General features: G+C 42.6%; 2 protein-coding genes and 1 long non-coding RNA gene across 3 annotated transcripts in view; 2 read left to right on the top strand and 1 right to left on the bottom strand.

Moving 5' to 3' along the window:
• Positions 1-6,671: 6,671 nt before the first annotated feature.
• LOC116975088 lies at positions 6,672-10,862 on the top strand. Its single transcript, XR_004412530.1, has 3 exons — positions 6,672-6,813; positions 10,572-10,671; positions 10,808-10,862. It is a non-coding gene; the product is annotated as an uncharacterized LOC116975088 (long non-coding RNA).
• Positions 10,863-11,698: 836 nt separating this feature from the next.
• On the top strand, positions 11,699-45,758 carry zswim2 (zinc finger SWIM-type containing 2). Its single transcript, XM_033023800.1, has 9 exons — positions 11,699-12,095; positions 14,334-14,410; positions 26,718-26,758; positions 27,639-27,858; positions 36,355-36,606; positions 37,950-38,034; positions 38,461-38,588; positions 40,021-40,180; positions 44,468-45,758. The coding sequence occupies exons 1-9, from the start codon at positions 11,946-11,948 to the stop codon at positions 45,251-45,253; spliced, it is 1,899 nt and encodes a 632-aa protein (XP_032879691.1). The 5' UTR covers positions 11,699-11,945; the 3' UTR covers positions 45,254-45,758.
• Positions 45,759-68,491: 22,733 nt separating this feature from the next.
• LOC116974835 overlaps positions 68,492-68,754 on the bottom strand; it is a 6,322-nt gene continuing 6,059 nt past the window's right edge. Inside the window, exon 4 of the mRNA XM_033023473.1 lies at positions 68,492-68,754. This exon is cut by the window's right edge and continues 115 nt beyond it. Coding sequence (XP_032879364.1) covers positions 68,616-68,754 — 139 coding nt within the window. The 3' untranslated portion in view covers positions 68,492-68,615.

Below are 68,754 nucleotides of genomic sequence, written 5' to 3' on the forward strand. Positions count from 1 at the left end.
TATTTCTCAAAAGTGCCAGTACTTCCTCTTCTTTGAATCTCATAGTTTCCATAGCTACTCTACTTGTTTCCCTTACCTCACATAATTCAATATCCTTCTCCTTGGTGAATACCGAAGAAAAGAAATTGTTCAATATCTCCCCCATCTCTTTTGGCTCTGCAGATGGCTGTCCACTCTGACTCTCTAATGGACCAATTTTATCCCTTGTTATCCTTTTGCTATTAATATAGCTGTAGAAACCCTTTGGGTTTACTTTCACCTTACTTGCCAAAGCAACCTCGTATCTTCTTTTAGCTTTCCTAATTTCTTTCATAAGATTCTTTTTACATTCTTTATACTCCTCAAGCACCCCATTTACTCCATGCTGCCTATAATTATTGTAGATCTCCCTCTTTTTCCGAACCAAATGTCCAATTTCCCTTGAAAACCATGGCTCTTTCCGATTTTTACTATTTCCTTTCAACCGAACAGGGACATAAAGATTCTGTACTCTTAAAATGTCACCTTTAAATGTACTCCATTTCTCTTCCACATCTTTCCCATAAAACAAAATGTCCCAATTTACTCCTTTTAAATCCTTTCGCATCTGCTCAAAGTTAGCCTTTCTCCAATCAAAAATCTCAACCCTAGGTCCAGTTCTGACCCTCTCCATAATTATATTGAAACTAATGGTATTGTGATCACTGGTCCCGAACTGTTCCCCAACGCATACCTCTGCCACCTGACCCGTCTCATTTCCTAACAGGAGGTCCAGCTCTAGTAGGTACTTCTATGTATTGCTGCAAAAAACTATCCTGCACGCATTTTACAAACTCCAACCCATCCAGCCCATTTACAGAATGTGTTTCCCAGTCTATGTGTGGAAAATTGAAATCTCCCACAATTACTATCTTGTGCTTACTACTAATATCTGCAATCTCCTTATATATTTGCTCTTCCAATTCTCGCTCCCCATTTGGCGGTCTATAATACACCCCTATAAGTGTTGCTACCCCTTTCCCATTTCTCAGTTCCACCCAAATAGCCTCCCTAGACGAGCCCTCTAATCTATCCTGCCAAAGCACTGCTGTAATATCTTCCCTGATAAGCAATGCAACACCTCCACCTCTTGCCCCTCCAATTCTATCACACCTGAAGCAACGAAATCCTGGAATATTTAGTTTCCAATCACAGCCCTCCTGCAACCATGTTTCACTGATCGCCACAACATCATACTTCCAGGTGTCAATCCAGGCTCTAAGTTCATCCACCTTTCTTACAATGCTCCTAGCATTAAAATATACACATTTAAGAAACCCACCCTCTCTTATTCTCTGTTTATTGTCTTTTTCTTCTCTCTCCCCTACATTTTGGGTCAGAGTGCTACCATTCTCTGCCTCCTGCCTCACACACTGACTGCTAGCTTTCCCAATTTGAGTCCCTCCCCCCAACCATACTAGTTTAAAGTCTCCCCAGTAGCCTTTGCAAATCTCCCCGCCAGGATATTGGTCCCCCTCGAGTTCAAGTGCAACCCGTCCTTTCTGTACAGGTCGCACCTTCCCCAAAAGAGGTCCCAATGATCCAGAAACTTGAATCCATACCCACTGCACCAGTCCCTCATCCACTCAATTATCCTCCACCTCGCTCCATTCCTACTCTCACTGTCGCGTGGCACAGGCAGTAATCCTGAGATTGTTACCTTTGCAGTCCTTCTCCTTAACTCTCTACCTAACTCCCTAAATTCTTCTTTCAGGACCTCTTCTCTTTTTTTACCTGTCGTTGGTACCTATATGTACCACAACTTCAGGCTCCTCTCCCTCCCATTTCAGGATTTCTTGGACCCGTTCAGACACATCCCTGACCCTGGCACCAGGGAGGCAAACTACCATCCGGGTCTCTTGTCTGCGTCCACCGAATCGCCTATCCGACCCCCTGACTATAGAGTCCCCTATTACAATTGCCCTCCTCTTCTTTTCCTTACCCTTCTGAGCAACAGGACCGGTCTTTATGCTAGAGGCCCGGCCGCTGTCGCTGCCCCCAGGTAGGCTGTCTCCCCCACACTTACTCAAACATGAGTACTTATTTTCAAGGTGTACAGCCACCGGGGTACTCACCAGTCCCTGCCTCTGCCCGTTGCCCTTCCTAACTGTGACCCAGTTTTCTGTTTCCCGTGGTCTTGGAGTGACCACCTCCCTGTAACTCCTATCTATGACCTCCTCGCTCTCCTTGAGCAGACAGGTCATCGAGTTGCTGTTCCAGGTTCGTAACACGGTCCCTTAGGAGCCCCATCTCGACACACCTGGCGCAGATGTGGACGTCTGGAGGGCACTCAGACTCCATGACCTCCCACATCTGACATCCAGAACAGTAAACTGCCCTGGCCCTCATTCTCCCCCTTATCCTGGATACAATAAAGCCTTACCCGGGATCCAAGCCAATCAGCTGCTTCCTCTAGTCCTGTAACGGCTGCTTCCTCTAGTCCGTTCGACCAATCAGAGGCTTCCACCAGCCCCCTTAATTTGAAGTGTGATCTGCGAATGGAACGTTGCAGATTTTCGTCGCTCCTCCCTCTGTAACGGCTCCTGGGCCTCTGTTGAGACAAGCCCCGCGATGGTTTTTTTAACTCACCACACGAAGGTCGCTCCTCCCTCTGTAACGGCTCCTGGGCCTCTGTTGAGACAAGCCCCGCGATGGTTTTTTTAACTCACCACACGAAGGTCGCTCCTCCCTCTGTAACGGCTCCCGGGCCTCTGTTGAGACAAGCCCCGCGATGGATTTTTAACTCACCACACAAAGGTCGCTCCTCCCTCTGTAACGGCTCCCGGGCCTCTGTTGAGACAAGCCCCGCGATGTGTTTTTTAACTCACCACACGAAGGTCGCTCCTCCCCCTGTAACGGCTCCCGGGCCTCTGTTGAGACAAGCCCCGCGATGGGTTTTTAAACTCACCACACAAAGGTCGCTCCTCCCCTCTGTAACGGCTCCCGGGCCTCTGTTTAGACAAGCCCCGCGATGGGTTTTTTAACTCACCACACGAAGGTCGCTCCTCCCTCTGTAACGGCTCCACAATTTTACACAAAAAAGTAGATGTGGTGGAATTTCAACATCAATGGTCTTGACCTAATGATCTGCAAGTGCAGTAACCTAAGTAGCATGCTACCATATACCTAACTTCAATTTCATAGTCAAATGAGATTTTAAAAAATACACGTGTTGACATTGCATCAAAAGTTCTTGCTCTAAAAGACTTCTTGCCTTGGGACGTTGTTTATTCTAAAATAATGTTTGAGCAGTGACACAAGATTATAAAATGCATAACATTTCTATCAGCAACCAAAAAATTCCAAGACTTTTAATTGCAAAACTTTTTTTTAAGACATTTGGACAGATATAGGGGGGTTGCACGTAAGGTCATCAGGTCAAAGAGCGTGATGCACGGAGTAGCTCAATCCTTCTGCAGTACAAGGCAGCTTCCGGCATACACTAGTAACACATGAAACACGTACCTGCACCGGACCCCAACACCCACACCGGAGTGATTCACCCACCCAACCCCCAGACCCTCAGCACCACTCAGGGTGATTCACCCTCCCCCCGCCCACCCCCCCCAACCCTGACCCCCACAAGGGGTGATTCACCCACACGACCCCTGGGCCCCCATCACAACAGCACCCTCCCTCCCGGACCCCCACCACCACACCGGGCGTTTCAGCCGCCAAACACCGGCCACGGGGACAGACGGCCCGGGGTCGAGTGTGGAACCAGTCAGCATGGAGTCCGGATGCTGGAACAGAAGACGGGCCCGCTGTACTAGTAGCCATAGTAAGTGCTTACCTGACGTTCACCGCTTGTACTCCAGAAGGCATGGCAACAGTAGGAGACACGGGTCGTGACCTCGACTGCCGTGCAACCTTCCTATATGGATAGAGAGGACTATGGGCCAAATGCAAACATATGGGACTAGCCCAGTATGCCAACTTGATCAGCATGGACTAGGTGGGCCGAAGGGCCTGTTTCCATGCTGTACAGTGCTGTCTCTAAAAAAAAAATTTGTTTACATTTCCTCCATGTCCACCACTGGCTGAGTTACTTGAGCAGTTTATGTTCTACAGCAGTTCCTTGTGTCTCCAGATGTTTATATTTGTTTGGTTTCCCAGTTATCATTTTGTTATCTGCAAAGTGCACACATATTGATGTGGTCAGACAAAATTAAAAGAGTGAAAATCAAATGTTTGTACTTATTTCACTTGTCAAGAAATCAAGATATTGGATGTGGATGAACAGCATGTATGATTGTTAATCTTTTAAAAAGTTTCGCCAGGTTTTTAAATTTCTGGTATGTTGGACGGGAAGATATATATTTCAAAAACCTATATGTCAGTAATAAAAACAGAAGTTGCTGGAAATACCAGTGCATCAAGCACAATCCAGAAAGGTGGAAAATGTCATCAGAATCTTTTCTCTTTTCAGTGATGTTGTCTGACTTACTAGGTATCTTCATAATGTTCTAGTTTTTATTTGGCATCTCAGCTACCTACAATAGATCTTCCCTTTGATTCATTCTTTCCCTCACACCTCACTGCATCTTGAAATTTGTTTTATCTCTCTTTCCCAGTTCCAATGAAAGCTTTCTAGATGTTGCATTTTTTCAGAATTATTTCTATTTTCCAGGATTCACAATAATTTATTTTTGGCAGCCCAACTGTATTGCATGGTACGGTTTTACCCACGATTATATTTGAGTATTTTACTAAAATGGAAGCAAATTTACCAAGCTCACATACTGAGTATTCAGTAACTCGTTACTTTATTTTTTTCACCCTCTCCTACTCGTCTCCCTGTTGTCAGCCTCCAGAGTTTTCTGCTTCTGTCGTTTGGCCTCTCAAGTTTCGCTGTTTCATCCGCACCTCTTTCTCTTAAGAACTGTAGATGCTGGTTTACACCGAAGATAGACACAAAATGTTGGAGTAACTCAGTGGGACAGGCAGCATATATGGAGAGAAGGAATGGGTGACATTTTGGGTCGAGACCCTTCTTCAGACTGAATCAGGAGAAAGGTGAATGAGCGATATGGAAGAGTATAAAGAGAATGGAAGGTGTGAAAACAACACATCAAAGCAGGCGCTGGTAACACACGTGGCTGTGGTAGCGAGTCTGGGATAAACGTGGTCTTAGAGCTGGAGAGCAGGAGGAATCTCAGAAAGGGGAGCTGCGAGAGAGGATGTTGCAGAACTCTCATCGAAGAGAGGAGAACTTCTTCAAAATAGGCATACCTTGAGGAGATTGTGCAGATGAGCAGACATCAACAATCACCTTTCTGTCCTGCTGAATTACTCCAGCATGTTGTGTCTATCTTTGGTGTAAATCAGCATTTGCAGTTCCTTCCTGCACATGCCTGCTTTGAAAAAGTTCTCCGACGAGAGTTCTGCAACACCCTCTCTCGCTGCTCACCTTCTGTGATTCGTCTTGCTCTCAAGACTAGCTACCACAGCCAGTAGTGTTATCAACCTCTGCGTTGATCTGTCGTTTTCACACCTTACCCTTCCATACCTCTCCCTTGACTCTCAGTCTGAAGAAGGGTCTAGACCCGAAACGCCACCCATTCCTTCTCTCCAGAGATGCTGCCTGCCCCGTTAAGGTACTCCAGTATTTTTGTGTCTATCCTTCTCTTAAGACTTGCTCTGTGTCTACCTTTTCCGATGAAAGACTGAAACATTAATTCTGTATCCACTCCGCGCAAACCCCGCCCGACTGGCCGAGCAGTTTCTTCCTTATCGTTGCAGGATGCCCACGGGAGGCCGGTACATTCCTCTCCCTGAGGGCGGTGTTTGGGATCCTGCTCCGGATATACTGTATTTATCCTCAGACATCTGCAGCTTGCAAGCGGGAATGAATGGGCGGGTGGGTTTTGCACAGACTGTTGGAAATACCAGTACATCTAGCACCATCCAGGAAGGTGGAAAAACAAAGTGATAACATTTCATCAGTAGATTGATTCTCCTTTCAGTGATGTTGTCTGATTTACTACGTTTCTTCATAATGTTCTCCTTTTTATTTGTCATCTCAGTTGCCAATAGTAATAGATATTCACTTTGATTCATTCTTTCCCTCCCACCTCACTCTGCAAATTGAAATTCGTTTTTTATCTCTCTCTCCCGGTTCGAATGAAACTTTCTGGATGCTGTATTTTTCCAGAATTATTTCTGTGGGGGGGGGCTCCAGGATCCACAGCTCTGTCTCTACCCCTTTTTCAGATGAAAGATTGAAATATTAATTCTGTGTCCTCAGTCTCCGCGTAAAAAAAGCCGCCCGACTGGCCGAGCAGTTTCATCCTTATCGCCGCAAGATGCAGTCGGGAGGCCGGTGTATCTTCTCCCTGAGGGAGAGCAGTGTTTGGGATCCTGCTCCGGGATATTTTCTCCCAGCTTGCAAGCGTGAGTGAGTGAGTGAGTGAGGGGATGTGCGGTGGGTATTTTGCTGCGCCTGGAGCAGAGGCGGCTCCAGCAAAGATACTAGAGGAGCTCTATCATCTTTGGGCTCCAGAGTCCAGACCTCCAGGCCAGGCCCGGCCCGGGGCGGCGCTGACCTGACCTCCCCCTGACCCGCAGGCTGCCTCCGCATCCCGTCTCCCCGGCAACGCGGGCCCGGCCCGGGGCGGTGCTGACCTGACCTCCCCCTGACCCGCAGGCTGCCTCCGCATCCCGTCTCCCCGGCAACGCGGGCCCGGCCCGGCCCGGCCGCCATTGCAGTCGCGGCTGCAGAAGGAAGCGAGCGCTTCCCCCACCTCCCCATCCCCGGCAGCAGCCGCAGCGGGATCCCGCCCCCCCCCCCTGCAGGTGAGAGAGTCCCAAAAGCAAACCCGGCAACGGTAACGACGGTCAGGTCAAGTTAGCGGCGACGGCGGCGGGTGTAGAGGGAGGCGAATCTGCAAGTCATCGGGGGGAGAGGGACGGAGGGAGAAAGAGGATATACTAGGGGGTGGCCTAGCAGAGGAGGGGGTGTCAGGGGTAGAGGAGGGGTGTCAGGGTTAGAGAAGGGGGTGTCAGGGTTAGAGGAGGGGTGTCAGGGGTAGAGGAGGGGTGTCAGGGGTAGAGGAGGGGTGTCAGGGTTAGAGAAGGGGGTGTCAGGGGTAGAGGAGTGGGTGTCAGGGGCAGAGGAGGGGTGTCAGGGTTAGAGAAGGGGGTGTCAGGGGTAGAGGAGTGGGTGTCAGGGTTAGAGAAGGGGGTGTCAGGGGTAGAGGAGTGGGTGTCAGGGGCAGAGGATGGGTGTCAGGGGCAGAGGAGGGGTGTCAGGGTTAGAGAAGGGGGTGTCAGGGGTAGAGGAGTGGGTGTCAGGGGCAGAGGAGGGGGTGTCAGGGGCAGAGGAGGGGGTGTCAGGGGCAGAGGAGGGGTGTCAGGGGCAGTGGAGGGGTGTCGGGGGCAGAGGAGAGAATGTCGAGAGGAGGAGGGGGTGGCGGAGGCAGAGGCGGAGGAAAGGGTCAGAGGTAGATAAGGGGGTGTCAGGGGCAGAGGCGTGGGTGTCCTAGACAGAAGAGAGAATGTCAAGAGATAAGGAGGGGGTGTCAGGGGAAGAGAAGTGGATGTCCAGGGTAGAGAAGGGGGTGTCACGGGCAGAGGAGGGGGTGTCGGGAAGATAAGGTGATGTCTGAGGCAGAAGAATGGGTGGTCGGGTCAGAGAAGGGGATGTCCGGAGTAGATAATGGGGTGTCCAAGGCAACGGAAAAGGTGTGAGCGGAAGAGGAGGTGTGTCAAGGGCAGAGGAGCGGATGTCAGGGGAAGAGAAAGGGCATTCAGAATAAGAGAAGTGGGTGTCAAGACCAGGGGAGAGGGGGCCTGGGGCAAAGGAGTGGGTATCCAAGGCAGAGGGGAGAGTGTCAGGGGCAGAGAGAGGGGAGGGAGTCAGGGGCAGAGGATAGGGTAGACACAAAAAGCCAGAGTAACAGCGGGACAGGCAGCATCTCGAGAGAAGGAATGGGTGACGTTTCGGATTGAGACCCTTCGTCAGACTGAAAGAGGGGAAAGGAAACAAGAGGAATAGATGTTGATGTAGAGAGATATAGAACAATGAATGAAAGTTATGCTAAAAAATAACGATGATAAAGGAAACAGTCCATTGTTAGCTGTCTGTTGGGTGAGAACGAGAAGCTGGTGCGGCTTGGCTGGGGGAGGGATGGAGAGAGAGGGAAATCAGAGGTTACTTGAAGTTAGAGAAATCAATATTCATACCACTGGGTTGTAAGCTGCCCAAACGAAATGTGAGATGCTGTTCTTCCAATTTGTGTTTTGCCTCACTCTGACAATTGAGGAAGCCTAGGACTGAAAGGTCAGTGTGGGAATGAGAAGGAGAATTAAAGTGTTTAACAACTGGGAGATCAGGTAGGTCCAGGCGGACTGAGCGAAGGTGTTCAGCGAAACAATCGCCCAGTCTACGTTTGGTCTCGCCAATGTATACAAGTCCACATCTTGAACAATGGATATAGTAGATGAAGTTGGAGGTGCAAGTGAACCTCTGACTAACCTGAAAGGACTGTCGGGGTCCCTGGACAGAGTCGATGGAGGAGGTATAGGGACAGGTGTTGCATCTCCTGCACTTACAGGGGAAGATACCTGTGGAGGGGTTGGTTTGGGTGGGGGATCCCAATAATCCTCCTTACCACCCACTCAAAAATTCTTTAAACTGATGCTCAATTTTCAGTTCCTCACTCTCTCTAGAGCTGTTATTTTTCACTATTTCAGATTTTTTTTGTGTCATGACAACAGACACAACATATTTATTACACTACTATTTCCTTGTTTCTGTCTTCGTCTGCAGGGAACCTACATTAACTTTTGCTGTCTTTTGCTCATTACATATCTATAATAGCTTTTATTTATGTTTAATATTTCTTGAATTGTTAACCTTGTATTCTACTTTCCAATTTCTTATCAATTTTTTTGATCCTCCTTTGTTGATGTGAGGGAACTGCCTCAGACATAAATGTGAGGTTATCCATTTTGGTGGCAAAAACAGGAAAGCAGACTATTATCTAAATGGTGGCCGACTAGGAAAAGGGGAGATGCAGCGAGACCTGGGTGTCATGGTACACCAGTCATTGAAAGTGGGCATGCAGGTGCAGCAGGCAGTGAAGAAAGCGAATGGTATGTTAGCTTTCATAGCAAAAGGATTTGAGTATAGGAGCAGGGAGGTTCTACTGCAGTTGTACAGGGTCTTGGTGAGACCACACCTGGAGTATTGTGTACAGTTTTGGTCTCCAAATCTGAGGAAGGACATTATTGCCATAGAGGGAGTGCAGAGAAGGTTCACCAGACTGATTCCTGGGATGTCAGGACTGTCTTATGAAGAAAGACTGGATAGACTTGGTTTATACTCTCTAGAATTTAGGAGATTGAGAGGGGATCTTATAGAAACTTACAAAATTCTTAAGGGGTTGGACAGGCTAGATGCAGGAAGATTGCTCCCGATGTTGGGGAAGTCCAGGACAAGGGGTCACAGCTTAAGGATAAGGGGGAAATCCTTTAAAACCGAGATGAGAAGAACTTTTTTCACACAGAGAGTGGTGAATCTCTGGAACTCCCTGCCACAGAGGGTAGTCGAGGCCAGTTCATTGGCTATATTTAAGAGGGAGTTAGATGTGGCCCTTGTGGCTAAGGGGATCAGAGGGTATGGAGAGAAGGCAGGTACGGGATACTGAGTTGGATGATCAGCCATGATCATATTGAATGGCGGTGCAGGCTCGAAGGGCCGAATGGCCTACTCCTGCACCTAATTTCTATGTTTCTATGTTTCTATGTTGAACACTTAATATTCCCTATCAGGCTTATTACTCATTTAAAAATATGTTTTTTCCTTTAATCTAATAATATATTTAACTCAGGAAGAAGGGTCTCGACCCAAAACGTCACCTATTCCTTCTCTCCAGAGATGCTGCCAGTCCTGCTGCATTACTCCAGCATTTTGTGTCTAACTTTGATTTAAACCAGCATCTGCATGCAGTTCTTTCCCACACATTATATTTAACTTCCCTGTTAGCTGACGAGTGGCACTGACATCCATGATGATGAAATGCTTTGATAGGTTGATTTGTTGCATATCAATCTTTACCTCACCTGGACCACTGCAATTTGCCTACTGCTACAAAAATTAATGGGGGATGTGATTTTGGTGGCTCTCTACTGAGAGTTTTTATTATCTAAACCACTTAGACAATAAAATACATATGTCAAGCTGTTGTTCATAAGCTCCAGCTCAGCGTTCAACACTATTTTCCCCTCCAAAACTGTAAATAAGCTCAAAGGTCTCTCCGCATCTCTTTGCAAATGGATCCACGAGTTCCTCATCAACCGAACACAATCGGTACGAATTGGCCACAACATTTCCTCCTCAATAACCCATCAGCACAGGGGCACCTCGAGGCTGTATGCTCAGCCCCCTGCTCTACTTTTTACCCATAACAGGGGGCTGTTCCAACTCCATCTTTAATTTTGCCAACGACACCACCGTTATTGGTCAAAGTGCAGATAATGATGAGTCAGAGTATAGGTGGAGATCGATAGACTTAATGGTGCTAGAAAAACAACCGTGCTCTCAATGACAGTAAAACCAAGGAACTGATTGGTGGCTTTAGCAGAGGAAGGCCGTGGATCTACAAACCTGTATTCATCGACGGGTTGAAGGTGGAGTGAGCAAGAACTCAGGTGTGCATATCTCTGAAGATGTGTCCTGGGCACAGCACATTGATGCAATCACAAAGAAAACCCATCAACGACTGTACTTCTATAAAAGATTGATGAGATTTGGTATGTCAACAAATACTCTCTTGAACTTCTTCAGGTGTACAGCAGAGGGCATATTGACTGGTTGTATCGGCAACTCAAATGCCCAGGAACAAAGGAGATTACAAAACGTGGTGAGCACTGCCCAGTCCAGCAGGGGCGGAAATCGCTTTTAAAACATGGTGGGGACACAATGCGGACTAACATCTAGGACAGGGGTCGGCAACCTATGACTCACGGGCCGGATCCGGCCCATAACCCAAAATCATCCGGCCCGCAGGCTTTTTTTTTTTCAATTCGTTTTTGCAACCTTGGAACTGCAGCCAGTCCCGGGGGCATGCAGGCAACCTGGGTGCTGTAGCCAGACCTCGGGCAAGCGAACCAACCTGGAGCGAATCAATTGATGTTGTTACTGACAGAATTGTGTGATTATGCATATAACAACATCATAAAGTGTACAGTCGGCCCATGTGCACAGAAAGATTGGTCCAATTTTGTAATTGCCATAATTTCACCCAGACGTAATTGCCAGTACAACCTACTTACAGCAAATTCAAGATTTTGCATGTTTTGTGCATACAATCTGATATTTTGCAATCTAATTTCCAAATCAAAACAGATGTCAAAACCACAAACAGTTATATGTTAAAGGGAAAGTTGTCACAGAATGAAATGTATTGTTTTCTCTAGTTTGTACTGTCACTTTGTATTAATTTAATTAGATGAGTGTAATTACTAACTGCTGCAGTGCATATTTACCTAATTGCAAAATAAACCAGTTTATTAATTCATATGTGGATTTGTATTTTTTCATTTAATTCCTGGAAAGATTGCAAATGTGCATGAGAATGTGTGTAAAAACAAAAGACCCGGGTCACAAGGGCACTGCTGCTACACCCAGAGGTTATGTTATTGTGCATATAGATAAAAGAAAGCAAGTCAATTCCCATCAAAGTCAGGCACACAGATCATTTATAGGAGTGGCTGATCTAACCGTGAGAAATCATAAACTTGTATCACTGCCCAAGATTAAAACACTACAATTTGATTAGTAACATATAAATAAACTACCTCAATGAACCTTTGCTCTGAGTGAAGAAAAAAAGTAATCCACACTTGACCTGAAATGTACAATTTCACTGACATTGCTTAATTCTTTTCAGATTTTTGAAGTTATCTCACCTTGCTCTCTCAACATGTCACGAGTAGCACCCTTGAGACGAACTGCAACTGATTTAGTTAACAGGAATCAAGATCTGGCACTCAATACAACTATATACATTTTGAGAGAATTAGGCCCTGTTGGATTCCTTCTTAAAGAAGAAGGTATACCTAAATGCTTTAAAGTAAGTATAAAAAAATCAACAAACAATTTCCTGTTTTATTTGGAATTAGTTCAAAAATGAAATTTGTATTATTTTAGCTATTTTGCATTTCTCAGACTTGCCATTTAGAATATTATTTGATATTTTTTATCATTTTAACTGAATACTATAGAACTTGAGCCATTTCCCCAATTGAATCTACCATGACAAATTAAATCAAGATCTTCCTCAGATTTATGGTATCATTTTCTTTCTTCATTGCCAAAAGCATTCAGGAATTAAAAAAACAATTTAGGAATCTGTGGTACTTATTTCTATTACTATGTTCTTAGTTCTCCATTCTTTTATTCATCGTGTTCAAAGAACTGAAGGCATAGAATATATTTGGGATAGTTCTGTATTCATGTTGTGAAGACCTCTGCAATTTTACTTGCATTTATCAATTGCTAACAGTTAATAAGGGCATAGCTTTTACCCATACATGCTGCAAAAATATACATGTAATTCTGTAAACTAATTTCTACAAAATGTTAGTTTTAATCAATGGTTTAAATTCTCATATTCCTATTGTTATCTGTAGCTTCATGGAGAAGGTACTACAGTACCTTCACCTGAATTAACAAACTGTTTTTGCTTAATCGAATGACAATTTACTGAAATGATTCACATGAGGTCCATCTAATCAAAAATAATCAATCAAATAAAAAATGAACAAGTTTTATAAAAACCAATCCATCTGTTGAAATAATATTGAAATCTTTGTACTGGATGCTTTGATCCTTGAGGCAATGGATAGATAAATTGGGTCGAATTATAAGGCACGACCCCTTAATGTCCTGTGTGAACCTCCCATCTAACTATAACCATATAACAATTACAGCACGGAAACAGGCCATCTCGGCCCTACAAGTCCGTGCCGAACAACCGTGTCCACGTTTAACATCTCTTCCTTTCTTCACCATATAATTGTCCAGAAATTGCATAAATGGCAGTGTTTTGAATCATTCCATTTGATCGAGATTTCCACATTCTCATCATTCTTGGTTTAAAAAATGTAAAATGCATGGAGCACAGAAACAGGTCCTGCGGCCCAACTCGTCCACGATGACCAAGATCCCTCTGCTCTCCCACACTCGCCAGAGCCCTGCTGTTTACTATGAAGTTCCTTCCCTGGTTTGGCTTCCCAAAATGCAACACCTCACACTTATCTGAATTATACTCTACTCATCCCATTTGCCCAGTTGATCAAGATATTGCTGAAACTCTTGATAACCATATTATTGACCATGATATCTCTTATTTTAGTCTCATATGCAAACTTACTATATATGCCTTGTACATTGTCACCCAAATGGTTGCTATAGGTGACAAACAGCAATGGGCCCTGCATTGAAGCACGAGGCACACCACTAATCACAGGTTTCCGGTCTGAAAAATAACCTTTTGCTGCCACCATCTGCTTCCATCCATGAAGTTAATTCTGTTTTCAGTTAGCTCGTTCATGCTAGATCCCATGCAATATAACTTTCCAGAGCAGCCGAAAAAACAAAATCTCTGCTTTTAGTTAAAAAAAAAAAAATCTTTGCCTCCTGCTCCAATTCCTCAGCCACACATTCATCTATTCAATCATTTTATCTTTCTATATTTCTACTCCTACCCTTACCAGCATATGGCACCAGGAATAAATCGGAGATTACTACCCTTAAGGTCCTAATTTTTAACCTTTCTTGTAATTCCATATATTCGTTCTATAGGACCATAATCCTTTCCCACCACTGTCATTTGTGCCAATATGCACAATGAGTTCTGGCTGCTCACCTTTCCCTTTGAGAATATTCTGCAGCTGCTCCAAGACATCCTAGACCCTGGCAGCATGGAGGCAGCACACCATCCTGGAGTCCAATTTACGACCCAAAAATCTCCATGTTCCCCTAACCAATGAGTCTCCTAACACTATAGTTCTGTCTGATTTCACTCTAAATCTATGAATGTATCAGTAAAAAATGGCCACATCACATAATAATTGAGAAAAATAGAGCAAATAACTCACATATTTAATTTGAGTATCCATTTTTTTCTCTGTTTAAATTAATATTTGCAAATATTGTCAATGAAAGAACCAGAAAGAGTTCATAAAAATCTGATCACCATCTTAGATTAAAAAGGAATAAAGGATAAGCTGTTTGTGAAAAGACATAATGCTGTGTATATTTAGAAATAAGGAAGCCATTAATTTCTCTTACTTCTGTTTTCTGGAAGGTAAATATAGGAAATCCTCACAATTGCAGCTGTTCCATATTTCTCAAAGAAAACGACCTCTGCAAACACATATGCTGGTGAATTTATTTTCTTGTTTTGTGTCCAATTCATGGACCACTTTTCTGAATTTAAAGTCTTGATTAACCAATAAAAATACAGATTTAAAACTAACTTAGGAAGAATACTATTATCAAACTAAATGTTGTTCCCTTTATCCTTCATCATTGCACTGTGTTCATGTATAGTTTAGTTTAGCTTAGAGATACAGTGCGGAAACAGGCCCTTCGGCCCACTGAGTCCTTGCCAACCAGCGACACCCATACACACAAACACTATCCTACACGCTGGGGACAATTTACAACTGAAGCCAATTAACCAACAAACCTGTGTAGGAAAGAACTGCGGATGCTGGTTTTAATCAAAGGTAGACACAAAATGCTGGAGTAGCTCAGCGGGACAGGCAGCATCTCTGGAGAGAAGGAATGGGTGACGTTTCGGGTCGAGACCCTTCTTCAGTCTCCAGCATTTTGTGTCAACCTACAAACCTGTACGTCTTTAGATTGTGGTAGGAAACCGGAGCACCCGGGGAAAACCCACAGGGTCACAGGGAGAACATACAAACTCCGTACAGACAACACCCGTAGTCAGGATCAAACCCGGTTCACTGGCGCTGTAAGGCGGCAACTCTACTGCTGCACCACCATGCCGCCTCCTGTAGCCTTTTCTTTGACTGGATAGCATGCAAACAAAAGCTTTTCACCATACCTTAGTCCATGTGACAATAATAAATTAAACTAAAATATTGTTAACCTGAAAACAGCTAAGCTGGGACACCTCATTGGATCAGTCTGAAGTATGTGAGACTTTAGGCAAAATTCTCAGTTCACTTTATGGTACATTGCTCTTCATAGTCTTAAAAACAAGAGCAAATGATTCACCTACGTGCATCTTCACAAACACCCAGCCCTTGCTGACTGGACTTTATGGAGGAAAATCGTTTATTTAATTACTGAAAGGTAATGAAGGAACTAACAATAACATTTTAATGCTTATGTACTTTCAGCAGAAGAAAGTCATTAAGATCCACGTAAATTGGCATGAAAACATTTAGTCATTTTAGCCAAATAAATCTACAATTATCGATGCCTTGGATGACCAAAGAGGTTGTAAATATGGTCAAACAAAAGGAATCATTTGTAAGGATTAGGAAAATGAAATACAAAAAGGTCTGAAGAATACAAATAGAGCAGGAAGGAACTCAAGCAGGGAATTTGGAGGGACCAAATGGTCCATGAAATACCTTTGGCAATAGGATTAAAGAGAATCCCAAGGCATTTTATACCTATGTTAAAACAAGAGCGTAACTAGGGAGGCGGTAGGATCTCTTAAAGGTAAAGGAGGAAATTTATACTTGGAATCAGGGCATGTAGACGTGGTACTAAATTAGTATTTTACTGCTATATTGACATAGGAGAAGAAACTGGAGGTTAATGATTCAGTATTGGGTATACTGATATGCTAGGGCATTTCAAGATCATGAAGGTGGCCAACAACATTAAAGTTGATAAGCCCCCAGGGCCTGATGGGCAGTGGATGATGCCTACATCAACTTTAGTAAGGCATTTCACAAAGTTCCTCATGATAGTTGCATCCAGAATATTAAGATGCATGGGATCCATGTGACCTGGTAGTTTGGATTCAGGATTGGCTTACCTATGGAAGGCAGAGGGTAGTGGTGGAAAGATTTTATTCTGGCTGGAGATCTGTGACTCGTGATACCTCACAGGAATCATTGCTGGGATCTCTGTTGTTTGTGATATAAATGACTTGGATGAAAATGTATAGGGAAGAACTGCAGATGCTGGTTTAAATCAAAGATAGACACAAAATGCTGGAGTAACTCAGCGGGGCAGGCAGCATTTATAGAGAGAAGGAATGGGTGAAGTTTCGGGTCGAGACGTCACCCATTCCTCTCCAGAGATGCTGCCTGTCCCACTATTACTCCAGCATTTAGTGTCTATCTTGGATGAAAATATAGATGGGTTTATTAATAAGTTTGCAGACAACACAAACATTGGTGGAGTTGTGGATAGTGAAGAAGTCTGTCAAATGGTGCAGCAGAATTTAGATCAATTATAGATATGAGGAGAGAAATGAGTGATGGATTTTAATATAGGCAAGTTTGAGGTTTTGCACTTTGGGAATGTAAAGGGGGAAATGTAAGAGGAAAATATGCAGTTAATGGCAAGTCCCTGAACAGCAAAGATGTACAGATGGATCTTGGGGTCCAATTTCATCGCTACCAGAAAGTAGCAATACATGTAGATAGTGGTATTGAAAGCATATGGTATGCTTAATTTCATTGGTCTGGGCATTGAGTAGAAGAATCAACAAGTCATGGTGCTGCTGAATGGAACTTTGGTTATACCACAGTGAAGTATTTTGAGCAGTTCTGGTTGCCATACTAGAGGAAGGATGCAGAGGCTTTGGCGATAGTACAGAAGAGATTTGCACAATATTATATGGATTAAACAGTATTAGATTTAAGGGGAGGTTGGACAAGCTTGTATTGTTAACTCTGGAGCATTGGATGCTAGGGGATACCTTCTAGAAGTATTTAAAATATGAGAGGCATAGGTAAGGTAGACAGGATATTTGGCCCAGGGTGGGAATGTCAAATACCAGAGTACACAGCTTTAAAGTGAGATGAGGACAGTTTAAAGGAAAAGTGTGGGGCAAGCTTTTTTCATAAAGAGTGTTAGGTGCCTGGAGAATGCTGCCTAAACCTGTGGTTTTTATATAGGCACATGGATATGCATGGAATGGAAGGATGTAGATCATGTTACAGCAAAAGAGATTAATTCAATGTGGCATCATATTTGGCGCAGATATTGTGGACCAAAGTGCATGTTCCGGTGCTGCACTGTTCATAGCAAAAGGATTTGAGTATAGGAGCAGGGAGGTTCTACTACAGTTGTACAGGGTCTTGGTGAGATCACACCTGGAGTATTGCGTACAGTTTTGGTCTCCTAATCTGAGGAAAGACATTCTTGCCATAGAGGGAGTACAGAGAAGGTTCACCAGATTGATTCCTGGGATGTCAGGACTTCCATATGAAGAAGGACTGGATAGACTCGGCTTGTACTCGCTAGAATTTAGAAGATTGAGGGGGGATCTTATAGAATCTTACAAAATTCTTAAGGGGTTGGACAGGCTAGATGCAAGAAAATTGTTCCCGATGTTGGGGAAGTCCAGAACAAGGGGGTCACAGTTTTATAGCGCTTTCTCACGGGGCGACTTGACGCAAGAGTTAACCAGAGTTGAACATCGTGGGAACCCCATGCGATAACCGTACGGCATTCATGGACCACCGTGGCGCTAACGGCAGGTACTCGTGCAACTTGGTGACTCGGGAGAAAATTCAAGCAAGTTTGAATTTCTCCAAGAGTGACTTGTACACCTGTGGTTGAAGATTGCAACATATGCACGTAGTGGCCAGTGCGATATCCGTATTAACTCTTGCGTGTACCGTGGGAACTCCTGCGAAAGGTGAACCCGGAAGCTGGACAGAGGGGACAGAAGGTGAGTAATCTGGAATGAACATGCTGTTAGGCTGGGATCATTCTCTGCAAGATGATCTTAGTGCGGGAGACAAGTGTAGGAGAGGTGTACTGACTGTGTGGGCAGAACTTTGGAAGTGATTGCCCACCATTCTCAAAAGCCGCTGTGTCTCCCTGTCCCTCCAACTCCAGAGGAATCCGCGCCCCCTCATCCGCAACCCGGGTTCCTCTGGAGTTGGAGAGGCGCTGGGCTAGAGTTGCTGCTGGCTGTGAGTCTCTGGGATCTCCGTGCTTGCAGTCGGTGTCCCGTTGGTCCTAACGTCTCCGGCCACCCCCCTGGACTGGAGCTGAGACTGAACTGTACCGCCCTTGCCCCCTCCCTCTGCAACTGCAAACAACCCCACAGTTCCCAGTCTCAGCTCCTGTACAGGTGGGTGGCCGGAGACGTCACAGCCCGAGCTGCGCCCCCTCATCCGCAACCCCAAGAACAAGACGTACCTTGCACACCATCAGCTTCTGTCCCTACGGGGAGCGTGTTCCTCTGGAGTTGGAATGGGGCTGCGCTGCTGCTGGCTGTGGGTCTCTGGGATCTCAGTGCTTGCAGTGGGCCTGGGGGTCGGTGTCCCGTTGGTCCTGACGTCTCCGGTGACTGGCACTGACCTGCTGGCATCGCCGACGTGAAGACAGTGCAAAGCCCCCGCGCCGGTGCAATGGGCGGGGAGCTGAAGAGGGGAGGGGAGGGGTCACACACATGGCCGGGAAGCAGAGGGGTGTAGGTGGGGTGAAACTGAAGGGAGCGACAATCTGCTGCTGCCTGCCCGCTGAGTTAAAAAGTTCCCACGCAAGACTCACGATACACTGTATATCGTGACCGTGGGGACTTTTTAACTCAGCGGGCAGGCAGCAGCAGATTGTCAATTATTAACCCTCCCGCGCAATTACCTTCTCTTTTATGAATGGGGATTCACAATGTTCATTCAAGATTTAACGGGAAAGCTCGGGAGACGGACAAGTCACTCGCACAAATAACAGAAATGCCGAGTACCCGTGGGAACTCATTATCTACCCCCCGTTATATTGTGTGATATCGTGCTAGTCCACGACCACTTCACTCTGGTTACATCTTGCGTCAAGTCGCCCCGTGAGAAAGCGCTTTAAGGATAAGGGGGAAACCTTTTAGGATCGAGGTGAGGAAAACATTTTTCACACAGAGAGTGGTGGATCTCTGGAATTCTCTGCCACAGAAGGTAGTTGAGGCCAGTTAATTGGCTATATTTAAGAGGGAGTCAGATGTGGCCCTTGTGGCTAAAGGGATCAGGGGGTATGGAGAAAAGGCAGGTACAGGATACTGAGTTGGATGATCAGCCATGATCATATTGAATGGCGGTGCAGGCTCGAAAGGCCGAATGGCCTACTCCTGCACTTATTTTCTATGTTTCTATGTTCTATCTGAATATATTGAATACAAGAAGAAATATTTCTGATATAATATTTAATTTTACCAGGCTTGTGACATTGGTGCATAGTTTGATTTGCAGATTTGATAATATACCTATTTTACTTCGGAGTCACGTGAGTGACTACGTGAAGAACCCGCTCAGCGCGCATGCGCGGCATTAACGCCAGCAGTGCAACAGCGGCACAGCGGGAGTCAGGCGCTCCCGCTGCGAGCCTGAAGGAAAGGAACGTTAGGTAAGTACTTACCTTCAGAGTAAATTCGGTCTTTCCGTTTGTTTTTGCTCCAGGGGGAGCAAAGCAGCAAAGAAACGGCCCCCGTTCGACTCCAGGGAAGGAGTCGACAGTGGAGGGGGGAGAGGCGGCAACGGGACCGCACACGCTGCGGTCCACAGACACGGGTGCTGCGCTGATGCCCAGTCCACTAAAACAGCTGTCTGACCAACAGCAGCGGACTGGAGGGAAATTGAAAAACCGGCCTACACCCCTGCAGACTCCCGACAAGGAGACTCGCCGCCCGAGAACCGCTGAAATGCTGCCCGAAAACGGCAGACAGCCTCTAACAGCAAGGTCAGGACCAACCTCAGGCTGGAGACAGACACGGAAGATGGGATCAGCACTTCAAACAAGAAACAAGAGTGTCTGTTTCTCCAAGCCAGTGGAAGGTCATGGAGCTAAAAACTCCAGCGAGACTTGCCTCAGGAGCAGGGGCAAGTCCGCCTAGGGAGCTAACACTCCCACTTCAGTGCCTAACAGCACTGGCCATCTCCCTTGTCGAGGGATTGATGGGAACCAGAGCTGGGCTGGTCAAGAAGAGGGGTCACTGGCTGAACAACATCGGGAGTATGCTTGAGGTACAGGATCAGGAAGAGCTGCTGGGTGTGGCCGCTATGTGGCTCCACCACTAGCGAGATGGCTTTTCAGTCTCAACTGATGGCCAGCTTACTACATGTTCTTTTCAAAAAACCTCTCCAAGACAGGTAGTCATGAGGCGTTGGATTTCATCACGCCTCCGCTAAATTGCATTTACTCAAAGTGCCCACCATTATTGGGGGGTACATTGAGCATAGCTTTTTAAAACCCAAATATCTTAAATTGCATTTGATACCCCTGACGTCGGCTATCATTTTCGCATGCTCATTCCAGAGGGGCAGGGTAGTATGGCAAAACACCTGACCCTATTGTTCACAGTATGCTCCGCAACTTCTCGAAGGAAGTTATAAAACCTGCCCTCAACCTAAAAAATTCACAGGACTGTGAGAACGCCGACCTCACAACCACAGACCCTGCTATCTGGCTAAGTTACCAAATCAAGCCTAAGAAACTGGACGAAGTATCCAAAATATTCGGCATCAAGACGGCAGGGCCTGGAATGAGCACCACACAAAACCAGACAGCAGTACCTCCACGCGTCCACCAGTAGGCGTCTACCCAGGGCCGGTTTTAAGCCGATTTGACCGATTGCTCCCAATTGGGCCCCGCGCCTAGGGGGGCCCCGCACTAATGTTCCGTACTTCGTATGGAAATACGAATTCTCTTTGTTAACTAAAGTTTTTTTTAATTCGCCATCCGGATTTTTTTTTTAAACGAACATGTATAACCAAAGATCTTCTAGCAGAGCTCCACTATAGGATCTTTGTGTATAACAACCGCTGCACGGCCATCAGACACAAACGATGTGTTAACTAGTACTGTTAGCACTTCTTATCAGCAAGTACTTAACTCGTTGTTATACAATCATGTCATCAATGCATCCATCCGCCTTCCTCAGTAAATGTTATTGTGTTTTGAACAAGTATTAATAACGTCGTGTTCCTTTGAATAAAATTCACGCAACGTCATTAATACTTGTTTAAAACACAATTACATGTAGATGTAATGTAGATCGATGACACGTTGAGAATTTCTTTAAACTCACCATCATGAGTGAGGGCCCCGGAGCGCGAGAAGGGGCTTCTTCCTGGTGTGCAGGTTAGTCATTCACCTACCGACCCACGTTGTGTCTCTTTGTGTTTTGCTCTCTCCCTCCCTCTCTCCCTCTCCCGCTCCCCATCTCGTCTCTCTCTAGCTCTCTCACACTGTCGCCTCGGCATTCCCGGAAACATTGACGTTTTGCGGTAGACAAAAATGCTGGAGAAACCCAGCGGGTGAGGCAGTCGCCTGGCCCGCTGAGTTCCTCCAGCACTCTGTGTTTTTTGTTTGGCTCTGAAGTTGAAGGTGGCTCAACGGGACGCGCAAGGGCTCTGGGGAGAGGGTTGCGTTTCTGGTCGAGACCTTTCTTCAGACAATCACAACTAATCTCACCGACGAGAGTTCAGTTTAGTCTGAAGAAGGGTCTTCTCTCTAAAGTCGCTGCGCTGCCTGTCCTGCAGAGTTACTCCAGCTTTATGTCTATCTTCAATTTCAGAGAAATACAATTTCTCACGGGGGGCTTATAACGTCTCTAAACCCCTCTGGGACCCTCTGAACACCTCTAAAACTCCTCTAGCCCCCCTATTTCCCTCTATTCCCCTCTAAACAATTGTAAACACACCTGAACCCATCTGAAGCCCTCTAAACATCTCTAAACCGTTTAAACCCCTCTAAATTAGGAGGCTGCACGGTGACTTGGATAGGCTGGGTGAGTGGGCAAATGCATGGGAGATGCAGTATAATGTGGATAAATGTGAGGTTATCCACTTTGGTGGCAAAAACAGGAAAGTAGACTATTATCTGAATTGTGGCCGATTAGGAAAAGGGGAGATGCAACGAGATGCAACGAAAAATGCTCACGGCAGACCAAACGTGTTAAACAGAAATTGGTCAGATATTGAGCTTTACACAGTGAGAAATCATGTGAAATAAGCACTGAATTTAATTTTAAATGAATGTACCTGCATGTTATAGTGTTTAGTTTGGAGATACCACCAGATAGTCTGGTTGAAACAACCAGATTAGTTTGGAGATACAACCAGATTAGTTTGGAGATACAACCAGATTAGTTTGGAGATACAACCAGATTAGTTTGGAGATACAACCAGATAGTCCACTGAGTTCGCACCGACCAGCGATTTTTGTTACAGATTTGACAAATTTATTTGGCGGCCAATCAAACGCTGTCTCTAAGGGGGTTGCATCCAATCACCAACCAGCTTGCCTTAAAATTCCCGAAACTACACGAAATATAAACATACATAAATTTTTACTTTTCTAGAGTAGGGGCCCCGCCATCAGTTTTCTAATTGGGCCCCGCAATTCCTAGCACCGGCCCTGCGTCTACCTCATGGTACTGGTGAAAGCTCGGGGCCTGCATGCCAATCCCGTAAGCCTTTCAGGCCAGGACCCTGAGCAGGCCCCATGGAAAATGCGCCACCCCCCAACATCACCGCCATGTCAGACAACGTGCAAGACTCGTTGGACCGGCAGGAAACAGAAGAATACCCATAACCATGGAGGTAGGTGGGTCTGGTTCCTACCAACGTATAGAAAATAGGGGCTTAATACTAACAGGGGGCAGATTACACCTGTTTTAAGAAGCACGGGAGTCTATCACGAGTATATATCAGTATATACTCAATGGCTTTAGTGGATACAAAATACAATTCATACTAGAAAAATTGCCACCAGTTCAACATTTACCCCAGAGGGTATTTTCCCTCTCTGTTAAAGAAACGAGAGGGACAAGCTGAACTGGTGAGACTAATTACAAAGGGTATCATGGGAAACATGAACCCTTGGAATTCGTATCAAATATTCGTCACTAAACCCAAAAAGATGGTGGATGTCGCATCATCATTTGACTTAACTTCACTAAATATGTTTGTTAAGTATATACATTTCAAAATGGAAACGGTTGTTACTGCCAAACAACTAATTTCCAAAGGATACTTCATGGCAAGCATTGATCTTAAAGATGTTTACTATTTAGTACCATTCACAAGGATCATCGCAGATACCTGAAATTTACCTGGATGGGGCAGCTATGGCAGTTTAAAGCGTTACCCAATGGGTTCACATCAGCCCAAGATTATTCACCAAGATACTAAAACCAGCTCTGGCAATATTCACAAGACAAAAACATATTGTCATGGCATATCTTGATGATATCTTAAAAAAAAAAAAAAAAAAATAGGCAAGACCATGGAATTGACTATGTTAGCTGTATCAGCTACCAAACAGTTATTCGAAACCCTGGGATTGTCTTACATCCAGATAAATCTAAGTTGAAGCCATCCACAATCATGGACTACTTGGGCTTCACAATTAATTCAGTCTACGTGACTGTAACATTGCCAAGAGACAAAACAGTTGAATTGGCACAATCATGCAACAATTTAATGGTCCACGTACTCCCAACTATTCGACAAGTAACAGAGTAATTGGGAAAATGGTAGCAGCATTTCCGGCTACACAATTCGGACCTTTGCACTGTCAAAACTTACAAAGAGCAAATGTACAGGCACCAAAACGATGTACAGGTCATTATGATCGTGTCATGAAGTTACCCACTGAAGCAATATCATAACTACAGTGGTGGGCAAAAAAAAACAAAAACAAAAACCGTTTGGCATAATTTCAACCTATTATCATCACTAACAAGTAGTAGATGGACTAACCCAGAGTCATCGTTACCACAGGGACTGGGCATTAATTATCTACAGATGTTGGGTGACTTTTATGGTTTAAAAGCATATGCACAAATATGCATCACTTGCATGTATGGTTACAAATAGATAATACTACGGTGGTGGCCTACATTAACCATATGGGCGGCATAAAATCGGTATCATGCGACAAGTTGGTCAACACAATTTGGCAATGGTGTGTCGAAAGACATATTTGGCTATCAGTAACTTACCTGCCAGGTAAGCTAAATACAGTGGCAGACACCAGGTCACGTAAATTTAATGACAACATCGAATGGATGTTAAACCCCAAAAAATTTGCAAAGTTATCAAGTAATATGGCACGCCAGATATCGATTTATTTGCGTCAAGGCTAAATCACCAGATACCTATGTATGTCGCTTGGGAACCAGACCCTGAGGCAGCAGCGGTAGATGCGTTCGCGCTGGATTGGGGAAATTCTTCTTCTATGCATTTCCTCCCTCATCAGTTGGGGACTATGCACAATACAAATGGACTCTGCTTCAGGTATTTTGATAGTACCCGACTGGCCTACGCAGCCATGGTTCCCAAACCTCCATGACATGGTTGTTGAAACTCCGATGGTATTCCCCAGTGACCCAGTTATTAACACCCAGTGTCGGGCACAAGCCACCCCTGCCATGAAAAAAAAATCAAACTCCTGGGTTGCAGATTCTGCGCAAACCACTTCTGGGACTGGGATTATCAGAACAAACCGTCGACACCATGTCAGCATCCCTCCGAACATCCACTAAAAAACAGCACTTGTCCAGGACCAGGAACACCTAATCCAGTCGTGGAATTCCGGGCTTACCCACCAGAACCACGGTTATGTGCCATGACCCACCTACTATCCTAAATAGACACAACCAAAATATTCGAGGGAGATGAAAAGCCTTGTGGGTCAGTCATAAAAAACCTTATGGTCGGGTGACGAGCCAAACCATTGCGAGATGGCTCAAGCAGGTGCTAAAAACTGCTGGGATAAACATTAACATGTACAAATTTTATTCCACCAGGGCAGCATCCACGTCGATGGCTAAAAGAATGGACGTGCCTATAGACCATATCCTGGCTACAGCAGGATGGTCGGGGGAAAGACCGTTCAGAAATTTTATAATAAGCCGTTGGCAAAACCTGTTTTATTTGCAGGAAAGATTTTACGGACTGCAAATATTTAATTTAAGCCCAGGGGAGCAATTTAATTTCTTTGTTGTTATTGTTAAAAAAATACCATTGTGTTTTTCTACAAACAGATTCATTGGTTGATTACGATAACACTTCCTCCCTCAAGAACTTCAGCAGTGAGTGAAATAAAACTGTTACACGGTTTGAAATCACAGAGCTTTGAAGTCTTCACGTAGTCACTCACGTGACTCCGAAGTAAAATAGTAAGATTAAACGAGAATTTACCAGTTTGAAGTTTGATCTGTATTTTATGAGGAGTTACGATGAGGGATTACGTGCCCTCCGCTCCCACCCTCATTGTATGGATCAAACTAATAACTGATGTCTTCTTTTCTTTACTATGTTTACTTCAAATAACTGTGTCTATCTGTGATTCCACACTGCTGCTTGGAAGTATGCCGCGCATGCGCGCTGAGCGGGTTCTTCACGTAATCCCTCATCGTAACTCCTCATAAAATACAGATCAAACCTCAAACTGGTAAGTTCTCGTTTAATCTTACTATTTTCGATCCTTCTTCCACATCTTACTGTTTTATTTTTTAAACTGGTTCCCATTGTATTTATGTCAGTAAATAATGATGTAAATGACATAGCATTGTAATTAACCGCAAGAGGAAGTTTGTGGAAGAGGAAAGCGCTTTCAGTAGAAATTATGTTCCCTTTTTTCCAACCCTGCAATGTGGGCCTTGTATCTCATCGGGAGCTGCTCTTCAACATAGTGTTGATAAGCATTCTTTTTCTCTTCCTGTATCTAATTTGAAAATATCTGAGCCAGGAAAACCCAGCTCTAATTGAGCACTGGTGTGTATTTGGCTAGTTCTGAATTTTCCCAGCATAGGCACCTCGCAATCTGCATGCAGGAAAAGGAAGGATATCAATCAGCGTTCTTTCCAAAAGGGACACAGAGAGTTGCACAGCTAATATCATCTAGACTGCTTCTTGATGAGAGGGCAGATTCAAAATGATTCTCCATAGGATAAGAAAGTAACATATCAAATGTATTTTAATAACTTGATTATAATTACCATTAAATGGAGGGGAAGTCATTTATATTTTAAACACTCCCTTAGCAGATTTTTTTTAACAAAACAAGCTTTCAAAGTATATTTAGTAAGTTAATGAAAATAAATGTTAAGTGTGTGAAAATTCTGTTTTTGTGCTATTTATCCTGTGATTCAATAGCACTACAGATGGCCAGCAATGTCCAGGTATAGTTCTAGTTTATGTCAAGTTAACTGATTTTAGGTGAAATGGTGTTAGGATGCTGTTGTTGCCCTCATTCTCCTGTGCCAAATAAAGTTAAATTACTCATGTTTTCTCCTCTGTAATGTTTATCAAAGATTAACTGCTGCAGTCAAATGCCCTGCCAACATTTCACATTAACGTTCAAGAATAAATAATCACCTTGCAAATACTACGGTGCCAAGAATACGCCATTATTCTTCAATAAGGAGTTAGCACTTTGTAAAGGAAAGAGAAAGTAGAAAATAGAATGCTGTGGTTATTCTGAAACTGACATTTAGCATGTTCAGATATATTTTATTTCTTTAAAACAGGGTTTTGTTAAAGAAGTTCAAGCTTCCACGTGATCATGAATGTAAGTGCGGAATTCATTTCTTCATTTAACCATTATGTAATATTCTTATTTTTTCATTGCAAACCTAAGAAAATGGAACACATTTGAACTGTAACGAATAATCCATTAACATTCAGATTAAAATAAATTCTTGTAACTTAAACTGAGTAGAGTTATTTTACAATAGATGCTAATAAATTGCCTGATAGTAAGAACTATGATATCCTCACCACATTTAATCACTTTGCTTGCTATTGCTTCATCGATGATCATTTGCAAAAACATAATTCTATTTAAGTGAGCCTGCTTAAGGTCAATCCTCGCACTATTTCAATGAGATAAAAGAAACTCAAGTGTGAGTAAAACAGTACTACAACGCAAATCTGAATGGGCTGGAACTATTTTGTAGGACAGGCCGCTTTTATGGAGAGATAAACATTGCTTTAACATTTCAAAGCAAGAAGATGGAGCCACAAAGAACTGGAGATGCTAAAATGTTGAGTCTGGTGAAGGGTCCCAACCCAAAACGCATCTGTCCATATCTCTCCACAGATGTTGCCCGACCCGTCGAGTTACTCCAACACTTTGTGCTTTATTTCAAAGCAATAAACTACCATCACATTGGAAATATTATAAAGCTTTTCAACTATAATTGAAATTAATAGTGGAGATAAATCACATGGAGAGTAAATTAATTTTACATTAAGTTCTATTTATAATATACTGTAGCTGTTGAATATTCTAAGCATAAGCCGATGAACAGATGATGTAGAAAGTTTGTGTTAATTTTATAATTACAAGGAACTTAGTACAGGAAAATAAGTCTACATTAATGGTAAATTAAAGAATTTCCATGAATATTGGAATGAGTGTGCCATTTCTGGGATTATATTCCTTTCAGGTGCCTTCCAATTTGGCCTTGTGGACCGAGAAATTGAAATGCTTCTGGACAATCTTCACACGGACAAAACACCACGGCATCCCACCAAAAATTCTAAAATAAAGCATAATGTTGAAGAAGCAGTTGGACTTGTGACTCAGAAGGAAATTTATCCAGAGGATGTCTGTCCTATTTGCCAGGAAGAACTATTGAAAAAGAAACAACCCGTGACATATTGCAGGTCAGACATGTGCTTGTGCGCTGTTACATTACGATTTTGAACAAATGGGCAGAATAAGAAATAAGACACAAAAAGCTGGAGTAACTCAGCGGGACGGGCAGCATCTCTGGAGAGAAGGAATGGGTGGCGTTTCGGGTCGAGACTGGGCGAGTTATAGAGTGATACAGTTTGGAAACAGGCCCAACTTGCCCACACCAGCCAACATGTCCCAGCTACACTAGTCCCACCTGCGTGCTTTTGGTCCATATCCCTTCAAACTTGTCCTATCCATGTACCTGTTAACTGTTTCTTAAAAATATACAAGTGAAATAACGCTATTTTCTGTTCCACAACTTGACATCATCTGCCTCTAAAATAATAGGATATCTCTAGGAAAGTGTTACACAGTTGAGTTAAAACAGTTCCAGGTTTGATTCCTCCTCTACAGTGACCCAGAGAACTTGTCGCTCTGTTGTGTGATGGTGGCAGATTCACCTCAGCAAGTTCAATAACATTAACCTTTTATTTTCCGATGAGGGAAATTCTACAACACTAATCCTGGTTCTTGAATGCTAACCACTCTATTACTACACATCTGTTGAGGTTGGAAATAGCCTGTGTTTTGATACATCATGAACCCTGAGTGATCTTTACTCATGTTTCACTTATGCCAGAGCAAATTATGTTCAGTGACATTTTAAACATACCAATACTATTTTTATTTTTTTTTAAATGTCATAGTGCTTTTTCATAGGTTTCAACATTTAAAATTAAAGCAGTTTTGCATTGTTTTGCATCTCTCTCTTTGTTTCTCTTTGATCTATCAGCTTTCTCACAGGGTGGAACTGAAGTTTACCTGAAACTGAATGCTTTACAGCATTTTAAGTTTAGGTTCCCTCATGACTCCTTGGTCCACTCTTCCGTTCACACCAACTATCCCACCTGCCTGCGTTTGGTCCATATCCCTCCAAACGTGTCCTATCCATGTACCTGTTAACTGTTTCTTAAACATAAACAAGTGAAATAACTCTATTTTCTGTTCCACAACTTGACCAGTTAACCAGTCTTATTGCTGTATTCTCGCTTGCTCTCAGGCAAAGCAGCATTTGTCCTTTCATCTCTTCCTTTCCCACCATCCACAAAACCATATAGTCGTTCTAAATGAAGCATCGATTCACTTGCACTTCTTCCACTCCAGTCTACTGCAGTTTGTGAACATCAAGGACAGTCAGTAACACAGACATCTTTGTTGGTGAAACTGCAAGTGACCGGTAAAGAGTCCAGAGGCTGCCTGTGTTGAGACTGCCATGTATTTTGCTGGGATATGATGAGATACTGAGTTCCCCGATGATTGGAGTTGCCAGTTGTGTCATGGAGCCCATTCGGAACAAATAGATTGACACAGAGACTGGCATCGGCTACTTTGAGGAAACTGGATAATATACACATTTAATTTTGTACAGCCAATGCCACTATCAAACAACTCTTGATTACTGACAAAAAAAAAGATGATTTTACTTCGGAGTCACGTGAGTGACAACGTGAAGAACCCGTCCAGCACGCATGCGCGACACATTGCGTTCATGCAGTGCAACAGCGACGAACGGGAGTACAGGCGCTCCCGCTACAAGCCTGAAGGAATGGACCGTTAGGTAAGTACTTACCTACAGGTTAAACTCGCGACTTTGCCTCTCTTTGTTGCTCCAGGGGAACTGGAGACAGCAAAGCAGCAGAGGGAAGCGGCCCCCGTTCGACTCCAGGGAAGGAACGTCCTGTCAGTGGAGGGGGGAGAGGCGGCAACGGGACCGCACACGCTGCGGTCCACAGACACGGGTACTGCGCCGATGCCCAGTCCGCTAAACAGCTGTCTGACCAACAGCAGCGGACTGGAGGGAAATTCAAAACCGGCCAGTAACCCCTGCATCTCCCGACAAGGAGACTCGCCGCCCGAGAACCGCTGAAATGCGGCCCGAAAACGGCAGACAGCCTCTTTCAGCAAAGCCAGCAACCAAACCTCGGGCTGAAGACAGACACAGAAGATGGAATGGGCACTTCAAACAAGAACAAGTAAGTGTCTGTTCTCCAAGCCAGAGTAAGGTCATGAAGCCAAAAACTCCAGCGAGACTTGCCTCAGGAGCAGGGGCAAGTCCGCCAAGGGAGCATAACACTCCCACTCCAGTGCCTACAGCACTGGCCATCTCCCTTGTCGAGGGATCGATGGCGACCAGGGCTGGGCTGGTCAAGAAGAGGGGTCACTGGCTGAAGAATATCGGGAGTATGCTTGAGGTACAGGAACAGGAAGAGCTGCTGGGTGTGGCCGCTATGTGGCTCCACCATTAGCGAGATGGCCTTTTCAGTCTCAACTGACGGCCAGTTTACTACCTGTTCTTTTCAAAACCTCTCCAAGACAGGTAGTCATGAGGCGCTGGTTTCATCACGCCTCTCCTAAATTGCATTTACTCAAAGTGCCCACCGTTATTGGGGGGTACATTGAGCATAGCTTTTTAAAAACCCAAATATCTTAAATTGCATTTGATATCCCTGACGTCGGCTATCATTTTTGCATGCTCATTCCAGAGGGGCAGGATAGTATGGCAAAACACCTGACCCTACTGTTCACAGATGCTCTGCAACTTCTCAGGAAGTTATAAAACCTGCCCTCAACTTAAAAAACTTTACAGGACTGTGAGAACGCCGACCTCACAACCACAGATCCTGCTATCTGGCTAAGTTATCAAACCAAGCCTAAGAAACTGGACGAAGTATCCAAAAATTCGGCATCAAGAGGGCAGGGCCTGGAATGAGCACCACACAAAACCAGACAGCAGTGCCTCTACGCGTCCACCAGTAGGCGTCTACTTAAGAGTACTGGTGAAAGCTCGGGGCCCGCATGCCAACCCCCAGTAAGCCCTTTCAGGCCAGGGTCCAGAGCTGGCCCCATGGAAAATGCGCCACCCCCAACAACACCATCCCTACAGACAAGGAACCAGAAACTGAAGAAATGAACACATGACCAAACAACAGTGAAGACAGATAAGTATGGTTCCTACCATCACATAAAGGTGAAGGGTTTGTACTAACAGAGGGGGGGGGGGGGGGGGGGATCACACCTGCTTGGGAAGCTATCACTCTTGGTAGTTATATACCAAAAAATATTCAAGGGGAATAGAATTAATATCTTGCCACCAGTTCAGCTTGCACCCCAAGGGGTCTACCCTCCCACTAAGAAACATGAGGGTCTAGCTACTGGGAAAGATATACCAGGGGTCATAAGAAATCTCATATGAGCCTTTGGTACCAAAAAACCCCAGGATGGTGAATGTCGCACCATCATTGATTAACCACTTGAGTATTTCACCAGGTATACTCACTTATGGAATTTGTAACTACTACCATGGATTCCAAGGATACTTTATGGTAGACATCGACTTTAAAGATGCATACTATTCAGTACCCTTTTATATAAGATCTCGGATATACCACAATTTACCTGGATGGGGCAACCATGGCGAGCATTGCCACTTTTCATTCACTGCACATCTCGCATGTGTATGTGACAAATAAACTTGACTTGACTTGATTTGAGTTGACTTATTATTGAATTGGCTTATATGAGCCGAAGCTATTCCAGAATTTCAAACCAGCCCTGACACTTAAGGGGGGGGGGGGGGGGGGGGGGGGGGGGGGACGTTTGTGTAGAACTCTATATGTGTTGAGTCAATTTTCTTTATTTGTTAACCTTTTTCTATGGTATGCAAACGTATTATCTATTTTTGTAAAGCACTTTGGTGTCAATGCGAGTTGACTTAAAACGTGCTATATAAATAAAACATACTTATATTGGGCAAGCATATTGCTCAGTAGTGCACCATTTTGCATGTTCGTTTATAAATTAACAACATCACAGTGGTGGCATATACCAAACCACTTGGGCGGAATAAAATCGATATTATGTGACAATTTATTTAACAATTGGTAACCGTATGTCGTCAAACATGTTTGACCATCAGCAACTTACCTATCAGGTGAGCTAAATACTGTAAACGAACATTTAAACCAAAAGTATTTGCTGAGATTACAAAGCAATATGGACACCAGATATCGATTACCTTATATTCCAATTGAATCGCCACGTACGCAATGTATGTCGCATGAAACCAACTCAAGGCAGCGGCATGGATACATTTCCGCGTATTGAGGTGGGGGGGGGGGGGACTAATCTCTATGTTCTCCCCTTCTTTCTACGCATATCCACTAGGGAACATACCTGGGAAGAAACTGCTCTAACTCAGGAACTACACATTCAACTACAACAAAACCTGTACTGGAGTTCCTGGCAGGCCTTCACCACAATGAAGGACTCGGCTACTGCGCCATCAATATAGCCAGAAGTACTCTGTCAGCCTACTTAACTCAGGCACCACGACAACAGGGCAAGAGTACCACCCACTGGTGATCAAATTCAGGAGAGGTATATTCAATTCCCATTCCCCAGAACTAGGTACACCCAAATTGGGAAGTCAGTGAGGTCCTGACGTACCTTAGGGGATGATCACCAGCCAGGTCCCTCACCCTGGAACAGCCTACCCTGAAGATGGATATGCTGACGGCCTTACCTCAGCACATAGACCCAGTTCTTCCATCTACTGCGATTGGACAACATGGTGATAACACCAGATAGTCACATTTTCCATTCAGGGGCTGGCCAAACAGAGCAGACCAGGAACATCAGGTCCAGTCATGGAATTCCGGGCATACCCACCTGAACCACGGTTATGTGTCATGACCCACTTAATGAACTACATTGACACAATAAGAAATACCCGAGGGAGAGGAAAAAGCCTTGTGGGTCAGCCACAAGAAACCTCATGGTCGGGTGATGAGCTAAACTACCTCTAGTGGCTCAAGCAGGTACTGGGAGTTGCTGGAGTAAATACTAACGTGTATAAATCTTATTCCACCATGGCAGCTTCCACGTCAGTGACTAAGAGGATGGACGTGCCTATGGACCACATCCTGGCTACAGCGGGGTGGTCTAAGGGGTATACGTTCCAAACTTTGTAACACGCCGCTGGCAGAACCTGTACCGGTTGCAGAAATAACATTAGAATCTGCAAATATATAATTTAAGCCCGGGGGAGCATTTGTCTTGTTATTGTTGATAACACCATTTTTGTTTTACAAACAGATTCATGGTTGATTACGATAACATACTTCCTCCCTCAAATGACTTCGGCAGCGAGTGAAGTATGAACTGTTACACGGTTTGAAATCACAGAGCTTTAAAATCTTCACGTAGTCACTCACGTGACTCCGAAGTAAAATAGTAAGATTAAACGAGAACTTACCAGTTTGAAGTTTGATCTGTATTTTATGAGGAGTTACGATGAGGGATTACGTGCCCTCCGCTCCCACCCTCAATAATAGAGATCAAACTGGTAACTAAGCTCTCCTTTTCTTTACTATATTTATTTCAATTACTGTGTCTGTCTGTGATTCCACCGCTGCTTTGAAGTATGTCGCGCATGCGTGCTGGACGGGTTCTTCACGTAATCCCTCATCGTAACTCCTCATAAAATACAGATCAAACTTCAAACTGGTAAGTTCTTGTTTAATCTTACTATTATAGTTCGCTCTTTTCTGGCTCAACTAATGTCTCTGCATTGGCATTTTAGTTTAGTTTAGTTCAGTGATACAGCACGGAAACAGGCCCTTCGGCCCACCGGCCCCACGCCAACCAGCAATCCCCGCATATTAACATTATCCTACACACACTAGGGACAATTTTTACATTTACCAAGTCAATTAACCTACAAACCTGTAGGTCTTTGGAGTGTGAGATCGCAAACCGAAGATCTCAGAGAATACCCACGCAGGTCACGAGGAGAACGCACAAACTCCATACAGACAGCACCCATAGACGGGATCGAACCTGGGCCTCTGACGCTGCAAGCGCTGTAAGGCAGCAACTCTATCACTGTGCCACCGTGCCGCCATTATATTGGCATTGTATTTGTCATTTTCTTCCTCAGTTTGTCATTTAATGATTTTATTCATAACCCAAAAGCAATTTTAAAGATTATCATAGGTAGACAAAAATGCTGGAGAAACTCAGTGGGTGAGGCAGCATCTGTGGAGTGAAGGAATAGGTGACGTTTCGGGTCGAGACCCTTCTTCAGACTATCATTGTCATTGTCAAAGATTATCATTGTCAGCATTACACAAGTTATTACATCGAAAAATATTTCCTCAATCTGGGTTGTTTCAGTTCATTCATACCTTCCTACAAGTCAGTTATGCAGAGATGTGATGTCTGTTGGCCTTATGTTGAGTTTAATCCTAAACAGTAATGCATAGGATTAGTATCTCTCGTTCTAGGCAATGCAAGTTTAGGAACAGGACATCTCTTAGGTGATGCTTTGGAAATCAGTTTTGGAAATGGCACTTTTTCTATTGCACGCTCAATTTCAGTGCACATGGAACAACGCAAAAGGTGTTCAACAACTTTGTTCCATTGTGAAAAGGAAAATACATCAACTAAATGCCATATACCATCACTCCCCCCCCCCCCCTTCACTAATTTAAAATGCTCTCAATATTTGCCTTGCAAGAAATCTGTCATAAAAGAGAGTGATAACTGTATTATAACAGAAATTATCATTATATGTAATTATGTAAGGGAATCCACACCATTGGAAAAGCAAATGACAAATGCTCTGTAATCTAGTTGCTTAAACTGGGGATAGAAGGATCATCTTATTCTAACAGATTTACATACACATCACATATTGTCGGAAAGAGGTAGGACTGGAAGATCAAAATCTAGGTAATCATTCTCATCTACCAAAACAAAATCCAGTGGATGCCAAAAATCTGAAATGAAGCAAAGTCACAGGGAATACTCAGCAGGTTAGGCCGTAGTGTGCTATTGAATGGTCATTAACCTGAAATGTTAATACATTTTTCCTCACTCTGTAGATGGCTGTCGAATATCACTCGCACGGCAGAGTTGCTATGTGTTGTTTCCTCTGATGTTAGATTCTGTGCAGAATTTTAATTTTAGTCACATTTTGTCATGCATGACAACAACTATCTCAAAAATAAGTGGACTGCCATCCAGCATAGGTTTATAGTTCCAATGTTTCATATAAATTCTAAGCCACATTAACTAATTTTTCTATTAGGGAAATAACAAATGTTAAGGTACTTTAAATGTAGAATCAATGAAATATATATTTATAAAGATATTTGGTGCACTCTAGTGGTTATAATTGAGTACTACAAAAGATGATGTCAATTAATATAATGCTACTTTAAAAATTGCAAATATAATATGTGCTGAGTTTCTGATTACATAACATATACAAAATGAAAATAAATGCAGCACTTGGATTTCCTTTTTGCTTTCCTATATTTTTGGTACAAAATGTATTGAAATGTGTTTACTCTGTAATTGTCATGGAAACCAGCACAGGGGCAATGAGAGAAGCTACAACATACATCTTATTTGTTAATTTTTCTAAAATGAAATGATGTTACACCATTATTTGCAACTATCAATATTGTTGTAAGTAAATTACTGCTCATTTTACAGAAAGATGCTTCCATGTTAAGGCATTGTGTGGTTACCATTAATTTACAGTGCCCAATTTCTCACATTAATGTACCAAATTTCATGTTATTTTTAGCAGTTGTAACACCATGGGCGTTAAAACAATAACATTTTAATTGCTAGAAGCTGTAGTCCTGGAAATAACTATGATCGATATCAACTTAGTCTAAACAAAAAAGCACAGATGCTTCAGTTCTGACAGCAGCATTGGTACTTTATTTTGCGGGTTCCCACATTGTTCTTTATTATCTCAATACTCAATCTAACTGTTATAAAGGGGTAAAAGATTATGCTAATGAAGATGTTCTTGTAGAAGCACAAACTTTGGCATAAGCTAAATTCTGGTAAAGGATGACCTCAATCTGAAACATTAACTGTTTCTTTCTGCACAGATGCTGTCTGACTTACTGAATTTTCCACCATTTTCTGTCTTATTTCAGATTTCTATTACATTATTTTGCTTATGGTTCAAGTTAGTGGATGAGTGGTCTATGGTCACAAAGAAGATGTTTTGAAATTATACTAGACCAAGTGGGACCCGTTGGGTCTCGTCCCCTTAACGCGTGGCCCGAGTACGGGGGGGAGTGGTAGGTGGGGGGGTGACGTCACTCGCTGCACTTGCATCATAGAGCAGGCGGCGCGAAGCAGATCCATTGTGACGTCATCAGCCAAAGCAAGGCTGTTTTTTTCAGATTTTCTTTCAGATTTTGATTAATAACTCGAGAATAAAGCATGAATTTTTCAGGTAAGACAATTTCGGAGTCCACGGGATAAATCTCTACCAGAATATGTAAACATTTTACCATTAGAGCGAGACACACACACACACACACACAAGTTTTATAATTATAGAGATACATACAGTTGATGTTTGGTGACAATTGTTTTTGCTTTCTTGTGCACAGATACACCTGCGGAAACAGTGTCCATATCAAATGCATGAATATTTGGGTAGAACACCAAGCAAAGACTGAGAATGAAACCACTATCAAGTGTCCTCTGTGCAGGGAGGTGTTTGCACCACTGAGCCTCCTACAGGAAGAATTTAGAAACATCACCAAATTTACCATGGCAGCAGAAAGGGAAAGACTTGACAGACACCTTGGAATTCCTTGTAATAAATGTGGAATTTGTCCAATTCAGGGCAAATGCTACAGGTGAACAAATTGCTAGGTATCATGTATCTATTGGCAGGATATAGTGCCTTGCTTTTTTTAATGTAAATACCTTACCATCAGTTGTTTGCTTTATGATAATCTTTAAAATATATACAATGCAGATGCACAAGTTGCTGTTTGGAATGTGGAAATTAAATTATAAAAAGATGAATAAATATGGGGCTTTTTCAGAGATCGTGGAGTGGCCTGATAAAGAATCTATCAAAATAAATAAAAATATTATACCTCAGTGATCTTAAGTAAGGGATAGAGATATATGATTCTGTGCAGCAGATTTCCCCTCTTATAAGGACAAATTCTTTACTTAGTACCTGGTAATGCATTGGAATGCACCCGCTGACTTTTACTGATTGAAGCAGAGAGCATGTTATGATTTAGAGATAGGCTCGAGACGATTGAAGGAAAGCCAAGCAATAGGATATGGAAAGTGATTGGATACATTGGATCGGGACCACTATTCTTGTGGAGAATACACATTAAAGTGGATTGAACAAAGCACAAAATCCTGGTGGAGTTCAGTGGGTCAAGCAGCATCTGTGGAGAGTGAACAGGTGACGTTTCTGGTCAGGACCTTTCTTCAGACTGATAGTAGTGGGGAAGCAGGGGGATGCTTGAATAGTGGCAAAGGACGGACAAAGCCTGGCAAATGATAGGTGGTTACAGGTGAGGGGGGGTTAGGTTATCAGATGGGTGGAGTGAGTGACAAAGGAGACAAAAGGGTGCCAGATAAGGTGCGAAGAAGAGTGAAATATAAAGCCAGAGTGAGGGATATAGGTTGAAGGGGACATAGGGAGGGGGGAATCAAAGGGTAATAAGGGGAGAAGGGAGATGAAGAGTGGGGGGGGGGTGATCAGGGTTACTCGGGGGAGGTGGAAGACTTTTTATTTGAATTTCTAAAATATTAATGATAACTGGAGCCCCATACTCTGATATCCAAATGTTGATAAAAAACTTTTCACAAGTTAGGCTACAAGAATGGGGCTGCTGTGAAAAAAAAGTCGAAAATTATTGGACCCTCCGATTTTGAGGTTTGATGTAATGGAAAGGGTGGCAGCGGTAGTTGGAGGGAAGAGATCATCAAGGAAAGGAATGAGAGAACTGTGTGGCAGGTGGATGAGAAGGAGATAATCAGAAAGCATTTAAAATGGATGGAAATTAAAGATTAATCAGTTAAAACCAGTTTTCAAAAAATAATACAAAGTGTCCTAATGGAAGTGAATTACAAAAACAGAATTGATGTTGGATTTGTTTTCTGAAATAAATGTACTCTTTATAAAGTTAATGCAAATGTTGTTTCTGTTTCCCCTTCTCATTTTCGAAAGATGTTTGAGCTGTCCTGATTTTCACCTTTGTCAGGAGTGCTTCCCATGTCCGAGCCACTCTCAGCATAAGTTCTCTTTTCGGGAGGTAATTCCAGTCACTTATGTTAAAATATTTTAAATACACTTATTTATGGAGAAAGGAAAAAAATCTACTTGCTAAAGCAATAGTAATAAATGTGTAAACTGTGATAACCACAGAGTGTTATGTGGGAAAACATCTGTTTGCACTTAGGCAATAGCTTAAGCAATGATAATATTAAGAAAACAATCCAAAGTTCAGTTTAAGAACATATCTAGGCTTGGACATTTAACCTGTTATGCCCAGATGTCGGCCATTGAAAGATAAGATTATGTATCAGGTGACTTGGAAATGGAACTAATATACTTTCATAACAGTTTTAAGGGGGGGGGGGGGGAGCAAATTAAATGAATAATAAATACAATAAGAGCACCATATTCTTCATCAATGTTTTTCTAAATACAAAATATATATATTTTTTTTTAATTTTAGAAGAGAAATCAGCGTTGGAGACCACTACAGCAAGTTTCCAGTGTGCCTTTACCTCTAGCAGTTATCAATGATCTGATGAATAGAGAAATAGTTGCCAATGATTATAATATACTTCTGCAGTTGGACAGGTAAGTATTTTTCCATTCACTCATGGCATTGTGGTCTTGAAAATGGATCATGAAGCACCTAATTCTATTTGCTGAGCAATTCTATTTTAACTAAAAAAAAATCTAGCGTAAGGAAAGAATTGCTCTTTTTTAAGTAAAATGTTGTTCACCGTGGCAGTTGTTCCTCAGGATCCCAATGCACCTCACTGCAATTCATGATTCCATATTCCCTAATGTGTAGTTCCATCTTCCACCTGAGCCTCTCCCAGTCAACCCCTATCGCCAATTTCCATTCAATGTACTAGCCCCCAACCTATCTCCTGCCTTAAGCCCAATCTCCCATCCCAGCATTAATGTCCAATTCAATTAAAGTCCGAATTGTTTGCATCACAAACCTATATCGCAATTCAACCAAATCATCAGATATAAACCAACAGCAGTTAGATCAATATTACACCTTCAACTGGGCCTGATGCACTCCGGAGTTATGCTGGACCATTGAGCAAAGCCTGCTATACACTGCCTATTTCACAATCCTTGTCATAAGTCTTTAATTTTAATCCTCTGGAGGTAAAATAAATCAATGTTATTTGAAGTAATCAGAAACTTTTAGCTCTTTTTTTTAATACGCAAAGCCCAGGAGAACTGTCAAGACACTTTGTGCAAATTAGTAACAAGACTTAAAAATGAGGAGATGACAAAATATGCCAAATGATAGGCATAGGGTCTAGGAAACAAGCCCTTCGATGCACTGAGTCTGTGTCAACCATCAGGCACACATTTACATCAATGCTATACTATACAATAAAGGAACGTAAATAATTCAGAGATAAAGAACACATTACGGGTGTAATAGGGAAATCTCTGGTTTAGATTTAAGTTTATTATTGAGGTTTATAATTGTCACATATACCACGGTACAATGAAAAGCTTTGACTTGCCTGCTATCCAATTAGATCAGTAAGTACAATACGTAAGTACATTCAAGTACATTCAAGCACAATAGATAGAGCAAAGGGAAAGATACAGACAATATAGTTCTCAGCATAGTAGAGCAACAGTTTCATAGCCCGAGTTCAATGTCCGCAATGTGGTAGCAGGTAATTGAACAGTACCCTAACTTATGGAAGAACCGTTCAGAAACTCTTCCTGATTCTGGCGGTGTACACATTCTAGCTTCTGTACCTTTTGCCCAACGGGAGCAGGTGGGACAAATCTTTGATTGCGTTCTTTGTTCTGTTCAGTCTGTACCCGATTCAAGAGGATTGGGTGTGAAACCCACAGCCATCTTGAGTAATTGCAACATTCATTTGATTATAATTGATGCATTACTTATACCACTATGGATGCAAAATGAGTTGTTAAAAAGGACAACATCTGTGTGTTTACTTGGTAATTTATCATTATAAATTCATCTCGGTAACGATATACGCTTCTCCCCATCTGTTTCAAGAAATATATCAAGCTCAGTGCCTGGACATGTAGTACATGCTTTACCCATGTTAATTGTGAAAGAGCAAAGCAAACTGCTCGTGCCTGGTCAGCAGTGCAGAGTTTGTCTAAAAGCATTCAGACTAAGGCAGGAAGTTCGATGTCTCCCTTGTCAGCACAAGGTAAGTGTATTTTTCTCTTTGTTAACTAAATCAATGGATATTTTTAAGGCAGAGATAGACAATTTCTTGATTAGAACGGGTGTCGAGGGTTATGGGGAGAATACAGGAAAATGGGATTAGGAGGCAGAGATCAGCCATAATTGAATGGCGGAGTGGACTCAATGGGCTGAATGGCCTAATTTTACTCCTATAACTTGTGAAAGTAAATTATATAATTGATCTTCATATACAAGAGAATATAGTACGTACCATCAACTCTGATCTTGACCCTTTCAGAGTATCTGGAGTTGGTTCATTTTCCTGTCATTTACCGTAGCTTGGATTTCTGTCTCAGCGAATGAAGAATAGAATTAAAATGGTCAGATTATCCCCAAACACTTCTTCCCAATGCCCCAACAAGTTTTGCCTTCTTCAACACCCTAAAATGTAGATATCTCCAAATCAAATTGTTCTGGAGGAGAACCTATCTATTTTTTAACAGCTGGATTTCTGAGGCTCTGCAGTCCCTCCTCTGTCCTACCCTTTAGATCTCAGAGCGTCTCACCACTGGCCCATAACCGATCTGTACACACACTTTCAATTGCCAAGTTTTGGCCAGGGAGAAAATGGATTCACCATCATTCCCATTCAAATTGCAACTACCAACCCATTATCACTGTGTTACTGGTCAGTTCTGTATATAAATTCTTGAGGGGCATAGATAGGGTAGACAGTCAGAACCTTTATCCCAGAGTGGAAATGTCCAACACTAGAGGGCATAGCTACAAGATGAGAGAGGTAAAGTTTAATGGAGGTGTTCGGGGAATGGTTTTTCCACAGAGAGTGGCGGGGGCTGGAAAGCACTGCCAGGGGTGGTGATGGAGGCAGATACAATACTGGCACTTAAGAGCATTTTAGATAAACACATGGAAGTGCAGGGATATGGATCATGTACAAGCAGATGAGATCAGTTTAACTTGGCATCATGTTCAGCATTAATATTGTGGGCCGAAAGGCCTATTTCTGTGCTGTACTGTTCTATGTTCTATCTTCACACCAGATTTATCTCTGGCCTTGAAGAAATTCAGGTTTTAAGAGGTCGTTTTGATATAGAAGCTAACATATTAGTTGTGAAGGGAACTGACCACAGTCAGTCAATCTCCACTCATCTAATTAAATCTTAAATCAAAAAACTACAGTGGCCTGCTCCAATTTAAATTTATGCCCATTCAAACGTGCTGGAGACCAGAATTTTCACTTGCAGTTAATGCTTATAATCTGAGTTATGTGCAGAGTTTTGCTTTCCTTTGATGAACAACAGTGCAAGCAGACACTATAAATTCCATTGCATGTTTCTACTGCTATTTCAATCCACTCAATTTCAAAAAGACCTGCGGCTTTATGATAACTCTTCAGTTAACTGAGATTTAGTCAAAATTTCATGGTGAATGTGACAACTCCTGACAAGTCTTTTGCAAATAAGTAAATGGCCAACCAGTTAACAATGCAGGTCTTAAAATTAGAGCTGAAAATGACAAGGAGTGGTTGTGTTCTACTCAACAGGAACTTGGGGTGGAAATTCATTCTGCAGAATTGCTTCCCTTTACAGAATTGCTTCAATTTATGACTCAAATGTCACCAGATTTCCCATTCACACTCCACCAATGTTGAGGAGTGCACGTCTGGAGAAATAGTTATGTGGCAACTTCCATTTATGATCCTGGTAGTTATGAGTAAACTCTGATTTTATTTTATTTTTATTTTTTTAATTAAATATTTTTATTAAAGTGATGTGCAATAATATAAGACATGAATAACATATTACAACTTCTTATTCTAAATTTAATAGTAGAAAAAAGATAAGAAAAGCAAGAAATATAGAGAGAGAATATTATATAGCTCGAAAAAGAAAAGAAGAAGGTGATGTGAACTAAGCAAAAAGAGAAAGAATAGGAGAGAGAAAAGAGAGAAGAAGAAAAAGAGAAAGAGATTGAAAGGGATATGCCTCCTTCATATCTTTACCCACCTCTCACCCGGTTCTGAAACACTTAATTTCTAAGGTTGTGTTGCACCACATGCTTGTAATAAGTCGATAAATGGAGACCAAATCTTTAAGAATTGGTCTGATTTGCCTGATGGGACGAATCTCATATCTTCAAGGTGTAACATTTCCGACATGTTTGAAAATGTTAAACTCTGATTTTCTGAGAGCCGGTAAGAATTCCAATCAGGTTAAGTAAAGTCTCATATTGTGCAAGAGAGACAGAATTGATCCCAGAATAGAGTAATTGTTTCTTGCAATAAAACAATTGTTCTGAAGCATTCTTAGTGTAATGAAGCTTCATCTTAGTCACATCAGAAGTTTATGAATACCTTAGGGACATGTCATATAGTACTGAGCAGAGACACTGCCTGATCATATGTAGGCCACCATTTAAGCATTTAAATGACTCTTCTCTGCAACCTGGGATGCAGGACTATCAGAAGAAATCCACTGGCATAATAGGGACCTCAAGAATTTAATTCCTATTCATTGTGAGAATGAAATTCTGCGGTTCCTATTTTGCCAGTGGACTTACAAGCGCAGCAGTAAAGTTGCTGCCTTACAGCACCAGAGACCCGGGTTCGATCCTGATTATAGGTGCTGTCTGTACAGTTTGTACGTTCTCCCTGTGATCACATGGATTTTCTCCAGGTGCTCCGGTTTCGTCCCACACTCCAAAGACCTGCAGGTTTGTAGGTTAATTGGCTTCAGTAAAAATTGGAAATTGCCCCCAGTGTGCAGGATAGTGTCAGTGAACAGGGATCACTGGTCGGCACAGACACAGTGGGCTGAGGGACCTATTTCCGCGCTGTATCTCTAAACTAAACTAAATGTTCAATATAAAATTATTAAATTACAGCTGATATAAATGGAAATTAAATCTCATCGTAAATCTTGTGCAACAATTCTGATCGACTGCTTTTCTAGCAATCCAACGTATGGATTGAATCCTGCATTGGGGTTGTATTCATTCATCATTGGATGTCATTTTCCCAGTTTTACAAACATTGTGGAAAAGATACGAAAAATACAATAGAGAGAATGTGTATGACTCTGGGTTGGAATTTCCACTTTATTCCTTCATATTTTCAAATCCTCACTTATTTTAGAGAAGACCCAATTTTCCAGTATCATATCTGGTGGGCTGCAAGCATATAGTCTAGACATATTTATATGATGATGTTAAATATTAATTTGAAATGATATCAGGCAACATCTCGATAAAATAAGTGGCCAACTTTCCTTGGCAATAAAGAGAAACCTAAATGAATCCTTGCAGAAACACTCCAAATAGATTATAATCCTGAAATCACTCTGAACTCTGCTTAATACATCTTCTGCACTGGGTGTTTGGAGGATCACTCCTTAGATTGCTTGAGGGACACCTCATCTTGACCTCTCTGCTGAAGTGGTGAGTGAGCACATTATTTTACTAATGACTGCCAAGATTGTTCAGCTTACATATTCTATTCAATAAGTACTATTTTGATCACATGACAATTGTAGGTCTCTGTCTATCAGTTTTATTTTCTAATAAAAATACACTCAGCGACCCTTGTCTTTGTGTCATGCAAAATAAGTCTGGAAGATTACCCAGCACTTGAAATCCACCTTACAAAGAAAGGATGTCTTCCCGTAATGATTCCCGGCCTTTTAGATTTGTGGACCTTTAACCTGTACAGCATCCTAATATCTCCCGCAACCTCACTGAAAAGCTGACAGGGTTGGATACAAAATCAGATGGAAAATCACAGGATATTTGAATATGGCTGACCCAAGAGCATTGCCTGTACAGTCATATTAACAACTTTGGACATGAATCGCACAAAATGGTGCCAGAAACATGGTGACTCAGCGAAATCTACTATTCTTCCACTCTTGTACTTAAGTATAGGATTGTGGCTATGTATAGTAACATTCATTACTGAACTGTATGCACAAATCAGTCAGTGTACTCAGGTACATGTGACAATAAAGTACTATTGAATTGAATTATATTTCATGTTCATAAGTTATAGGAGCAGAATTAGGCCATTTGGTCCATCAAGTCTACTCCGCCATTCAATCATGGCTGATCTATGTTTCCCTCTCAACCTCATTCTCCTGCCTTCTCCTCATAACCATTGACACCCATTTGGCCTTGATCTTTAAAGTAAATTATCATGGTTTCAAGGTGCTTATATCTTTTTTATAGGGCTGTACAAACACCAGCAGTGGAGTAAATATAAATTTTAATTATTATTAAATTACCTTGTTTTCACTAGTTTCATAAAGAATGCATCGACCATTGGTTGTTGCATGAATGCAACTCTTGTCCCATTGATGGTCAAGTAATCTACAATCCGTTAACCTGGAATGAAGGACCAAGTCGAAGCAAAAAGAAAGAAGCAACTACTAATTCAGAGCATTCCGGGCCTCCAGCCCAAATGGAGCAACCACATTTTCTTATTCCAGTAATTGGTTATAATTCACCGCTGAAGAAAGCAAGCAACAACCAAGCTCATGGACATCAAAAACAAGGTCACGTTCAAAGAGGGCATAGGACTCAAAATGCAGTAGGCTTCACAGAGGATTTCGCTGTGAATGGTTTGAGTTGCCTTCATTTAAACAATGCAAAAAGTGAAACAAGTCTTGCTGCTGGACATTCAATTCCTATTGGGATGTCTCAGGAACCTTATTTTCCAAGTCTTTTACCTGGTATACTTGATAAAAGAAATGAAAATATTGCAGTTAAATCAAAGAATTCCAACAGCAGTCAGATAAAGAGGGAGATCGGCATGGGTAGGTCTCGTACGACTGGTTCAAGCAGTGCTCCTGTTCTACATGCACGCAGCAGCAGCAAGTCAGACTCAACAGAATTATCATCGCCACAAAAGATGCCACACCTGGATGTTTGTCCCCTTGAAAGCAGCAACACAAGAAAGATCCAAAGCAGTGGCTTTAAAGGCGACATCAGAAAACAAGGCAGCGTCCTTTCAAGAAGAGCCAGGTGTCCTCCTGTGAGTTCAGCAGCTGAGAATATGACTTGCGATTGGAGGGAATCTCAGTGAACAACAGGATTTAAATCCATTCACTCATTGCTAAGCGCAGGTTTATTAATATTTCTAGAATTATTAGGAAAGTTATTACTTGAGAATGTTTTAAATCAATGAGTTAAAACAATGAGCAAATTACATACATTTTTACCAATTCATGGAGAACGTACAAACTTCTTAGGATGTACAGACCTGTGAAATTTATCTCAATAGAGTTTTCAAAATTATGGCATTTACCTCACTTTACAGTCTTGTTGTCCACAGATGATGGTCAACTCTATAATATCAAAAATCTGACAGATGTAAGTGTTTTAATAAATGAATACAGGCATTTGCAGTGTATACCTTTCTTTGTTTAAGAATTCAATTCTTTCTTATGTGTGGAAATATAACTTGATTTTTTTTTTCTCTTGATGATTTATTTACTTTGAATCAGGTGAAGGCTGGTAACTCATTCTGAGGTTTCTAATGAACAATGTATTTTCCATGAAATCAAAATAAACCACAAAAATAAGACTTCCAAAATCATTCAGATTTTACATTTTACAAATGCATGTGAAATTATGCATTTGATTTGGAGTATTAGGTAATTATATGGAAATATGTATAAATGAATAAATGAATGAATGAATGAATGAATGAATGAATGAATGAATGAATACATTTTATTAGCCAAGTATGTATACATACAAGGAAGTTGCCTTGGTGCTTTGTACGCAAGTAACAACACGATATACAGTAGACAATTAAAAATAAAACATTATAATTTAAACGTGAAGAATGACAAAATACCAGAGCACAAGGAGGCTACAGACTTTTGGTTGTTGAGTAGATCTACTGCTCGTGGAAAAAAAGCTGTTTTTGTGCCTGGCTGTGGCGGCTTTGACAGTCCGGAGTCGCCTTCCAGAAGGAAGTGCTTCAAAGAGTTTGTGGCCAGGGTGAGAGGGGTCAGAGATGATCTTACCCGCTTGTTTCCTGGCCCTTGCAGTGTACAGTTCGTCGATGGGGGGGGGGAAGGTTGCAGCTAACAACCTTCTCGGCTGATCGAACGATGTGCTGCAACCTCCGGATGTCATGCTTGGTGATTGAGTCAAACCAGACCATGATGGAGAAGGTGAGGACAGACTCTATGATGGCAGTATAAAAGTGGACCATCATTGCCTGTGGCAGGTTGTGTTTCCTCAGCTGCCACATGAAGTACATCCTCTGTTGGGCCTTTTTGACTGGAGTCGATGATGGCCTCCCATTTAAGGTCCCTGGAGATGATGGTTCCAAGGAACGTAAATGACTCCACAGATGTGACTGTGGTGTTGTTGATGGTGAGTGGGGGAAGAGGGGGGGGGGGGGTGGGAGCTCTCCTAAATAACATTCTTGATAAACTAAATTAACTGTAATTTTATGAAAGTGGTCAATTGATTACAGCAATATATGACAAATCAGCAGTTTGAAAATAAATGATCAGTGTAAGATTATTATTAAAATTCTGTTGAGAGAAAAATGGTTTAATTAATATTTATGCACATCTGACCCATCTTTCGGAAACAATGTAGAATATGCTTGCTTCAAAGAATTGACTGAAAGTTCAATCATTACCCTTGCTACTCATTTCTTAGTAAACAGCTAACGACTGATATTGGTGATTGTCTGGCAGTAGCTAAACTGCCACATGTATGCACTTTGTATCAAGGTAAAAATATCATAAAGAGGCCCTTTCTGTTATGTTTTATGATCCTTTTTTATCTTTTATTTCAACCAGTTTATTTTGGTTTCTATTGATTTATAGTTTATGCATCATAAATCCATGAACCTCATTCAGAGGCAGGTGTTTTATTGTTCTATTCAGGACTACATTGTTGCATTCATTAATCTAACTATTCTATAACATACTATGTTTAGTGTTGTTTCTGCAGTAAACCTGAACTCTGTCCCAACATTAGTCAAAAAGTTTTAACAAATTTGCCAAAGATTCCTTGTATAACTGTCAGAAATATTGGCAAATGCACACACATTCACAGAAAGTCATGGTTAGGTGTTCACCACTTTATACTTAACAGAGTGTGATCAACCATTGGCTTCAATGGAAGGAAACAGTTTGTATTATTTGAAGATGGACACAAAATGCTGGAGTAACTCAGCGGGGCAGGCAGCATCTCTGGAGGGAAGGAATGGATGATGTTTCTGGTCGAGACCCTTCTTCAGACTAGACTGGAAAAGGGAAACGTTCCTTCTCTCCCGAGATGCTGCCTGTCCCGCTGAGTTACTCCGGTATTTTGTGTCTCTCTTCAGTTTAAACCAGCATCTGCAGTTCCTTCCTACACATGTGATTATTTGAATTTGAATATCTTTAAGTGTTTCAGAGTTCTTTTCATTTACCAAACATTTTAAAACGCTTTCAATTGATGTTATAGCTTGTGAATGTCCTTGGATGCTTTTGATCATCTAATGCATTCAGACTGCTTCAGGTATTTCCCAGCACTGAGGATTCTGGTGCATTGACGGCATTGTGCAACCCTTTCCCCTTTTTGTAGGCGGGCCTGATTTTCGGTTCCAATGTTCCTAAAGGGGCTTTCCCACTTTGATGACCTAATCTGCGAGATTACACGAGTTTGCCCTTGACTCAAACTTGCAGCATGGTTGACACAAGGTCCTAGGAGGTCACTGGAACTCTCTTTCATGCTCGAGGGAAGTTCCCGAATACTCGTGACCGCAGTTAGGTAGTGGAAAATGTTTCAAAAAATTTGGAAAAAATTTCCGCGACTAAAATTCGGTCAGCATGGTTCATTTTGACTCGTAGTGCAGTGCTATTTAGTTTTGACTCGCTATTTAGTTGCAGGCAGTAGAGGGCAGCCGTAGGCAATCTTCTTCGCTGACCGGGCAATTTGATTGGCTTATTGGAGTTTTCAGGATCAAGGAAAACCGACCGTTAGGTAAAATGCCCGCTAAACTTTATTATACTTCTTAAAAGTGTCTCCACTCCTTCTTCCCCCCCCCCCCCGTGCTCTCTAAAGGACTCACCGTACACTGTGGCAGCCGTTTACCTTCCTCTTCATCGCGGGTGTGAATTTCAGACAGCGCTCCCCCGCTTTCCCTGGCCCCCGCCTTTGGTGTGTGTGTGTGTGTGAGATCAAGTTCGCGGTTTCAACGCGGACGTTGATTCAGCTCGAGGTTTTCCAGATGAGTGCCCTCGAGCTTGAAGGTCGAAGGCAATCTTCTTAACTCGCCGCAGTGGAACAGCCCCTTAAGGATAGCACAACATCACAGAAAACTAATTCACATATCCAACAACCTAGGCTCAATCTTAATATCTAGTGCTGTTTAGTTTAGAGATACAGTGCAGAAACAGGCCATTTGGCCCACCTAGTCTGCACCGACCAGCAATCCCCACGCACTAACGCTATCCTGCACACACTAAGGACAATTTACATTTATACCAAGCCAATTAACCTACAAACCTGGAGGAAACCGGTGATCCCGGAGAAAACCCACGCAGGTCACGGAGAGAACGTCCAAACTCTGTACAGACAAGCACCCATAGTCAGGATCGATCCTGAGTCTCTGGCACCATAAGGCAGCAACTCTACTCCCACACCACCTGTTCTGTGCCTGAGTGTCATAAAGTTATACAGCACATCCATGCTGACCAATACACCCCATCTAAGTTAGTCCCATTTCCCTGCATTTGGTCCATATCCCTCTAAAGCTGATGCATTGGTGAATGCAGAAATATAGTCCTGAATGCGACTGCATGTGTATCCCCTCTGGTACGGTGTTTGCTTCCATGTCACAAAATGTGTTGAATGGTAGATTATTTGTCCACTGCAAATTATCCCAAGTGTGAGCGGATGGCAGGAGAATTCAGAGACTTGATGAGCAGGTGAAAGGGATTAGGTTACTGGGAAATGTGGGAGAATGGGAATGATGGAACTGTTCTGATAGCCAACATAAACTTGATGGATTGAATGATTTTAGTTGAGTTCAGTTTAGAGATACAGTTCAGAAACAGGCCCTTCAGCCTACCGAGTCCTCGCCGACCAGCGATCCCTGAACACTAACACTATCCGACACACACTAAGGACAATTTACAATTTTACCGAAACAAATTAACCTACAAACCTGTATGTCTTTGGAATGTGGGAGGAAACCGGAGATCGCGGAGAAAACCCACGCGGGTCACGGGGAGAACGTACAAATTCTGTACAGACAAGCACCCATAATCAGGATCGTACCTGGGTCTCTGGTGCTGTAAGGCAGTAGCTCTACCGCTACGATAACTTCCATCTATGATGTATGGAAGTGGGTAAATTCTGGTTGTTGCCACTGCAAGCATTGTGGTGAGAGATCTAGTCAGTATTCCAGTTAATGGCAAGCCTATACTGTGCATTGCTGACTGCAAATATTCTGCAAGTATCTATGGTTGGGAGAACCAGAACTTTAGGTGTATACTTAAAGTTGGAGCAAGGTAATTGGGGGAGGGATATCTGTAATTACCCTGCTTTATTTTCCTACCGAATGACCTTTGAACTCTATATCCTCTCTATTTCATAATTTCCATCTCCCTATTGCCAATTATTTGCCAGGAATGAGCCCTCTTGCTCTCTTTGTCATCCCTAGATTTAGCTGTTACTATGCTTGTTTAACAATCTTCACCACATATACAACCCATAGAAGTCAACTGAACCAAAACTATTGAGTGTAGTTTTGTTCACCAAATCGAGGACTATGCTATCCTTGGAGACACTGCTGAATTTCATCATCAAATTCCCTCCTTTGCTGAAGTGGTTCTCAAGGTACAGCAGTTGGTCCACTTTTCCAGGGTACTTTTAAAATGATAAGACGCCAACTGACTTATTTGATTTAACAGCCGAGGTCTCAGTCTTGTCTTTATCACTTAATCACGTCAGTATAATGTGATTATATAGTCATTATCAAAAGACTTTGGCAACTACATTTGGCTAAGTGGTTGTTTGGCTGCAACAGGGCAATGATTGGTCCAATTTAACCTACAATGCAGTCGCATTTGCAGCACAAATTACATCATCCTCCAAGACCATGTATGCCTACTTCCCCTTTGGGATCTGCTAAACCTTCAATCGGACTGTCAATTTCTTGCAGGTCAGCTGCCGATTGATCACTGCTTCAGCTTACGTCACCTGGCACTTCCAGACTTATTTACTATTTGTAATATCTGCAGGGCATGGAATGTCAGCATCTTGGGAGTTTGTGATGACCTCAGGAGCCTGGCAAACTCTCATTGCACCCAGGCATAGCTCATGTCATAGGAGCAGAATTTGGCCATTCAGCCCACTGAGTCTACTCCCCCTTTCAATCATGGCTGATCTATCTTTTCCTCTCAACGCCATTCTCCCGCCTTCTCCCCATAACCTTTGACACACTTACTAATCAAAAACCTGTCAATCTGCGCTTTAATAATACCCAATGACTTGGCCTCCACAGCCGTCTGTGGCAATGAATTCCACATTTAACTGCCCTCTGACTAAAGAAATGTCTCCTCATCTCCTTTCTAAAGAATTGTCTTTTTATTCTGAGGCTTCCACCTCTGACCTAGTGTGTCTCACTAGTGGAACCATCCTCTCCACGTCCACTCTATCCATGCCTTTCACTATTCAGTAAGTTTCATTAATGTCAGGAGGACTCTATGGCCTGACTGGACTATGTCCCATTACCCTGCTCCTTCCCCATAGATATCAGACCAGTGTTATCTACTGACGATCACATTTGTGGAGCCTGCTTTACAAAATGTGACTTACATTGCCAACATTTTAACTGTGCCTACATTTCATTGGCCTTGGAATGTCCTGGCAGTGCTTTATAGAAGTCTTTCTGTTTTAAACATACCATTGTGACATAAAACAAACAGCAGCTTTTAAAAGGCTAGAGTTAGTTTTATTGAATAAGGTCAAACATGACAGAATATTGCGTTTCGCACAATTTTGTAAAAAGAAAGCAAGAATTAGGTTTAGACCTTGATAGGAATGTCAAGAGTTTTCTCATCTTTTCTTCAAGTGTCTTGCAGGACATGATATCAGAATACATTTCATTGGTGAGACCATTTCCCATCATGAGGTCTGCAATTTCATCCACATTCTTTATTTTCTGAACCAGATTTCCCCAGTTTCGTTGCAGAAACTTTTCCTTGTCTGATGATGACAGAAAATGAAAGGTATTAAGTCAGGTAGAAATGAACAGCGGACCAGAAAGTAAGATTTTCAGACACAATCATTTTTGAACAAAATTAAATTGGAGAGTTTAAAATATGATTTAATGAAGTGTGATTCTGTTAAGTGGTTGGAGAATAGGAAGAACAAAGGAACTACTGATGCTGGGTTAATACACACAGATCAGGCAGCATCTGACCTGCTGAGTTATTCCAACACTTTACATCCTTTTGTAAAAAATAGGAATACTTATTTTGACATGATTGGAAAATTTGATGTAATTTTATTTCATCGAAAAATCACAAGAAAATTGTTCAGCAGTTACTTTAAAACAGATTTGGGACGAGATATAATGCATTTTTACTCCAGTGCCTTAATAATAACATAGTTCCAGAGATGAATGAGGACCAATGGGCCAAATAATGGATTTTTTTAAAGCAATTTATTCTGTGACAGCGGAAAATGGTCTGAAGTTAAGGACTAGCCAGTACTATAAGAATAAAACCTGCTCCAGCCTGTTACACCATTGTATAAAATAAAAGCTGATCTTCTACCTCGTAGAAACTGTGGGTTCTGGTTTACACAAAAGGACACAAAGTGCTGGAGTAACTCAGCGCGTTAAGCAGCATCTCCACAGAACAGCAAGAGGTGATGTTTCATTTGACTGCATTCTGACGACTGATTCCGACCCGAAACGTCACCTCAGGTGCTGTCTGAGTTACTACAGCAATTTGTGTCCTTCTTCCACCTCATATACTCTCTCAGAAGATCCCCATTCTACTCAATTCCTTTAATCTCAAAAATCTGTCAAACTCAGCTTTGAATGTACACAACCACTAAACTGCCTTCTGGGTATAGAGGTCTTCTGAGTTGAAAATTTTCAAGAAGCAAAATTCTTGAGACTATGACCCTTCAGTTCCAGGGTCACCAGCCAGAGGATCCTGTTTCCCAGTATCCGACCTGCCCATTCCTTGTGGAATCTTAGGAGTGAGTCAGGTCAATGCAAGAAGAGAGCCTCTTGGAGAGTCACTTTTTGGTGCAGGCTTAAGTCCAATAATTTCTCAAAGCTTGTTAACATTTATGAATATTAGACTTTATTTAGAGATGCAAGATGGATTCAAAGCTTTGCGATGGTCTAATTACTGCTGCTGTTTTACTTCATTTACCTCTTTTCCCCAAGTTCCATTTTTCTTGAAAGTGACTTGTTCACAAATCTCTGCCAATGCCAGTATAAATCAGTTATCAAGAAGCATGCAGCAGTGGCTCAAGTTATGCGTTTGCCTTTGGCCCACATAGAATCATGAGATACAGCACAGAAACTGGCCCTTCAGGGTACAGTCCATGCCAACCATCAATCACACATTTACACTAATCCTACATTAATGCTATTTTTATTCTCCTGAAGGGTGTCGACACAAAACATCACCTATTTCTTCTCTCCAGAGATGTTGCCTCTCCCGCTGAGTTACTACAGCTTTTTGTGTCTTTATTCTCCCCACATCTCGTCAACTCCCCCCAGATTCTACCACTCACCTACACGCTGGGGGCAATTTACAGTGCTCAGTTAGCCTATCAGTCAGCACATCTTTAAGGTCTGGGAAGAAATGGACACAAGAAGGATACCCAAACGGTCACGGAGAGAACATGCAAACTTCATGTAAACAGCATCCAAGGTAAGGACTGAACCTGGGACTCAGGCACTCTGAGGCAGTGACTCTACTAGGTGTGTCACAGTGCTGCCCTCTGGAAGTGGTTAGTCCTACCTCTCTACAGCAGCACAGTTTGAATCAGGCACAATTGCAATAGGGGGGTTGTACGTAAGGTCACTGGGTCATAGGGCTCAACGCACGGAGCCGCTCAATCCATCTGGAGGACATCCGTCACTTCTGGTATATGTTATTAATGCTAAAAACGCGTACTTTCCTACCTGTTAAAAACCGCCAAAATGTTGAATTTTTGTGCTGAAAAAAATTGTGGGAGTCAGGGTAAGTGTGAGAGACATGTACCCAACCTTAGAATTCCAAAAGTGAAGCGAAATGAAGGTATAGAGAAGCGAGAACTGAAGGGACTACAGCAGCTAAAGTGCTTGGTAAACATTGGCCGTGCAGATATTGGAATTGAAAATATTGGGAATTATCGCGTTTGCTCACTGCATTTCATCAAGTAAGACATTATTTGTTTTTTCTTGATTCCTTTGGTATCTAAAAATTCTCAGAAGTGATAAATCTGGCTGTAAATTTTTCTTCAGATGCGTTTTCATTTTGTATGTAAAAACCCACTTGGGAACAATGGGCGATTTAAAAAAATTACAGCCAGATTTATCACTTCTGAAACTTTTTAGATGCCAAAGGAATCAAGAAAAAACACCTTAGTTGATGAAATGCAGTGAGCAAACGGCCAATGTTCGCCAAGCACTCTGGCTGTTGTTGCCCCTTCAGCTCTCGCTTCTATCTACCGTCATTTCTCCTCACGTTTGAAATTGTGAAGTAGGCTAAATGTCTCTCACGCTTATCCCGATTTCCATAATTATTTACAGCGCAAAAATTGACAATTTCATGCTGGAAACAATGGTAAGTGCCTACCTGCAGTTCATCGCGTGTAATCCATTTGGAGTAGCGTAGCAACAGTATGGGTCATGGGTCGTGACCCGACTGCCGTGAAACCTCCCTATACGAACAATTGGATTTATGTTCTCCAATTGCCAGGCAACGTGCAGCAAAGAATGACAGAAACCTGTCACTGAGCAGAAAGCCTTTCTGCTTACTTTAGTTTAGTGCTACAGCCCTTCAGCCCACCGAGTCTGTGCTGACCAGCGATCCCAACACTATCCTACACATAATAGAGACAATTTATAATTTTACAAAGCCAATTAGCCTACAAACCTGTGCGTCTGTGGAGTGTGGGAGGAAACTGGAGCACCCGGAGAAAACCCATGCAGTGACAGCGAGAATATACAAACACCATACAGACGGCACCCGTAGTCAGGATTGAAACTGGGTCCCTGATGCTGTAAGGCAGCAACTCTACCACTGCGCCACCGTGCCGCATAACTTCTTGTGTCAATGGTGCAATCCTCTTGCAATCTTCTAGAAATTCCTAACTTTCTCGTGAAACTCTGCTTTCATTTATTTTTTTCATTTCAGTTTAATGGTAATGGGAATGAAAAAGAACAATAATTCAATGGGTTTGGAAAGAGAGGATTTTGGGTGGGTCTACTGAGCAAAACGCGTGACATGTGGCAAAGGAAATAAGTCAGCAGATTGCAAACTGTGGGCAATATTGGGATTGATTAACGGAAGGGAGCTTGTGAATTATCAATACAAAGATCGTTTAGCAAACTGCAAGCAACATGGATTCAGTAAGGAGATTTGTTTGATCAGTCTCCTCTATCACTTTGAGGAACCATCGACTCAAGTGGACTAACCCATGAACGGATCAATCATCATTACCAATATGTGACAAAGTTCAAATACAAACTACGTTGAATTAAAAGCTACAGCATTGGAGCCTACACCCTGGGAGTGGATAAGAACTTAATGTCAGTAGAATTAAATGAGAAAAAAGAATCACGAAAGCTGGAAATCTGAAACAAGTGGAAAATACCAGAAATGTTCAGCATATCAAACAGCATCATCTACCCTCTCCCCTTCCTTTCAACTTAAAATGCATGTGTTTCTCATTTTACTTATCTGAATGAATGGTCATAAACTCATCACTAAGTTTCTGTCTCCACAGATGCTGCCTGACCAGTTTTTCAGTATTTTCTATGGAATTAAATGTGTACTCGTTACGAGGGAGTTTGTTTGGAGATGGGAGGAAGAAGTCTCTAACTTTAACAACCCTGTTGTCTCTCATTTGTAAAAGTGATTTAGATTCAGAAGCTCATTGTAAAAATAGTCAAAAAGGTGGATGCCACAAAATTAAGAGAGCAAATGGAATCAATGGTGGTTCTGAAATGTTACTGTGCAATGGACACAATGCACATATGGGCAGAATAATCACAAAATATAATTTAAATGTGGATGGTAACATTCTGAAGGAAAAAGGTGCACTATATATTCCACAAATTATGTTGAAATTGATCATCTCAACAGCAAATATCCCTGACATACATGGAGCCAGAACTAACAGCGTCTAATCTAAGGAATGTAAGGATAAATAAACTTGAATCAGTCTCAATAATTTACTTATGGGCCTGTCCCATTTAGGCGATTTTTTCGGCGACTGTCATAGTCGTAGCAGGTCGCCGAAAAACCGTGACTGGACCCCCCTACGACAATGTCTATGACAATGTCTACAACAACCTCCCAGCTAGTCAATGTCAAGCTACAGCAAGCTACCGACTACCGGCGACCCATTAGGACGTCCACCTACGATCACACCTACAACAATCAACATCCGCCCGCGACAAGCTACAACAAGGTAAGACAATTCAGGTGCCGGTACCTGTCGCCGGTTGACATAGGTTGACGTAGTTAGTCACCAATTGAATTCACCGAAGTCAGCACCTACGTCAGGAGAAGTCAAGCTGCGCTCATCGGCGTCAGGCCAACTGTCGCCGAAAAGTTTTAAACATTTAAAAATCCAGCAGCAACCAGAAAAACGCTACAATTCTTTGGGCGACCGAGGAGACTACTCACGATCATACAGGCCACTCCCCAGCGACCATGTGGTGACAGCCTAGTCGCCTGTAGTCACCGAAAAAATTGTCAAAATGGGACAGGTGCATTAAACTCTACTTGGTCCAGATATGGAGTTGTGGGAGCAGGATTACTGGAGATACTAAATTCAGTGGAGCGTTGTGAAGGTAATCTTACGTCAAGGTGTGAGTCATTAGGAAAGACTGAAAATCTTAAATGTTTCAATCTGTAAAGACGATGGGCAAATTGAAATCAGTTAGCAATAAATATAGGATTAACACACGCTCATCAATGAGATGGGATCGTCTCCAAAGACGTACAGGTCTGGAGGCTAATTGGCTTGGTATAATTGTAAATTGTCCCTAGTGTGTGTAGGATAGTATTAGTGTGTGGGGATCGCTGTTCGGTGCAGACTCAGTGGGCCGAAGGACCTGTTTCCATGCTGTATCTCTACACTAAACTAAATCCATGTAGGAAGTAACTGCAGATGCTGGTTTACACCGATGATAGACACAAAACGCTGGAGTAATTCAACGGGACAGGCAGCATCTCTGGAGAGTAGGAATGGGCAACATTTCAGGTCGAGACCCTTTTTCAGACCCTGGAAACCTTTAACAAACAAGCAAAGGGTGTAATTTTCACCAAGATCTTTTGGAATGATTTGGTTAGATGGGCCAATGGGTTTCTTAATCTACAATTCCGCCAATACCTTGTGAGCAGAAAACTATGTGAAGAGATTCACTACCTGATACTTTCTCCTCCAGCACTTTTACTTTTTCTTTCAACTTTGGATCTGCAAACAAAAGATAACTTAAATCACTATTGTTCCACATTATCGTTCCACAATTAACAGAATTAATTTAAAACCTTCTGAATGTATTGAATGTTCAACATCCATTTTACATAAAGTAATTAGATAGAAGTTAACTGGTTTATATGTTAAACATTCTTTTCCCCCCTTTTTTGCAAAGGATAAACTTGATCGTAAACGTATTCTGATTTTGATTATCCTTCAAAGTACCAATTGGAAACAAGCAGATTAGCTTTGCCAATTCTTCGCTGCAATCAATGCCGCATGTTGTGGATGGTAATTCAATACTCCAGAAAATAAGGCTATGTTTCTACCCAACCATTGCTTTGATCGCATGGATGTGCTGATGTGATGAAGGGCAAGAAGTCAGTCTCATTAACTACATGACGATAATTCCTGTCCCCCTGCTCATTGAGAGGCATAGAGAAATAATCGATACCGCACGGAAGCAGGCCCTTTTGGCCCAGCAAGTTCACTCCGAGCATCACTAATCCTATATTAATCCCATTTTTATTCTCCCCACTTTCTCATCAGCTCCTCCCAAATTCAACCACTTACCTGCACTCTAGGGGCAATTTACAGTGTCTAATTAACCTAGCATCTTTGACATTTGGGAAGAAACTGCAGCATCCAGAGGAAACCCATAAGGGCGCGAGGAGAACGTGCAAACTCCACGCAGATAGCTCCTAAGGTGAGAATTGAACCTAGTCTCTGGCTGTGTGGCAACAGCATTGCTAATTATGTCACCGTGCAGCCACTGTGTCGGACAAATTCCAAAACAACACCTGTTTATTCATATGGTGCAGTAACATCCCATCTAGACTAAGGAATATATGTATACAGTTGTCCAGTCCCCACTGTGCAAACAGCAAACATGGATCCTTTAAGCTGTAAATCTCAATGATTTTATGAATTTCTCTCAGAATAGTTGTCACTTGAATACTTACACTGTGTATAGTGTCTCTACAATAAGGGAATTCCCATGGAAATTCAATATCAAAATATCTTCACCTTAAGGGGTAATGGTTTAGTTTAGAGATACAGAGCAGAAACAGGCCCTTCGGCCCACCGAGTCCGTACCAACCAGCGGCCCCCGCACATTAACACCATCCTACACATGCTAGGGACAATCTATACTTATGCCAGCCAATCAACCTACAAACCTGTACGTCTTTGGAGTGTGGATGAAAAAACCCCCACGCCGTCACGGAGAGAACGTACAAACTCTGTATGGTCCCGTAGTCGGGATCGAACCCGGGTCTCTGGCGCTGGAAGCGCTGTAAGGCAGCAACTCTACCACTGCCACCCTGGAAGTGAATGGGAAGTGTAGAATAATGGTCCACCAAACCTCATCAGAAATTGTAAATTACGTTCAGAAAGTGGCACAAAACACCTTCTGTCCGAAATCCCTGGCTCTCTGCGCCCACTCTTCCCCAGTCATGCTGCAAAATAATACAAGGTTTCAAACTTCTGAAACCCGTTCGGAGTTCGGAAAACAATCATTGTAAAAGGGGATGGGCTTCATTTAAATTGGATCAGTGCAAATGATTTGTAGAGATCTTAAATAAGCTAATGGGAAATACTGGAGGGTTGATTCCTAGTTTAAGGATCATTATTTACACAGAGAAATTTAATGAGCTGGGACTATACAGAAAAAAACAGAAAGCAAGAGATGAAGTAAATAGCTTTTGCATTTTTCCAGCTTCATCCAACAAAAGCTCAAAGTCTGAAGAAGTGTCTCGACCCAGAAACGTCTGCTGCCTGTCCCGCTGAGTTACTCCATCATTTTGTGTCTATCTTTGGTGTAAATCAGCATCTGCAGTTCCTTCTTACACATAAAAGCTCAAAGAACAACTTTGAAGGCTTGCATTTAAAAAATCAGTTGGTTTCCCTAATAAAACTCTACGCTGGTAATAAATGATAACCCTATTGTATACTTTCATTAATTTTGTTTTATGAACACTGCACTCAATTTCAAAGTCCTCAAATAGTTCACTGACCAATCCCATTTGTTTGTGATATCTGCTGGATTGCTGATAGACAGAGAATTTTAATAAGCTAACATGACTCTGAATATTGACATATTGTAGTTTCTATCACCAATTTCAATTTAGGTCTGCTTAATAGAGACTAAAGAACAAAAACCTATTGACTGGCTTTCGTAAATAACTAAGAAGACCTGATTTTGCCAGACTAATTAAAGTGCAAAACCTCTCGATGATTGAAGCAATAAAAAAGAAGCATTCAAGCTCTGAAAATGATGCAAAGACTGGATTCCATGCTTAGTGACTGAATATTTCAGTGTATCGAACTGCAGGGAGCTGGGAGCAGATGCATGGGAGAGCATGGGTTTAAACAGCAAATAGGTCTTTGTTAAGAGAAGTAAGTCTTTGGAATCTAGTTTAGAGATACATAGAGATACAGCGCGGAAACAGGCCATTCAGCCATATCGAGTCCGCACTGACCCGTGATCCCTGCACATTAACAATATCCTACACACACTAAGGACAATTTACACTTATGCCGAGCCAATTAACCTACACACCTGCATGTCTTTGGAGTGTGGGAGGAAACCGAAGATCTCGGAGAAAACCCACGCGGTCACGGGGAGAACATACAAACTCCATACAGACATTCTGTAAAAGGGCTGGATGGTTTGGAGTTTGTAAAATGTGTGCAGGATGTTTTTTTGCAGCAATACATAGAGGTACCTACTAGAGAAGGGGCAGTGCTGGACCTCCTGTTAGGAAATGAGACAGGTCAGGTGGCGGAGGTATGTGTTGGGGAGCACTTCGGGTCCAGTGATCACAATACCATTAGTTTCAATATAATTATGGAGAAGGTCAGAACTGGACCAAGGGTTGAGATTTTTGATTGGAGAAAGGCTAACTTTGAGGAGATGCGAAAGGATTTAAAAGGGGTGTATTGGGACATTTTGTTTTATGGGAAGGATGTAGAAGAAAAATGGAGGACATTTAAAGATGAAATTTTAAGAGTACAGAAACTTTATGTCCCTGTTCGGTTGAAAGGAAAGAGTAATAATTGGAAAGAGCCATGGTTTTCCAGGGAAATTGGACACTTGGTTCAGAAAAAGAGAGAGGTCTACAATAATTCTAGGCAGCATGGAGTAAATGAGATGCTTGAGGAGTATAAAGAATGAAAAAAGAATCTTAAGAAAGAAATTAGAAAAGCTAAAAGATATGAGGTTGCTTTGGCAAGTAAGGTGAAAGTAAATCCGGGTCACCAGCGCTGCAAGCGCTGCAAGGCAGCAACTCTACTGCTGCGCCACCATGCCGCCCAGACTAGAAGGTATTGTTAATTGGTGGAAAGCATACCTTCATATGGGAGTTGGATGAATTCTGAAAGCCACAGAAATCCCATCACATTAAAGGTAACTGGATGAATGGCCAATGAAACCCTAGTCGATATGATCTCCTGAAGCAGACTTTTCCCCTCATTGTCCTTGGGTGTTTTTTCAGCTTTGTTGCTTTCTCCTGAGGATCACAGAGCAGCAGGTTGCAGCTACTCACAACGTTCCAGACATCGGGAGCAGTCAGCAACTCAATAGAGCGTCTGTCCCAATCCTGCCCGTCTGTCTTCCCTCTCTCTGCCCATAAAGGATGGGAGAGTCAAGACAGTTCACAGCTCGAAAATAAAGAGCCGTTAAATGCAAGAGATAACTTTGCCGGGCGTGGAGCCAAGTGGGCAGATGTCAAACATCAATATATCAACTAAGCACTTTCGGACAAAGGCAGATGGCGAAATCTTCCCCATTTAATATGATGGTGAAATAATAACAGCAAAATCAATGCACAGCAGATTTGACAGCATGGACAAAATGGATGCCTCCAAATTAGACATGTGGAATGATAAACATACTAGCACATTAGGCATGGCGCACCCAATAACCTCCTTACATAACAAACCATTCTATAATCCTGAAGTTTCACAACCAGCTTAGACTTAGTTTACTGCTGAGTGGTGAATTTTAGTTTAGGATGTCCATTTGTAAGTTGGTTCTGGTAATGGTTTCTGGACTAGATGGATAGACTACGGCTAATTATGGTGAAGTACTTTGCTATGTTCCCATTCTAAATATTCCACATCATCATCTACATTGGCTGCATAATGTATTGCAGGACATGATTATTTTTCTAAGAGGACTTCAGTGTTAAGTAGTTACCCTGAGGAATTTCAGGCCTGGCTCTTGGTGCTGGGTCAGGGCCAGTCCCCATGCTCACGTTAGCGCTACTGCATCCTTGAATGTTGGGGCAAAACACAGTAGAGCCTCCGCTAACATTGATGGAAGATGTGATGTTTTGCCCTGGGCCACCTGAATATGCATTTGAGGGAAGATAAGATACCAAATTAGTCAACAGCACACACCAATAAATTTTGATCAGGTTATTTAACATCATAAATACTATAAAGAAATCATCATTCGGCTTGTACTCGCTAGAATTTAGAAGATTGAGGGGGGATCTTATAGAAACTTACAAAATTCTTAAGGGGTTGGACAGGCTAGATGCAGGAAAATTGTTCCCGATGTTGGGGAAGTCCAGCACAAGGGGTCACAGTTTAAGAATAAAGGGGAAATCTTTTAGGACTGAGATGAGAAAAACATTTTTTACACAGAGAATGGTGAATCTCTGGAATTCTCTGCCACAGAATGTAGTTGAGGTCAGTTCATTGGCTATATTTAAGAGGGAGTTGGATGTGGCCCTTGTGGCTAAAGGGATCAGGGGGTATGGTGAGAAGGCAGGTACAGGATACTGAGTTGGATGATCAGCCATGATCATATTGAATGGCGGTGCAGGCTCGAAGGGCCGAATGGCCTACTCCTGCACCTATTTTCTATGTTTCTATCATCTTTTGCGACTGAAGCATTATTAATTATCTAATTCTACAACTCATTCGAAGTACCAGCACAAGAAGAAATTCCTGGTTTAAGCAAAATGCTACCACAACAAAGTGAGGAATGTAAACCATTGTTTTCTAAATATTCTGCACTGATCAAGCATGCCTTGGCAACAGCCTGACTTGTTCGGCTGAGCAGGGAGTGACCCATGCAACAAAAAAAAAAAGCCCCTAAAAAAAACTTTATTCAGAATAAGAAAAAAATATATACAAAAAAAGAACATTGCAAAAACGCTTCCAACACCCTCCGCGGCTAAACGTATATTCATTAGTGTTATATTTGATAGTGTTCACAAAACCTTCATTCTATCCCGGTATTCTTGCCACTCATGTGGCCCCCTGGGGTGACATCCCTTCCTTTGTTTGATGGGCTTCTCCACCACACCAAGCAGCGGAAGGACCCTAGACTGTGGTCCTCCCCCACAGAGCCCTGGCATTGGCTGCACTGAGCTTCAGTGCGCCCTTCTGCATGTACTCCTGCAATCTGCGGCAGGCCAGTCGGCAACATTCCCCGACGGACATCTCGCTCTGCTGGGAGGTCAACAAGGTTCGGGCAGAAGAAAGAGCTTCTTGCCAGAGTTGATAACCCATACAAAACTGAGCAATAACACAAAGCAGAAGTCTGGTGGCCATATGCTAGGTGCTTGACACAACTCCAATCCCTGGCAATCAACTCACTTTCCCCTCCGTGGCCACATGCGCTGTATGTTGCGTGCTGCAAGACAATGCTTCACTTATTACAACATTGTTTTTAACTTAGGTTTTCAGTCAGAAATCAAATGGCCTCAATAAACATTCGCTGATGTTCTGCTTTAAAATGAGTTTGCACGATACTCAGCTAGGAATGTAAAGGACTCCCCACAGTATATTGAAGAAACTCAGCGGGTGTGGCAGCATCTATGGAGTGAAGGAAATAGGCAACGTTTTGGGCCGAAACCCGAAACGTTGCTTATTTCCTTCGCTCCATAGATGCTGCCGCACCCGCTGAGTTTCTCCAGCACTTTTGTCTACCTTCGATTTTCCAGCATCTGCAGTTCCTTCTTAAACAACCCCACAGTATATTGCACTGGTAACGTTAAACCTGGCAGATCTTGGCAATTTATTTGATCGTGAGTTAATCCCTCCCCATCTTCTCCAATTCAAATAACACTTATTTCAATTTATTTTACTACCTGGGCTGTGTTTAAATGCAGTAACTGCTTGGTATTGGAATATCATATATAATCCATACCTTTTACTATCTGAAAAATGATCACCAACATTTTAAAATGCCAAATGTAATTCATAGTAATGCATAGAAAAAATATTATCTTTCTTGGGGACTTACCTTCCCTGCCACCTACCTGAACCTCACAAACGTACTTTAAACACAGAATCATTGAAGTTAATATTGTTTATTTACCCAACTTCATGAGAAAATTAATTGTGATCATCTTTTACAAAATCGACAACAAAGTGATACTCAGGCTGTGAAAAATGCAGATGAAAGTAGAAACTGAGCTGAAACTTAACTTTAACTAGCTACAAATAAAAGGAAAAGGTACCTTGATCCATCTTTGTTATAGAAAGTATCTCCGAGCTGCAGCATCAACAGGAACTATAATGACAATAAAAGCTGTTACTTTAAGTAAATATGTTTAAATTGAACTAGCTGAGAGCTGCCTGCACAGTCCTAGTGATTTTATCTTTATTGTGCCATAAAGCTTTCAACACGTGACGGGAATAATTTTATTTTTAGAGCATTAAAAAGGTTTATGGCTCCAATTCAGGTGGAGCAGGGAATTGTCCTTGAAGGTACTTTATTCATTGGCCAGTGATAGAGTGGCCAGGCTTTGTGCACATATTAGTTAGACCACAGTCCTTCCCCTGGATCAGCAAGGAGACTGACAATGTAAACAGAAGTTATTGTTGCAAATAACTCTATAATTAATCCTGCGGAGAAGTGCAAGTGTGAATATGATTGGCTCAACTTCAATCACCTTTCCACTGAGACCCCACCCCATTCCAGCGGTGAATAACCTTCTAAGATTCGCTTTCTAGTTCCACTGGAAATCAAGCTGGCATGACATGTGGTTTAGTTTAGTTATGAGATACGGCGCGGCAACAGGCCCCTCGGCCTGCCGAATCCATGCCGACCAGCGATCCCTGTACACTAACACTCTCTGACACGCCAGGGACAATTTTCAATTCTTACCGAAGCCAATTAACTTCAAACCTGTACGTTTTTGGTGTGTGGGAGGAAACCGGAGCACCGGGTGAAAACCAACGTGGTCACAGGGAGAATGTACAAACTCCATACAGACAGCACCCATAGTCAGGATCACTGTTATGCAGCAAATCTACCGCTGTGGCGTCTTTGTGATTGGGGTGGGGAGGTGGGGGTGAGAGGATGGTGAGTGGGGGAAGAGAGGCAAGGAGTTTGGCAATTTCATGGTCTGCAATTCCTTGCTCTTCAAGTCGACGAGCTGAAATGGTGCGACACACTGGGCCCACGTGAGCTTTTTGTGGGATCGAGGAGAAGCAATTAGCCTTGCACGCAAGAAGTGTCAGAGTTGTAAGCAAAAATCCACACAAAGCCCAGGATTTCAGCATGGTTTTCTAACTCTGTGCCTTAAAAGAAGCAAGCCCAAACCAGGACCACTCCGTTCGAACAGTAAGAGAAGCATTTGGAATGTTCAGCCACACCCTCGCACCCTGCACTCTTCCCCACAACAAAAACAAAGGCTTTATTTTGATTATATCACATAGAGACACAGCACGGAAACAGGCCCTTTGGCCCGCCGAGAATATGCTGTCCGTCAAACACTCGTTGGCACATACTATTTTTATTCTACCCTTATTCTTGTCCATGCCTCCTAAAGCCTGCCACTCATCTACACGTTGGGCACATTATTGTATTGTATTGTATTGTATATAAATGACCACACAGCCAGGCTGGTGGAATTTGTTATCAGTAGAGCTCGGTACAGTTTCCAACATTTCATCAAACATTAAACATATAACATAGGTATACATACAGACAGACACATTACATAATACATAAGGGCCATGCTTATTCTTATTCCTCACCGTACAGAGTTTAAAATGTTAATTGCAGTGGGAATGAAACTGTTTTTGAAGCGGTTTGTTTTGGAGGCAATTGTCCTGTAACGCCTCCCAGAGGGCAGTAGCTGAAAGGCATAGTGTGCAGGGTGAGTGGGATCAGAGATGATCTTGCGGGCTCTGTGTCCGTTTGTGGTAAAGTGATTCAAGGGATGGTAGGGGTAAGCCAATAATTTTGGATGCTCTGTTGATGATGCGCTGTAATTTCTTCCGGGAGAGTGAGTCGAGACTGCCGAACCAGACTGTGATGGATGAAGTGAGGATGCTTTCGATGATGGCTGTATAGAAGCGGAGCATGAGCTGAGACCTTACTCTGAACTTCCTGAGCTGTCGGAGATGGAAAAGTCTTTGCTGGGCTTTTCCATAGATGTGGTCTGCGTTTGTCCTCCATTTGAGGTTGTTGCTGATGTGGGTTCCAAGGAGTTTGAATGCGTCAGTGATGGAGATGGATTCACCTTTAATGAGCACAGGAGTTTTGGGGGATGGCTGGCGTCTTGGGTCGATGATGAGTTCTTTTGTTTTTGATGAGTTGAGTAAGAGATCATGGTCTGTGAAGGCCATGAAGGGCAACTGACCTACAAATCTTCACCTCCTTGAGATGTGGGAGAAAACCGGAGCACCCCAACGAAAACTGGGTGGTCACAGGAGGAGCGTAGAAACTCCACACAGACAGCACCGTGGGTCAGGATCAAACAAGGATCGCTCGACTATAAGAGGAAGCAGCCTCAATAGCTGTGCCACTGTGCTATTTATGAACCTATCATGGATATTTTTACGGTGGAGATTGGCAGATTGTTAATTAGTAAGGGTGTCAGGTTATGGGGAGAAATCAGCAGAATTGGGGTTGAGAGGGAAAGTTGCAGCAGCCATGATTGAATGGCAGAATAGACTCGATGGGCTGAATGGCCCAATTCTGCTCCTATGATTTGAACATGATATTTGGCTGGTAAGCCAGCATTCCATGGCTAGTTTAGCGATGGATTACACTTTAACAGCTCAAGTACAGATTGCCACTTTAAGTTATATCCTGGCAAGCTGCCAACTCTCCATATAAACTGTTTATTTGGTCGAGACCCACGTTAATTCTTAAACACTCATGTAGAAATAAAGAACTACAGATGCTGGTAAATACACAAAAGGACACAAAGTGCTGGCGTAACTCAGCAGCTCAGGCAGCATCCGTGGAGAACATTGATAGGTGACGCTTTGGGTCGAGACCCTTCTTCAGACTCCTCGATTTCATACAGAGGCTGCTAGGTATAAGGAATGAGCAGTCAGAGGATGTAGTTTAGACAATAACAAGAATTAAAAGTCATTTGGACAGGCACCGCGGATTCACATGGAAGGGCGAGGACGTGAGGAAGGAGCCTAGAGGAGAACGCACACTGGCTAGCTGATGATCAGAACCACCTCACGCCCATGGATCCCTCTCCGTCACCAAAGCCCTGGACTGATGCGACGAGTTTCATCTCTCCGCCCTATGTATTTCCATCAGTAGAACTCTTTCATTGGCCATGTCCTGTCACTGCCACAATGGCAGGAGCTGCCCAGTGCGGTGTCTGGAATACAGGATATGTGGAGAGGAAGGGTTTCATGTTCATATTTATTGTCACATGCACCTTAGATACAGTGACATTTGAGTTACCATGCAGCCATACAATCAAAAAGAACACAATACAATTTAACATAAACATCCACCACAGTGGAATCAACATTCTTCACTGTGATGGAAGGCAATAACGTTCAGTCAATCTTCCTCCAGAGATGTGGGCCAAGCACAGGCAAATGTGACAAGCTTAGATCGGCGTAGAGGAGTTGAGCCAAAGGGCCCGTTTCCACGTTGTATGAAGCGATGACTCTAGAGATGATCCAGGAACCCCTTTCCCCTGGACTAAAATGATTTTCCCCAGGGTAGGATGTGCAAATACATTAATACTCAATTGCCAGCTAATAATGATCTGGGGCAACAACTTAAAGGAACTGCAGATGCTGGTTTAAACCGAAGATAGACACAAAAAGCTGGAGTAACTCAGCAGGTCAGGCAGCATCTCTGGAGAGAAGGAATGGGAGACTTGAAAGAAGGGTCTCGGCCCAAAACATCACCCATTCTTTCTCTCTAAAGATGGTGCCTGTCCTGCTGAGTTACTCCAGCATTTTGCCTCTCCAGCTGGTAGAGTTTCTGCCTCAGTCAGAAACCTGGGCTCCATCCTGACCTCGGGTGCTGTCTGTGTCGAATTTGCACGTTCTCCATTTTCCGGGTAGTTTACGTTTCTCCCTGCATCGCTGGAATTTCCGGAATTCCCTGCCCCTGAGGTTGATGGCCCATTTGACATATTTAAGGTGAAGATAGATATTTTTTTGAAGAATTGAGTGTTAATGTAGCTTACAGAGAAGTCAGGTTGGGGTCTGCACAGACAAGCCTTTAACAATGAATGCCAGTGCAGGTTTGTGGGGCCTGGTGCCCATTATATGGTGCTCTTGCATAATGTCCCATTGTTTCACATTTAGTACATCATAACCAATTGGGTCTGTTTTATCATTTAATTTAATTCTCCAGCATATTTTGAAAAACATTAAAAAAAAATATTGTGAAATGTTTTTAAATATTTAACTGCGTTCTTAAAGACTTAAAAAAACATAGAGATACAATTACCACGGTTTATTCCTGGATCCACATGTTCCACTTCTGCAGTGATGTCTTATTATTATTTATACAGGAGGAATTGGCCAACAATCACAAGTGAAATGAACTTGTGATATGTGAAATATATCAAACAATAAAACATCTTTGGCAGCATTTGAATGTTGATTCACATAAGTATTGATAATTTTCCGATGAAATCAATATGTAAATAGCTTAGAGATTCCTGTGTTTGTTCCTTGTCTGGAAATCTCAGGTACTAACCATGGGTCAAAATTATCTCAATCATCCTAAAAGAGATGTGGGTGGGGAAAAAAGTATTTTTACGCAGAGAAGGGTGGGTGCCTGGAACATGCTGCCAGGGGTGGTGGTGGAAAGTTACATTTAAATACAAAAGTGAAATTTAAAAGGCTTTAAAATTGGCACATGGATATTCAGGGATTGGGGGATATGGGCTACATGCAAGCAGACGAGAGAAGGTTATCTTGGCATCATTTTCAACATGGACATAGTGTGCTGAAGGGCCTGTTGCTGTGCTGTTCTATGTATCCTTTGAGGCAAGGAGGCATGAGGGAGCCAAACCCAGCCTGTCATGAGAAGAATGCAGACTAGTGAAATATAATATAGGTGGAGACCCAGAAAAAAGATCTCTACTCATTTTACTTTTGAAATACGCCCAGGGAATATATGTGACCCTTGATGCAACGTTGAAGTTGAGCAACGCATGCTTGTCATTTAAAATTCCCACAGGGAGAGGAGAGATATGGATTATGTGCATACAGATGAGAGATGGCCTTGGCATCAGGTTCGGCACAGACATTGTTGGGCGGAGGGCCTGTTCCTGGGCTGTACCGTTCTATGTGTAGAAAGGAACTGCAGATGCTGGTTTGCACCAAAGCTAGACCCAAAATGCTGGAGTAACTCAGCGGGTCAGGGAACACCACTGGAGAAAAGGAATAGGTGACATTTCGGGTCGAGACCCTTCTTCAGACTGAGATCCTCGTCTGTACTGTTCTATGTTCTACGTTCTAAACATGGTCAAAAGCAAGGTTCAGCTATAAAATAGCAGCCCAGATTTTAGGGGGAGACCCTACTGAATGAGCTCGTGCATGACATATCTATTTAAAGTGCACAGTGCTGTAAACAGATGCCCTGAAACCACATCGGTTGTAGTCGCGTATCCAAGGAGAGTCCTCATTTTCTCTTCAGGTGTTCGACACGCCATGATG

This window comes from Amblyraja radiata, chromosome 7, assembly GCF_010909765.2.
Source record: "Amblyraja radiata isolate CabotCenter1 chromosome 7, sAmbRad1.1.pri, whole genome shotgun sequence".
Classification (NCBI taxonomy): domain Eukaryota; kingdom Metazoa; phylum Chordata; class Chondrichthyes; order Rajiformes; family Rajidae; genus Amblyraja; species Amblyraja radiata.

Coding starts and splice junctions, on each gene's coding strand:
- zswim2 (XM_033023800.1), top strand. CDS start 11,946: ATGTCACGAGTAGCACCCTTGAGACGAACTGCAACTGATTTAGTTAAC. Junction 12,096..14,333: donor GTATACCTAAATGCTTTAAA/GTAAGTATAAAA, acceptor GTTTTCTGGAAG/GTAAATATAGGAAATCCTCA. Junction 38,035..38,460: donor ATAAGTTCTCTTTTCGGGAG/GTAATTCCAGTC, acceptor TTTTAATTTTAG/AAGAGAAATCAGCGTTGGAG.